The 72,089-nt window shown below is 43.8% G+C and overlaps 1 protein-coding gene across 1 annotated transcript; it reads left to right on the top strand.

Annotated features, from left to right (window-relative positions):
- The first annotated feature begins 6,937 nt into the window (after positions 1–6,937).
- Positions 6,938–35,238, top strand: STYK1 (serine/threonine/tyrosine kinase 1). The gene is made up of 10 exons (XM_074948265.1): positions 6,938–7,078; positions 19,706–19,815; positions 25,350–25,487; positions 26,573–26,839; positions 27,438–27,619; positions 28,213–28,296; positions 29,714–29,922; positions 30,219–30,259; positions 31,509–31,605; positions 33,976–35,238. The coding sequence occupies exons 1-10, from the start codon at positions 7,047–7,049 to the stop codon at positions 34,178–34,180; spliced, it is 1,365 nt and encodes a 454-aa protein (XP_074804366.1). The 5' UTR covers positions 6,938–7,046; the 3' UTR covers positions 34,181–35,238.
- Positions 35,239–72,089: the final 36,851 nt, after the last annotated feature.

Genomic DNA, 72,089 nt, shown 5'->3' on the forward strand with positions numbered 1-72,089 from the left:
TGGGATGGGAGGTTGAGGCAAATTGCCTGGCGGCTGATTTTGAGCAGCCAGACACCAGGGCGATTAGAAGAGCACAGCAAGGCGTGCTGTGCATAAGAGAGGCTTTGAAAAACAGTTTCATGACTGGCCAGGCTATGGTGTGGCAGTTGTGTGTGTTTCTCCTTGCTGCAAACCCGCCCCCTTTGTTGATTTTAATTCCCTGTAAGCCAGCCACCCTCCCACCTTTGATCACAGCTGGCAAAGGAAATAAAGTAACTATTGTTTTGAAACCATGCATTCTTTCTTTATTAATTAAAGAAAAAGTGAGATAACCTACAAGGTAGCCCAGGTGGGGTGGGGTGCTGGAGGAGGGAAGGACAAGGCCACACTGCTTATTGTAGCCACACTACAAATCAAAACTGTTTGAATGACAGCCTTCTGTTGCTTGGGCCATCCTCTGGAGTGGAGTGGCTGGGTGCCCTGAGCCTCCCCCCCGCCACATTCTTGATCATCTGGTGAGGAGGATATGGAACTTGGGGAGGAGGGCAGGTGGTTATACAATGGATGCAGCGGGGGGTCTGTGCTCTTGTTGGCTTTCCTGCAGCTCCAACAGACACTTCATCATGTCTGTTTGCTCCCGCATTAGCCTCGGCATAGCCTCCTGCCTCTGCTCTTCGCGTTCACTTAACGCTTTCCTGGCCTCTGCCACTGAATGCCTCCATGCATTAAGCTGTTCCCTATCAGTGTGGGAGGACTACATGAGCTCAGAAAACATGTCATCATGAGTGCGGTTTTTTTCACCTTCTAATCTGCAATAACCTCAGGATGGAGATGATGGGGGGAGCATAGAAACATTTGTACCTGGGGGAGATAAAAAAGGAGAGTAAAATTTAAGATGATACATTTCTGAGAACAAAAGGGAGACTCTTTCACAGTGAATCAAGCAATTCACAGCAGACAGCATATGTGCTTTAGGTGCAAGGTCGCATTTTGCTTTTTATATTGACCGCCTGCTGGTATGGTGACACATCACAAACGGCTGGACAACAGAATTTGGTTTCCAGGCAGCCATGGTAAGCCTTTTGGTACACGGGCTTCCTGTGCCTTCATGACATGTGGGAATGATTTCAAACTGCAACGCCATCCTTTCCCATAGCAAGCAATGCCGGTTGGGTTTCACATTTAAAAGGAGGGGCTGCGGTTTTCGGGTGGATGTGCAGCACACACCTCCCCCAACCCCACCGCATGGCTATTCTCCGGGATGATCCCTTTTAGCCAAGCGCAAACAACCCAGCATGAATGGGGTCCTTTTACTGTTCCCTTACAAAAATTCCCCTATTTCAACCAGGTGACCATGAATGATATCACTCTCCTGAGGCTGACACAGAAAGATAAAGACCAAATGTTGCTTGAATGCGACCAAAACCCAGGACCATTCGCTGCCATGCTTTGTGCTGCAATGTTTCCAGACTACTTGCTACCGGCTTGGCATGGTAAAGCGTCCTACCATGGAGGACGAAATAAGGCAGCCCTCCCCAGAAATCTTCTGCAAAGGCTTTCAGAGTACCTCCAGGAGAGCATCATGGAGATGTCCCTGGAGGATTCTCGCTCCATCCCCAGACACATTAACAGACTTTTCCAGTAGCTGTACTGGCTGCGAATGCATCCCAATTCTTCAGGGCAAATCTAACATTAAACACTATTGCTTTTAAACCCTGTACTGTAGTTGCAAATGTGCACTCACCAGAGCTGCCTTCTCCAGCTTCAGATTCGGGGATCCCGCCTTGGGAGGGTATTGGCTCCAGGGTGATGAACAGGTCCTAGCTGCCGGGGAGAACGGATTCACCACTTGCCTGCTGTGCATTTTCATTTTCATTCTCCTCCTCTTCCTCTTCCACAAAATCCTCCTCCATGTTGCGTGAGACTCCCCCCTTGCAGGTGTCTACGGACACTGGTGGGGTAGTGGTAGGGTCCCCCCCTAGAATGCCATGCAGCTGATCATAGAAGTGGCATGTCTGGGGCTCTGACCCAGAGCAACCATTTGCCTCCCTTGTCTTTAGGTAGGCTTGCCTGAGCTCCTTGACTTTCACGCAACACTGCTGTGTGTCCCTGTTGTAGCCTCTCTCCACCATGCCCTGTGCGATTTTGGCATATATATTCGCATTTCTTCTTTTTGATCGGAGTTCGGCCTGCACAGATACTTCTCCCCATACAGCAATCAGATCCAGGGTCTCCCTTTCGGTCCATGCTGGAGCTCGTTTGTGATTCTGGGGGGACTGCATGGTCACCTGTGCTGCTGAGCTCGCCACGCTGACCAAACAGGAAATGAAATTCAAAATTTCCTGGGGCTTTTCCTGTGTACCTGGCTAGTGCTTCGGAGTTGAAAGTGCTGTCCAAAGCGGTCACATTGGAGCACTCTGGGATAGCTCCCAGAGGCCAATACCGTCGAATTGCATCTGCACTACCCCAAATTTGACCCTGCAAAGTCGATTTTAGCACTACTCCCCTCGCTGGGGAGGAGTACAGAAGTCGATTTTAAGAGCCCTTTAGGTTGGCGGAACGGGGTGGGTTGTGTAGACGCAGTCATTTTAAAATCGACCTACCACGCCTAAATTCGACCTAACCCCGTAGTGTAGACCAGGGCTCAGTCAGTGTCTCCTCCTCACAGGCAGCCTTTTTATCCATATTACGCATCTCACCAAGGGAGTCAGAGAGACTCCCAGTAGCGGATTCACTGTGTTTTCTGTTAAACACCTGCAACTGAGTTAGAGTCATTGTCTGCCTTCCTAGTGAAGTGTATACCCTCCAGGACTGAGTAAACTCTTTGTTGCAATGTAGCAGACGGTAAAATAGAAACCTTATGCTGTGAATAAGGATAAGATTATGTCACAGAGGTCACGGAAGTCACAGATTCTGTGACATTTTCCACTCCAGCCCTGGTGTGGCGGGCCAGAGCTGTCAGGCTGCGGGAGCTCTGGAGTTCCAGCCTGTGGCGAGTGGCCCGCAGCTCTCAGCTGCTGCGGGTGGTGGTGGGGATCTGGAGAGCCAAGCCACTGGCCTTGGAACTCTCAGCCACTGTGGATGGCGGGGGCCCCACAGCTCTCAGCCATTGCAGGCAGCAAGTGGACTGGAGGTCCGAGCCACCATGGGTGGCAGAGGAACCTGGAGCTCCCCGCCTAAACCATATCTCCAGCAGAGACTGGAGTGTGGAGAGCTGAGGAGACTCACCTTCAGGGAGGAAAGTGAGACAGGAAGCAGGTGTACTTGTCACACTTGTCCAGTAGGGGGGCACACTTGTCCAGTAGGGGGGCACTATGTGGCAGCAATGCCCCATGACTGGGTCCTTACAACTTTCTCTGCTGTGTTCACAAGAGCTTCCCCACTTAGGCCCTGTCCATGCTACAAGTACTAACCATGTTTTTTTGTAACCAGGTCATGATCCTCTCCTCTAACTCAGAACAAACACAGTGTAGTTGTGTTCACAACATGTGTGCATAATTGCCCATATCAGGATGCCTGACCTTGCTTGTATCATTGCATTCTCAGAAATTCTAGGCAGCTCACTCACACTTCTTCAACAGGGTGCAGCGTGCCTGAAGGCTGTGTCCACAGGCCAGCATCAGCAGCACCTGGGGCAATGGACTGTTTGAGTCACAGAAAGGAGCACTGGCTAAATATCAGCCATGATTAGAGATTTCTTCCTTCCTTTCAAAACAACAGTGCACACTTCAGGAGGTGAGGGCAGCCTTGCCTGCCACCTCTCGGGCTTACCTCAAGCGGGTCCTATGGTCCCCGCCCACCCCACACCCCTGAGCTCCCCTGGCCACCCCACCCGTATACCTTGAGCAGGCTGCAAGACTGCAGCCGGTTCACTTTCAAACCGCACCAAGGGCACATCTGTAGATGCTCATGGTCCATACTCTCCATTTCCTCACCTTTGTGTCCCACCCCAACACTGAGTGGCGGGACCTAATGCCACCTGTTGAGGGTCAGGAACCCCAGTGGGCCAGTCTCTATTCCACCTTGGCCTCATGGCCTGTTGGGGATATCTGTTGGTGGCTCCTTCATGGAGCCCTGAGTATGGGCGTATACCTTGGACACTTCATCCCGTTTCCATTGCCTGTCCCTTTCATGGAGTGAGGGAGATCCTGGTGCATGCCTATCTTGAGTGTGCCAGGTTGCAGCCCCTCTTCCAGCTCCTCCTGGACCTCCTACATTTTTGGCTGCACTCTCCCCCTCACCTTCTTATACATGCACACCGTCTCTGTGGCCCCACAAAGTCACAGGACCTCCTTGTCAACTTCCTCTTAGCGATCGCCAAAGTAGCTATCTATAACACCAAGGAGAGGATGTTGGCTGAGGGGGTTCTCTGCAACTGTGGGGCCTATTTCTGTTCTCTCTCGGCTCACATAACAGGGCAGAGTTCCTCTGGGTGGCATCCGTTGGCTCCCTTGACACCTTTGAGGAGCAGCAAGTGCCGTCCAGGGTTTTCTGATCAGTATCCCCTTCAGGTTCCCTAATTTTGACCCTTTGACCTTCATACCCATCCTTGTTATTTTTTCTGTTGTCCCCTATAATTATTTGAGTCCCAGGTTCAGTGGATCCTCCCCATAGGCTAGGGGAGGGTCCCTTAGCCGTGGGTGGGCTTGTGCCTGCCCACCTCCTGGAACCCAATATGAAAACAACAGTACACCAGACTACTTACCCAATGACAACCATGTCTCAGTTTATCTGCAAGGGAAAAACACTGTTAGCTGCCGTGGTTACTAACTTTTGTCAACATTGTATTTCAAAAATGAGAGATTGCTTTTTTAGCACCCTCGCCCCACCCTTTCTCCTAATAATAATAATAATAAGCAGTACTCCCCTGTTTTTGACAGAGGCATTTCTTGCTACTTTTTGCAGCACTCAGCAACTCCCAATCTCATACAGAGATGAAAAATGGATGTCCCTTATACTAAGGGACTGTTAGCAACCCTATGTATTAATGGTGTGTCTGGGTACAAACTAAGTTTGGCACCAACTATATTCCTGACTGGCTAAAACTTGTTTAAAAGTTGTAGTATATGAGCATCCTTAAGACTTCTTTTCAGCTTAGGCTTTAGAATGCCTATCTATATATTACATTAAGAATATGATTCTGTCGTGGAAGTCATGGATTCTGTGACTGCCCGGGACTCCGGGACTTCTCCCGGGGCAGTGTGGAGCAGCTGTTAGTCCCAAGGCTTCTGGAGCAGTGGCTCCAGGGCTGAAGCAGCGACTGGGATTGGATCAGCCCCACTGTGGCTGGAGCAGTGGCTGTCAGCCCCTGCTGCAGGAGCAGTGGTGGGTCTGGAGCAGCAGCCACCAGTCAGCCCCAGGGACGCAGGAGCAATGACCCTCAAGCCACCAGAGCAGCTGGGGCCACCGGAGCAGTGGTTGTCAGGTAACTGGAAGAGTGGCCAGTGGTCAGCCCTGGGGTCACCCGAACAGCTGCCCGTGGTCAGCCCTGAGGCTGCTGAAACAGCAGCTGGTTGCCAGCCGTGGGGCCACAAAAGCAGTGGTCCCTGAGGCCGCTGGAACAACTGGCCGGTGGGCTGGCCCCCAGAGCAGTTGGCCCAGGGCCCCAAAGCAGCAATGGGGCTGGAGCAGCTGCTGACAGCACTCTGACTTAATCTCCACCCCATCTCCCCCAGGGTATTTTTAGTAAAAGTCAGGGACGGGTCATGGGCTTCCATGAATTTTTGTTTGTTGCCTGTGACCTGTCCCTGACTTTTACTAAAAATACCTGTGACAGAATCTTAACCTTACCTAGGAGGTGCAAACATTATTTATAAAAAATAATACAGAAAACTTCCATGCTTCTACAAATATATTGAGGGCCTGATTTGGACACACTTTCCTTGCAGATTACCTTCCTTTCTGAGTAGTCCCACTGAATACTGGGCAGTATCAGGTCCTAAAATATAAAACCCCAAACAACTTATTTTTATGAAGGCAATGTCTTGTTGGCACTTTGGAAAGGATTGAATAAGCCCAGGCAGGTTTTGATATTAGCAAAACTATATCTGCAATAGTGGCTTAATGATAAAATAATTAAGGGTGAGACCACTCCAATCTTAGATTGCATGATTTATTGTCTATTGTATTAGGAATTGTATTGTATAAGCCATTAGGAACTGGGCTATCAAAACTGGCACTCTTGTTGGCAGTCTGATCAGGGAGGCCCAGAACTGAAATGACCACAGAGACTGAATTATCATCCTATCTCTATACGCATATTGGTAGGGATGGTGTATGCCTGTGTAGTTTGCACTGTCACTGCTTATGCTGTTGCTGTTCTGAGATCAAAATACAACTTGAGTTAGCAGGGCTGTCAATCCACTACCTTTCACCAGAGCTAAAAATATCTACTTAAACAAAAGTATTTAAACAATGTTGTGTTTTCTTTATGACGTGGAAAGAGAGAGACAGAGAGAGAGAGGTTTTCTCCTAGTAGAAATGTTTGTTTTTCACAAGAGAAAATCTGAAAGTGACTGATTCCTGTCCCTTGAACCAAACAGGAAGAGGGGCAGGAGAGTGGAACAGGGAGGGGGCCATGTCCTGAGACCTGAACTCTGAACTCTGCAAATATCTCCTTCAACCAGTCTGACTGGAATAGCACAGGAAATAGATTTAAAAGGGGAAATCAATAACAACAGAAGCAGCTGCTCAAACGCAGGCTTAGAATATGAACCCCTTATCTCTCCCACCATTCTGCCTAGAGTCAGGAGGTGGGAGAAATGAGACTGGAAGAAGGGAAGCACGTTGTCCATTAATAGAAACAGGAAACTTGAACATGTTCCCTAGGGTCTCCATGAGGAATGTAACCATAGGTGTCACCTCACAGACCTTGCACCCTGATTAAATAGAGAACAGACCCTTATGATTCATCTGCTCTTTCTACCATCTTTCAATAGGGAACAGGGTGTACAATGGAGTTCCTGCTGTTTTCACAGAAGAGACACTCGTCAGATTCAACTCATCTTCCCTTGCACCAATGTTAATAAGAAATAGTGCCTGGAATTTGCACTGATGATGTTATATCAATGTTGGTAACTGGGGCAAATCTTCAATACAGGTAAGGCCTCACTGGTTCCCAGTGGGCAAGAGTCATCACAAAAAAACACTTTCACTGACACTAATTTGCTCTTACTGCCAGTCTCATTAGAAAGACCAAGCAATGATGGACCAGAGAACCAACAACTCTCTTTCCTACTTCCGACAGGCAGGCTGTACAGTGAAGAGCTAAGGCACAATGGCCGAGGGAGGTGCAGGGAGCACCACCACCATCTGTGCTGTTTCTCTTCTGTGGCCAAATGAACTACCTCATTCTCCAGCATTGTCAAACCATCATCTTTTACCACCACTAAAATCTACCCAAAAGAAAATCATAAGCACAACACCAAAGTGTTAATAGGGAAAAGGTTTATTCTGCTCCAGGTGGTTGATTGTGATCATATCAGGATGCATCTCTCTCCAAAGCCACCTGCAGCATGTCATTGCCTGGGAAACGGACTCTGTGTCTCAACAGCAGGTGATATGTAATTTCCTGTTGTAATATAACCACCACCCACTTTTATTAAATAGCTGAGCAAATAATCCTGAACCCATTCGCATAACTTGATAGCAGTAACATGAAACTCGAATGGAAGGTTTTACAGTGGCAGCTGAGGTGACTTCTGGAACTGGAATAGCAGTGTGTGCTGCAGATCAGGATTGAGGTGCACTGACTGAGCTGGGTGTGTGACACAGGACTTGAATAGCAGGCAGAGCTGCTAGTCAGGAATCAGATATGAGATGCATTGGCAGAGCTTTGGGAAGAACCGAAATAGCTGTATTGAGATGAAGAGTTGTGGTAGGTCAGGGCTGAGGGGCATTGACAGAGCTGTGTGTGAGCCCAGGACTGCAATAGCAGAGGGGCTACAGGGTAGGACTGAGGTGAAGTGACAGGTTTATATGTGAAGAAAGCTTGCACTGCCTCTGTCTATGTGGCCAGCCTACCCAATGCTATCAGTCTTTGTCTCCCTCTCTGAGTCACTAATTCACCCACAAAGGGAGAAAAAAAAGTAGAATAAATATTTGGAAAAATCTATGCATATTGTCCCTCAGGATCTGTTCTGCATGAGAAAGGTTCCCTGGTGTCTGGAGCCTTTAGCTTTTGGGATTTTTTTTTTTTTTACAGGTTCTTTATTCTGTGCACCAATTCTTTCTGAAAAATATGACAGAAGTGTGTTACTTTGGGTGTTTTCTTGTTCCCCAGTTTATCTTTTTCATTCTTTCTCTGTGCCTCTGTTGATCTGTGTTTGTGTCTGCCTTTCTTTCTCTTTCTTGATCGCTATGTTCTGAGGTCCCCGCCCCAGGACTCTCTCTGGCCTTTGCTGTCAAAGCTGCAGGGGGTATTTGCATGTGGAAGAGCCAGGCAGACCCGTTTTACCAGTGTGGGTGTACCAGTCAGCCAGAGTGTTAGAAATACAATCACATGATCTCCCTGGGGAGACAGCTGAGAAGACTTTGAGGAGCAAAGAAGGGAAGTTGGCCAGGTCCAGGGTACAAAAATCACCAGGAAGGAACTAGTCCTGGTGGGAAACACGCAACATAGCCGTCAGCACTGTTGTGAGATACCTAGGAAAGAAGCAACAGATTGGAGCTTCAGGAAAAGGCTACAGTGTCAGTAGAAGGGGGTTAACTCAGGTAGGCAAGAGAAAACACTGCTGGAAGATAATAGATGATGTATATTTAAATCTTTGAAAGAAATTTTACTTGTGTGTCACCTACTCTATGATGTGGCTCTTTAGCTATTCAGCTGTTTGTGCTGAGAACACCTGTCTTTGTAAATGCCAATGGTAACGGTGATGTTGGGGCAGTGGGGCTGGGGGAGAGGGAGAGAAGAAAGGAGCTGTGCAGGGGACATTCATCTCAGTTCTGTCTAAGTGAAATGACTTCTAGGGGACTTTTTGGGTGAAGAGGAAGATTTTTGCACAAAATTAAGGTCTGTCCATCAGAAACAAGGAAGTTGAGAACTCTAATGTAGAGAAATGCTGTACACATTGTATATAAGTTCTGTGTTATGTATGTGTGATACATACCTAAGGACAGGTTTCAGAGTAACAGCCGTGTTAGTCTGTATTTGCAAAAAGAAAAGGAGTACTTGTGGCACCTTAGAGACTAACCAATTTATTTGAGCATAAGCTTTCGTGAGCTACAGCTCACTTCATGAAGTGAGCTGTAGCTCACGAAAGCTTATGCTCAAATAAATTGGTTAGTCTCTAAGGTGCCACAAGTACTCCTTTTCTTTATACCTAAGGACCTGATTCTGATCTAATTTACATGAGCTTTACATCATATATGTCTGGTTCAGGGTGGAAAGCATGTCCATTCTATGACGAGCTGGACTGAATCCTCAGAACTTGCCCTTCAGTGCAGCTTGAGGAGCTGCATAATAGAACGGAAGCAACTTGCAATGATAGGTGAGGGATGAAGAAGACAATACTTCTTGTTCCATGGACTATGGGCTTGTCTACATTTAAAATGCTGCAGCGGTGCGGCTGCACTGATGTAGTTGCGCCGTTGTAGTGCTTCAGTGAAGACTCTACTTATGCCTACAGGAGGGCTTCTCCTATCAGAGTAGGTAATCCACCTCCCTGAGAGGCAGTAGCTACATTGATGGGAAAAGCCCTCCCATCAGCTTAGTGCTGTCTACACCTGGAGTTAGGTTGGTATAGCCGCATCTCTCAGTGGTGTGGATTTTATACCGTCATAAGTTGCTAGTGTAGATCAAGCCTGAGTGTACCAGAGGGACATTACCAGGTTTTCAGGATCTCTCTGGGAAGTCCCAGGATCCAGACAGGGCAGTGGAAATGATAGCTGGGGTGTTCTGAAGGAACAAGAGGAATCAGCAGACAAGGGGCCCTGTACACCAGGTATGTAGCTTTTGATTAAATATGTTCTGATGGAGGCCAGTTTGACAGGCTTAAGGGCTGGGGGAAGAGTTATTATGAATGTTTCCTTTAGTGGAAAATAAGTTTTCCTAGTCATTAATTTCAGTCTGTTGCCCCTTTTTATCTGAATAGTTAGGCAGTATGTGGGGCCTTGCTGGGTTGTTTCTGTCAGCAACCATTTTGGATGCTACACGTCAGATGTATTTTTTGGTGCAATCCTGTTTATTTACAAAGTGTGTACACAAAGTCATGTTTTTCTGAACACTACAGAAACAAACAGCCGGCAGTTTCCTTCCTCAGAGTTTCCAAGCCTGCGTGTCCAGCGTGTTCTGTGCCCAAGGAGCTCTGTCTCTCTGCTATGCTATGCTCATGACTGCTCCTCTGGCTTTGTGGGCTTCCTAACTCTCAGACACTCAGATTCTTGCCAGAAAAATCCTTTAGTACCTGTGTTTGCAGCCAGCCCCAACAGAAACCCTCTTAGGCTCTGTCCACACTAGAGAGCTTACAGCAGCCCAGCTGTACTGATGCAACTGCGCTGCTGTAAGATCTCTTGTGTAGCTGCTGTATGCTGAGGGGAGAGAGCTCTCTTGTCGACATAATTACACCACCCCCAACAAGTGGTGGTAGCTATGTTTGCGGGAGAAGCTCTCCCACCAACATAGCTCTGTATATACTGATGCTTATGTCTGTGTAACTTTTGTCCTCAGGAGGGTATTTTTCTCACACTGCTGAGCAACATAAGTTATACCAACATAAGTGGTGGTGTAGATATGGCCTAACTCTCCTTGAGTTGACTGTTGCTCCGGCCTTTCCATGTGGCGCAGTTCCTTGGATGGTGGCTTCTATTGTTGTCACTGCATAAAAGGTGCTGAATGGTTCCTTCCATTTAGCCTGAGGAAAAAGTTCTTAGCACACCCATCAGCTTTAACCAGGTCTGTGTGACTGTCTAATAATTAAAGACCATCTGGATGGCATAACAAGTCCTTAGTATTTGAAAATTGTTCATAAAGTAAATGATCAAACCTGGCTGTGAAATTTAGGGGTCATGCATAATTCCTTGTACCATCACAGAACCTCCAACAGCTTCTTCATTCACAGACTTTTTTCTCCAGCATCATCTGTACAAATGTCTCTGGTGCAAGCCTAGCAGCATTTCCCCTCTTTCTCTCGAAAACATCTATTTTTTCTTTTTCTTGGACCCTCAACACAGAGTTTTTCTGAGGTCTCTGTTCACCTACAAAATATAACCTTTAAAACATCTATTTACACTGACCTCCACAACTCCTCTTCCCTTCCAAACAATTGTTTTGCTCCTATTTTCACAATAAGCTACCACCACCAATTCATTTATTATGAGGAGTATTAAGTATGAATTCTAATTTTATATTCTTACCATTGCTAGTTCAATGAGAAAGTGCTTTGTAAGAATCATAGAATCATAGAAGATTAGGGTTGGAAGAGACCTCATGAGCTCAAAGCAGAACCAACCCCAACTAAATCATCCCAGCCAGGCCTTTGTCAAGTCGGGTGTTAAAAACCTCTAAGGATGGAGATTCCACCACTTCCCTAGGTAACCCATTCCAGTGCTTCACCACCCTCCTAGTGAAATAGTTTTCCTAATATCCAATCTAAACGTCCCCCCACTGCAACTTGAGACCATTGCTCCTTTCCTCATTGCTCCCCAGAAGGCACTGAAATTTGAAACTGAACTGAAGTGTCACTTTTCTTACTTGCATTCTGAGGGAAGAATGGGCTGTTGCTCTGGTAATTAACTATCATTTCTTACTTTTTAATACACTGTCTACTACCTGGCTATGGTTGTCCCAGAGGGCAAGTGGATGGGATTCATGGTAGTGGAATGGATAAGAAACCTCAGGTCTAGGAATATGAAAAACGGGGAAGACCTATTTGTGGATATGCACAGACACATGAATAGAGACTCAGACCAAATGTTTCGGGTTGAAGAGAAGAAAACAAGAGCCACCTCTGACAAACAGGACAGGCCCAGGCAGGAGGGCAAGGAACTGAAGCAAGACTACTTCTGAAAGGAGGTGGAAATGAGAATGGAGGACAGACAGCTCCAAAGTGAAGTTTTCATTGTGTACAAAAAGGTTCAAGAAGAGATGTCAGAACAGCTGACCCAACAATTTACCAGCAACTGCACTAGTTGCCAGTGCAACACTTAATCACAGAGCAATATTATAAATGGGGACTGCCCCTTATTCTCCAGCTCCCTCACATCTGTACCTAGGGTATTACATTTCTTCATATAACAGAGACAAGGTAGTCTGGAATCCCAGACTTGGTCTACATCACCAACTTATGTCAGCATAGCTATGTCATTCAGGAGTATGGTAAATACCCACCCTTAAGCAATGCAGTTATCCCAATTAAAATCCTGGCTTCTCCCATCAAAATTGCTACCTCCCCTCTGGGAGGTGGAGTATCTACGCTGATGGGAAAAGCTCAGTGAGACACATTGTATGAACTGTAAAATATTATCTCTGTTACCTATGCTTGTGTAAATTTGCTATACGGGTTTGATGTTGAATGCTTGTTTGCATTTAATAAAATAGATTATTGAAAAAACCCCTTCACTTGTTGGTTTTTGTCTATCACTGTTCTCAGGTATTGCCGAAATATCCTTTGCTGCCTTGCTGCATCCGACTCAAGGGTCTCAGAGCTACTTTTCATAAGTGTCAGCAGTCATCTTAAATATTCATGATAAATAGGCCCAATGGCCTGTGATGGGATGTTAGATGGGGTGGGATCTGAGTTACTACAGAGAATTCTTTCCTGGGTATCTGGCTGGTGAATCTTGCCCATATGCTCAGGGTTCAGCTGATAGCCATATTTGGGGTTGGGAAGGAATTTTCCTCCAGGACAGATTGGAAGAGGCCCTGGAGGTTTTTCACCTTCCTCTGTAGCATGGGGCACGGGTCACTTGCTGGAGGATTCTCTGCTCCTTGAAGTCTTTAAACCATGATTTGAGGACTCCAATAAGCTCAGACATAGGTGAGAGGTTTATCAAAGGAGTCAGTGGGTGAGATTCTGTGGCCTGCATTGTGCAGGAGGTCAGACTAGATGATCATAATGGTCCCTTCTGACCTTAATATTTATGTATCTATGTATCTATCTATCTTTCTTACTGAGCAAGGAACAGGAGATATGAATTCATTCTAGTCTCTGCTTTTGAGGAAAGGGCTAGTAAGTAGCACTGGTACCCAGAGAATCAAGGAGTTTCCATGGAATTAAGAGTGTTTTTAAGGGCAATCACTCTCTGTTACATATTTGTAAATCTCTATATAGATTCACATTTGTATGTCTACACATACTGTCTAGAATAATATTGTAGTTCAAGAAATACCCCTGTATTGTTATTAGAGAGAAGGTGTCTTTTATTTAATTTGTCTTTTGAAACATTTGTGAGAACATGGTGCTGGTGCAAGGTGGCAACCCTGGAGACTGAAGTGCTGTATTTATTCACAGAAGAGGTATGGAATAGGCAGTGGCAATGCAAGGTTCCTCATTGTGCCTCCACTAATGTGCCTTAACCCTGACCTTGGAGGGACCATTTTTAAGACAGAAGGTAGGTTAGTCTTAAGAGCGTGTTTCATGTTTGGTCTCTGCTGAGACAGTCAGCAGGAGGCCAATTAGTTTGTGTTGTAACCATGTATTTGAGATGTGAACACCTGAAATAAGAGGAACTGGACTGAGATCTACCAATGCATTTCATACAAACCACCCAAAAACTATCCGATGGTAACAACTTTCAGTCAATACTGAACTGACCTGAGCTGGGTTCACTTTGCCTACCAAAAAGTGCGAGTGTCTATAGCCTGGTAGCAACTGTGCTAAGCCAGCCAGTCCCCTCATGGATTCATTTGCTTAAACTCTTTTTAAACACCATGTAAGTTGAACACTTCATGCCTCTGGATACAGTTTCATGATTGTTACACAATTAATTAGCAAAGAGTATATTTAGAAAGGAACTGGGAATTGGGAAATGTTAAATTCCATATAACCCTTCTCTGTTCCCAAGGCTCTAAAAGGGGGATAATAATACTTATCTACCACACAGGGGGCTTTGTGATCAATCAGTTAATATTCGTGCTACGCTTCAAAGCTGGGATCCTAGCACACAAGAATTGCTATATTGCAGATCAGAAGAGTGGTCCATGTAAAGTGCCAAGTCATTAGAATCAATTTGTGCTTTATATTGAAAATAACGCTGAAAAATATTTCAGAAGATTATTATAATTTTGTTTTAAATGGAATGGCGTTCTGGATTTTGTCCCCATTTGGTTCAGTTTTGCTGGAGGGGCTGTTATGTGAATGGGCTTGTCTAAACTAGCCTTTGACTGAAAAAAATTCTTTCCATCGCTAACAGCAGTGCAGTTCCACCAAAAGGAGTAACAGTGAGAGTGCCAGTGCAAATAAGGTGCTGGTCGCTGCCGTCTATTTTATCACCAGCTTGCGTAGACCTGCCCTGATCATGGATAGACATCTTCCTGTATTAATGCTCCCGCCACAGCTGTTGCTGATAGAGTGCACCAGTATAAACAACATTGGGATTTTTTTCAGAGAAAGGGATGATGTAGATACAGCCTTTGTGTCTAGATGCTTGTGTGAATTTGTTTGGTTCTGAGCACCTTTGTGACCATACAAGCACATCTGAGTGTAGATACAAGTCTGTGTGCGCACACGTCTCTGGGTGTGCATATGTGTATAAGTGTGAATGTGCATTTTTTTGTGTGGATCTGCATGTGTGTCTGAATTGGGGACCAAATGCATGTATTTATTTGTGTGAGTGCTTGTGTGTAACTGGGAATCCCAGTGCCTAAGATTGTACCTATTAGTGACTGTGTCCATGTATTTGTCCATGACAGTGTGCGTGTATTATACCTGAGGTGGGGTTACTTAGAATCATAGAATCATAGAATATCAGGGTTGGAAGGGACCCCAGAAGGTCATCTAGTCCAACCCCCTGCTCGAAGCAGGACCAATTCCCAGTTAAATCATCCCAGCCAGGGCTTTGTCAAGCCTGACCTTAAAAACCTCTAAGGAAGGAGATTCTACCACCTCCCTAGGTAACGCATTCCAGTGTTTCACCACCCTCTTAGTGAAAAAGTTTTTCCTAATATCCAATCTAAACCTCCCCCATTGCAACTTGAGACCATTACTCCTCGTTCTGTCATCTGCTACCATTGAGAACAGTCTAGAGCCATCCTCTTTGGAACCCCCTTTCAGGTAGTTGAAAGCAGCTATCAAATCCCCCCTCATTCTTCTCTTCTGCAGACTAAACAATCCCAGCTCCCTCAGCCTCTCTTCATAAGTCATGTGCTCTAGACCCCTAATCATTTTTGTTGCCCTTCGCTGGACTCTCTCCAATTTATCCACATCCTTCTTGTAGTGTGGGGCCCAAAACTGGACACAGTACTCCAGATGAGGCCTCACCAGTGTCGAATAGAGGGGAACGATCACGTCCCTCGATCTGCTCGCTATGCCCCTACTTATACATCCCAAAATGCCATTGGCCTTCTTGGCAACAAGGGCACACTGTTGACTCATATCCAGCTTCTCGTCCACTGTCACCCCTAGGTCCTTTTCTGCAGAACTGCTGCCTAGCCATTCGGTCCCTAGTCTGTAGCGGTGCATTGGATTCTTCCATCCTAAGTGCAGGACCCTGCACTTATCCTTATTGAACCTCATCAGATTTCTTTTGGCCCAATCCTCCAATTTGTCTAGGTCCTTCTGTATCCTATCCCTCCCCTCCAGCGTATCTACCACTCCTCCCAGTTTAGTATCATCCGCAAATTTGCTGAGAGTGCAATCCACACCATCCTCCAGATCATTTATGAAGATATTGAACAAAACCGGCCCCAGGACCGACCCCTGCGGCACACCACTTGACACCGGCTGCCAACTAGACATGGAGCCATTGATCACTACCCGTTGAGCCCGACAATCTAGCCAGCTTTCTACCCACCTTATAGTGCATTCATCCAGCCCATACTTCCTTAACTTGCTGACAAGAATACTTAGTTTGCTTGCTTACAAGGTAGGGCTGAAAAGTTTGGGTTGATCTTATTGACTTTTCAGTAGCAATCGTCCTTCTGGTTGACTCTGGTTTCAATGATTTGCTCACTTCGGAGCCACTCCCTGAAAACAGGTGAATCTGCTGTTGCACTGAGCAGGAAGACAATTAAAAAATGAAATACAGCTCCAGCTGGGAATTCCCAAACTGCTGCTTGTAGACTCATAGACTTGAGGCCAGAAGGGACCATCATGATCATCCAGCACATTGCAGGCCCTAGCTTTATCCCACTTTGTTTCTTCCCATTTTTTTTCCTATGCACATGTCAAACACCCACCTGTAATGGTATCCCAAAGTCAGCTCTGTTGAGTGTTTTCTGAACCACCAAAGGCTATAAACCTTATTTGTGTCTGTAAGGACACAGTGCAACACTAACAATTGTGTTGAAATGCAGCAGCCTTGCACAGTCAGCTCTAAATCATGCAAGAACTTGCAGGATCAAGGCCCTAGCAGCTGTGTAATAATCTGCATGAAATGTCTTAGTGGGTTCCCAGGGCCAGGTTTCTGGGCACGAGTTTTGTGAACAATGTCCCACTGGTCCAATACAAGTACAGTGAATGAATTTACTCACCTTTCTGTCAGCTGCTACCGTTCACCACAGTAACTCTCTCAAACAATTTAGATATAATGGGCCAGATCCTTAGCTGGTGTAATTCAGTGCAATTCCATTGGAACTATGCCTGTTTGCACCAGTTGAGACTCTGGCCTCATGTGTGAGTGACTAGATCTAGCTGCAAAGGGAGGGGGTGGGCACACATTTTTGTCTCTCTTATTTGACTAAAATTGCATCAGTGGCAGGGCTGTGATCAAGGTTTTCATGAATACTATCCCACAGCTGTGTTGTGGCCTACTCCAAGAGCACTGATCAAATTACTGGTCTCCATTTTCTAATTCACTACAGTCATTTTCTCTCTCTCCCTCCCTCCTTGTATCTTTAATCTGAAAGAAAGAAAGAAAGAAAGAAAGAAAGAAAGAAAGAAAGAAAGAAAGAAAGAAAGAAAGAAAGAAAGAAAGAAAGAAATGTAGGATGGCAACGGGAACCCTTCCAATGCACATATGCATTCTCCCAGGAGTATGCAGGAAAACACATATATTCCTATAAAAACATTTGCATGGTCATGAGTTTTCCCTGAATATTGGTGCAAACAAATGCTTGCTCAAATATTTGCAGTAAGCAAATAAGAATGGATGTGACATGAATATGATCAAATTGAACTTAAATTAGAATTGAACAGAATAGGGTTGTCATGTTGGCCTAAAACCTAAGCATTTCTCATGACTATGCTAAAGAAGTGTCAAGAAAAATTCCCCAGGAAGCTTTGCACAGTCAGGTTAAGAGAGTCAATAAAGAGTTATTAGCAAGCAGATTTTATATTGCTTATAGAACAGAAAATATATCTTAAGGTATAGCCTATTTTTTTTCCTGCTGTTTACATTTTTTATACTTTATGATTAGCTGTGCTTTGCAAAAAAACACCTTTGTGTTTAACTCTGATTATAACTGAAACACAAGAAAGGCATATATGGAAAACATAGCATGTCTCACAGGTGCATAGGGAATATTAGGTATAAAGGTGACATTAATGTTTAGTTGGTTAAAACCTTTGTTTTAAACCCACACTAAACTCTGCAGTTAAAAGGTTACACTGTTGTGATACTTTGTTATGCTGGAAATTTAGAGCAAATGTAATATATAAGCCATTGGCAACAAAATTGACCTTTGTCAATGATTGAATGGTACCAATCATGTCACTTGCCACAAATTGTAATGTGGGATAAATATCCTGTCTATAAAAGTCCATTGAAACTGCTGTAATGCATACCAGTGTGGGTGGGCAGGCCTGATATTTCAGAATTGGTAAATTAACCTTGTGCTGTTTGATCTTAGCTGTCTAGTCTTTGATTAGTATCAGAGGGGGAGCCGTGTTAGTCTCTATTCACAAAAACAACGAGGAGTCCAGTGGAACCTTAAAGACTGAATTGGCCTTGTCATCACTCTTTCTCCATTTGTAAGGTAACTCCCTTCTCTTCATGTGCCAGTATATTTATGCCTGTATCTGTAATTTTCACTCCATGCATCTGAAGAAGTGGTTTTTACCCACAAAAGCTTATGCCCAAATAAATCTGTTAGTCTTTAAGGTGCCACCAGACTCCTCATTGTTTTTGTAGTCTTTGATTAGTAAACCAAATTTGATCTTGATCAGTTGATGTCTCAATCAATAAATAATGAAAAGGACCCATTATTTACAATAGAAACATTTTTCATTTTTCACCCCACTCTATATGTAGGAATTACAGCTATGTTATCTTGCAAGGCTCATAACATCCTATGTCAAATGACACATATACCTGTATGTTTTATAGTTTTACCAATAAGCTGACACATACCTGGAAATGTTTACTAATATTGGCATTGGAGCTGATGCAAGTTTGTCACTGAGTAAGCATTACTGACATGGTAAATAGTCACCTGCCTGTATTTCACAAATGTATATACTATCACCCTGTTACTGGAGTTCAGGTGAGACAATTTAAAGACAGATAGAATGTGAAATAAGTATAGTAGAAAAAAACAGAGTTGCACAGTAGAAAATGCAGCTGTTGGACAGGTGATATTGTGAAGTTATAGGTATGCTGTCATATGTTATCTGATGGTTCAAATATTTGTAAATGGATCTTTGAAAAGTGATGAACAGAATTATTGGTATGAAACTGTATCCCTGCATATTGTACAGAATTGCAACTGTTATGGCCACACCTAGATACTACACAGAATTATGGACCAGACTCACCAGTACCTTCTGGCTGCTTTACGCATCTCAAGTAATGCAAAACTGATGTAAATCCATATTAAATGGATGGTTAAAGAAGGTTTACAGCTGCTTTGCAATGCCAGAGGAGCACAAAGCAACTGGTGTGTATTGGTGAATCTAGTCCTATGTATGCAAGGATGCACAAATGGTAGTTATAGAGATTTCCACAGATAAAGGGTCACTACACATAATTACAGGTGTAAAGGTGCATATTTGCATGTTGCGCGGAATGTCAGGTGTAATGAACGTTAGAGAGAATTACAGGTGTAATGAATCATATGTATGAAGTTTCCTTACATATCTGATTATGTCTGTAATATGGAATCAGTACTGGAGACCTTAATGAGAAAGCTGCTGTTTCTTAGTATAAGTTCATGATGCAATAACATAGTGAAAGCACTCGGTCAGGAATGCCAGGTAGAATGGTGTGATGTGGTGTCTTATGCATATGTGCCTGATGTTTTATAGGCCTGGAGATAAAAGACTGAGTTATTCTTGTATCTGAAATGTGATTTACACAGATAATTTAAAATATAAGTAAACTAATGTCTTTTAACTTATGCCTTCCTGAGGAATGAGAGGTACCTGACTCTCCCGCATGGTACTGCAGAACAAACCTAGCCTCTGCTCCCGTACTGAGATGCCATCACCAGAAATTGATTCTGACTATGCCATATTAGACCATTAACACCTAAGTGCCTATAGCTCCCCAAGTCTCTGATTCACTTCCTCCCACTAATCTGAGGCTGGATTAGAACCAGTGACAAAGAGGGTGAATAGCATAGCTTCTCACCCACTTTCCCAGCAACCATCTTGTCCTGCCACTGTATTTATGGTAATGCTTCATATCTGTGCAGTGGAAATTCCAGAGATGAAGGACATGCTCACACCGAACTGATCATGGCAGGGAACGTAAGGAGACTCAGACGCATGCTACTGGAATGCAACAACAGTGACAAGTTATGTGGTAAGATTCCAGGCAACTGTCTCCTTGCCTTTTACTTTTGTGTGTCCAGGTCTCATAAGCTGAGCAGCAGGACCTGCTCAGTCAACTGTGAGCCACCCTCACCTCCAGAGAGTGATTTGATTGGGCCTCCCCTGCAGTAAATCCCAATGCATGACCTCTTCTTCACACCTGCCCCCATCTGTTTTGCCTTTCCAGCTGAGTGTATTGGCTTTTTCACTCAGGGTGGAGAACAAAGAATATGTTTCCAGCACTGGTGTATATGGCTGGGTGGAAAGGATAGGGGAATGATGGATGAAGATTTCCTGTAAAACAGGAGCAGCGATGTAACACACTGATCAAAGTTCAGACGGAGGTATACTAATTCCAACTGGGGGGGTCAAATTATTGTCATCACAGAACTCTGAGTCAGCCCAAATCAGTGTTGCGCTCACACCAGTAGCACTAGAGCAGGGATGGCCAACCTGGGGCTCCGGAGCCACATGTGGCTCTTCAGAAGTTAATATGTGGCTCCTTGTATAGGCACCACCTCTGGGGCTGGAGCTACAGGCGCCAACTTTCCAGTGGGCCGGGGGTGCTCACTGCTCAACCCCTGGCTCTGCCACAGGCCCTGCCCCCACTCCATCCCTTCCCGCCCCCTTCCCCGAGCCTGCCTTGACCTTGCTCCTCCCCCCATCCCCAAGAGCCTCCTGCACACCACGAAACAGCTGATCGGGAGGTGCGGGGAAAGAGGGGGAGGCACTGGTTGGCGGGGCTGCCGATGGCTGGGAGGTGCTGGGAGTGGGGGAGGGAGGAGCTGATGGGGGGCTGCTGACATATTACTGTGGCTCTTTGGCAATGTATATTGTTAAATTCTGGCTCCTTTTCAGACTCAGGTTGGCCACCCCTGCACTAGAGTATAAGAAATAAACAACACAAAAGCATTCTCACTGGGATGCCCTGAAGCTGCAGGCTTGGCAGCCTTAACTGTTCTGGCAGATCACCAAGGGAAACCCAGATGCTGCAAGAAATGCTGTTTGTGACTCATTAGGAGAATCTCTTCTTTCTGAATCACTACTGAAATCAATGCCCCTGCAGGAGGTTAGGGGAAATCATATTTTGGTTGAGGCATATAGATGAGGTCTTGACCACATATGGTCTTTAAAGTTCCATGGTATTTTTCAAGGGACCGATAGTGGTATGTGCCAAGCCCCACCAGCCCCTATTAATTTCATGGGCAGTTGAAGGTACTTATCACTTTATATGAGAATCATAGAATCATAGAATATCAGGGTTGGAAGGGACCCCAGGAGGTCATCTAGCCCAACCCCCTGCTCAAAGCAGGACCAACCCCGACTAAATCATCCCAGCCAGGGCTTTGTCAAGCCTGACCTTAAAAACTTCTAAGGAAGGAGATTCCACCACCTCCCTAGGTAACGCATTCCAGTGTTTCACCACCCTCCTAGTGAAAAAGTTTTTCCTAATATCCAACCTAAACCTCCCCCACTGCAACTTGAGACCATTACTCCTCGTTCTGTCATCTGCTACCACTGAGAACAGTCTAGATCCATCCTCTTTGGAACCCCCTTTCAGGTAGTTGAAAGCAGCTATCAAATCCCCCCTCATTCTTCTCTTCTGCAGACTAAACAATCCCAGTTCCCTCAGCCTCTCCTCATAAGTCATGTGTTCTAGTCCCCTAATCATTTTTGTTGCCCTCCGCTGGACTCTTTCCAATTTTTCCACATCCTTCTTGTAGTGTGTGGACCAAAACTGGACACAGTGCTCCAGATGAGGCCTCACCAATGTCGAATAGAGGGGAACGATCACGTCCCTCAATCTGCTGGCAATGCCCCTACTTATACATCCCAAAATGCCATTGGCCTTCTTGGCAACAAGGGCACACTGTTGACTCATATCCAGCTTCTCGTCCACTGTAACCCCTAGGTCCTTTTCTGCAGAACTGCTGCCTAGCCATTCGGTCCCTAGTCTGTAGCAGTGCATGGGATTCTTCCATCCTAAGTGCAGGACTCTGCACTTGTCCTTGTTGAACCTCATCAGATTTCTTTTGGCCCAATCCCCTAATTTGTCTAGGGCCCTCTGTATCCTATCCCTACCCTCCAGCGTATCTACCTCTCCTCCCAGTTTAGTGTCATCTGCAAACTTGCTGAGGGTGCAATCCACACCATCCTCCAGATCATTTATGAAGATATTGAACAAAACCAGTCCGAGGACCGACCCTTGGGGCACTCCACTTGATATCGGCTGCCAACTAGACATGGAGCCATTGATCACTACCCGTTGAGCCTCACAATCTAGCCAACTTTCTATCCACCTTATAATCCATTCATCCAGCCCATAGTTCTTTAACTTGCTGGCAAGAATACTGTGGGAGACCATGTCAAAAGCTTTGCTAAAGTCAAGGAACAACACGTCCACCGCTTTCCCCTCATCCACAGAGCCAGTTATCTCGTCATAGAAGGCAATTAGATTAGTCAGGCATGACTTGCCCTTGGTGAATCCATGCTGACTGTTCCTGATCACTTTCCTCTCCTCTAAGTGCTTCAGAATTGATTCCTTGAGGACCTGCTCCATGATTTTTCCAGGGACTGAGGTGAGGCTGACTGGCCTGTAGTTCCCAGGATCCTCCTTCTTCCCTTTTTTAAAGATGGGCACTACATTGGCCTTTCTCCAGTCGTCCGGGACTTCCCCCGATCGCCATGAGTTTTCAAAGATAATGGCCAATGGCTCTGCAATCAAATCCGCCAACTCCTTTAGCACTCTCAGATGCAGTGCATTCGGTCCCATGGACTTGTGCTCGTCCAGCTTTTCTAAATAGTCCTGAACCACTTCTTTCTCCACAGAGGGCTGGCCACTTCCTCCCCATGCTGTGCTGCCCAGTGCAGTAGTCTGGGAGCTGACCTTGTTCATGAAGACAGAGGCAAAAAAAGCATTGAGTACATTAGCTTTCTCCACATCCTCTGTCACTAGGTTGCCTCCCTCATTCAGTAAGGGGCCCACACTTTCCTTGACTTTCTTCTTGTTGCTAACATACCTGAAGAAACCCTTCTTATTCCTCTTAACATCTCTTGCTAGCTACACCTCCAGGTGTGATTTGGCCTTACTGATTTCACTCCTGCATGCCCAAGCAATATTTTTATACTCATCCCTGGTCATTTGTCCAATCTTCCACTTCTTGTAAGCTGCTTTTTTGTGTTTAAGATCAGCAAGGATTTCACTGTTAAGCCAAGCTGGTCGCCTGCCATATTTACTATTCTTTCTACACAGCAGGATGGTTTGTCCCTGTAACCTCAATAAAGATTCTTTAAAATACAGCCAACTCTCCTGGACTCCTTTCCCCCTCATGTTATTGTCCCAGGGGATCCTGCCCATCAGTTCCCTGAGGGAGTCAAAGTCTGCTTTTCTGAAGTCCAGGGTCCGTATTCTGCTGCTCTCCTTTCTTTCCTGTGTCAGGATCCTGAACTCGACCATCTCATGGTCACTGCCTCCCAGGTTCCCATCCACTTTTGCTTCCCCTACTAATTCTTCCCGGTTTGTGAGCAGCAGGTCAAGAAGAGCTCTGCCCCTAGTTGGTTCCTCCAGCACTTGCACCAGGAAATTGTCCCCTACACTTTCCAAAAACTTCCTGGATTGTCTGTGCACCGCTGTATTGCTCTCCCAGCAGATATCAGGGTGATTGAAGTCTCCCATGAGAACCAGGACCTGCGATCTAGTAACTTCCATGAGTTGCCAGAAGAAAGCCTCGTCCACCTCATCCCCCTGGTCCGGTGGGCTACAGCAGACTCCCACCACAACATCACCCTTGTTGCTCACACTTCTAAACTTAATCCAGAAACTCTCAGATTTTTCTGCAGTTTCATACTTGAGCTCTGAGCAGTCATACTGCTCCCTTACATATAATGCAACTCCCCCACCTTTTCTGCCCTGCCTGTCCTTCCTGAACTGTTTATATCCATCCATGACAGTACTCCAGTCATGTGAGTTATCCCACCAAGTCTCTGTTATTCCAATCACATCATAATTCCTTGACTGTGCCAGGACTTCCAGTTCTCCCTGCTTGTTTCCCAGGCTTCTTGCATTTGTGTATAGGCACTTGAGATAACTTGCTGATCATCCCTCTTTCTCAGTATGAGGCAGGAGCCCTGCCCTCTCGCGTGCTCCTGCTCATGCTTCCTCCCGGTATCCCACTTCCCCACTTACCTCAGGGCTTTGGTCTCCTTCCCCCGATAAACCTAGTTTAAAGCACTCCTCACTAGGTTAGCCAGCCTGCTTGTGAAGATGCTCTTCCCTCTCTTCGTTAGGTGGAGCCCCTCTCTGCCTAGCACTCCTCCTTCTTGGAACACCATCCTATGGTCAAAGAATCCAAAGCCTTCTCTCTGACACCACATGCGTAGCCATTCGTTGACTTCCACAATTCGACGGTCTCTGAGCATCCCAGAGTATTGTAACCCAAGAGAGTAAGGATGTTAACCCCAGCATTCTGCCCAAATTCCAAACCAGTTAATTTACTCTTCCACCCTAATATTTCCCCCCCCCCATGTTTTAATGGGAGAAGTTATTCACCTCAATTACACTGTTCTACAGCATTGTTGACATAAAATGGCTGCCCAGGCTCCACCCCAGAGCTAGCTGCATTTCATTGGTGAGTGATCCCTAAATGCACTGGCTAACACTTTCATATACAAGTATGTGGCGGAGCAGTGGGTGTCATGCATTCACCCTATTGAGGAAGAAGATAATAAACTCTTCTGGGTTCGTCCACACATCTGCTAGACTTCCTGTGCCTGGAGGAGGAAGCTTAAGAAGGGAACACCAGTCCAAGGGTTGGTAACTGGGGAAGATTATTGTGCCTCAGAGACAGCTAATTACAGGAATAGATTAGTGAAGGGGGAGGCAGTCATTGATCCTGGGATTGCCTGGACCAGGTACAGAGTGGATGTTTCCCAAAAAGCTGGAGGGGGCCGGGGTCTAGGGAAGGACTCTACCCCTGATCATGACAATAAAATGCCTATAGATAAGCTGGGACCAAGATTTGCCCATGAGACTGAACGCCTCGTATTTCCCTTTTCTTTATTTTGGTCTTCCCTGCCCCCGGAGAGGGGGAAAGGGGTGTGTGTGTGTGTGTTGTTATTTTTTGAGAGAGACTCTTGTCTACCCCAAGCAGGGGTAGGAATCTGTGAGTGTCAGAGGAAGGAAGCAACCCGAACCGTGGTCTGTGGGGGACTCCAGGAGATCCCATCCACCACAAGGCATCTAAAGAAGTGGCCTGATATTCAGAGGTGAAGAACTCCCATTGACTTCAGTGGGAGTCTTAATAGTCAGCCCCTCTGGAAATCAGGCTAGCAGTTGATGAGGTGCTTAGTTACTACTGCAATGAGCACAGCATGGATAGATAGCTCCTTCATGTTGAAAATTACTAGAATGGACTATTATTATGGTGTTGTACAGACTCTGTTCAGTGTGGGAGTGTTGTACACACGGTGATTTCACTGAGCAATAACGGTTACTCTTTGTTTCCCGTTTTCTCTTCCCATTGACAGTTGTGCGTGAGTACCAGACTGAAGTGATCATCATCCCTGTCTTCCTAGTGGGTGTCTTTGTCATCCTGTTAGGTGTGATCCTTTGGCTCCGCTATCGAAGCTGGAAGTCGAAGCAACAGCAACTGCCCAGACGCCAAGGTAACAAAGAGGGGAGAGCTGGGTTCAATGGAAAGTCTCTCATTCCCACCCCCAGGGCTGTCAGAGACAAGGAGAACTGAAGAGCCTGAGCTTGGAACTCAATGGCCTTGTCTACATTAGGAAAATTGGGACCTCTAGTTCACCACTAGTACAGCTCCACCAATGGTAGCCATGGTGGAGGTTATAGCATAGAGGAGACTCAGGTACATAGAGCATTGTGTCATCTCACCCTGCTGGGGGTACAGTTAGATGACGTAGTGGTAAAATCACTTGAAACCTGTCATGCAGGGGACACGGTTTCAAGCTTTAGCCTCAATTCCTTCAGGGCCAGTGTAGGCTGACCACAGTGCCATTTGGACGTTAATACTCTGCACTGCAGTGGATCCAGATTCAGTTTCCAGTCATGGTGTCCTATGGCTAGGAACACTATGAGGCTAAATTGGTTGGCATATTCTGTGTGGGTATCACAAATTTGATTCCCGGTTACAGTGGCCAATTCCCAGGAGTCCACTCAGTTGTGGCTGGCAACGCTACAGAATTGAGGTTTGCAAAGTAGCTAAAGCAAGAAACCCAGATCTGAGCTTGTTTTATATCCATGCACAAAGAGCAGAACAAGTACTTCCAGTCTAAAGTGAATTGGTATTTTTTAATTGGTATATATTAAGGGAATTAAGAAAGAATGAAAGTAAAGTCTCTAAGGACACTGTATGTCTCTTCTCTGTAACAATCTACAGCAATTCTGAGAACAAAATGGCTGCTGTATCTACACACTGTCAGAGTTCTTAGACGTGTAAAGATGCAGTATCCAGAAAACAAGGGTTAGAAGTTACATACACCATAGATTTCAGGTCTCAGTTTCTCCTGCCTCTCAGCCAAGTTGGATGGGAGTCCTGGGGAAGCAGAGTCCTCTGTCTCCTTGTGGGCTGGCCTAGCTGAGACCAAATAACACTTCCCCAGCCATGATTCTGAAAATCAAAATAGAGCATGAGCCTAAGGGAACAGTTCATGGCCAGTGGCAAAATGTAAAAGAGGAAAATTCATCCCCCAAACACTTATATATCATTTGGCTTTTATTTTTGCAACAGCTGTTGCCCCATTGCCAGCAGAGGACAAGAACCAGAAGGAACACAGTGAGTCAGAGAACACCTACATCCAGCTGAGTGAGACAACTGTGGAGAGTCTACTGAGATCTGCAGCCTTGATTCTGAAGGAGCTGGAAATACCACGAGACAGACTCATACCAGGGTCCTCGAAGCTGATACACAATGGCAGTTTTGGGGGAATCTACAGAGCAGAATTGGAGACTGGGAACCCTGGGAAAACTAAGACAGTCATCCTGAAAGCCTTACAGGGTAACAGAGGTGGCAGGAGTGCTCCATTTTTATACACTTCTCTGTTTCCCACTTGTGTTGAATCCACTAGAAATTCCCCATTCTCTAGCTCTGAGTCCGTTTTCTTTCTTAGCAGTTGCACAAGGGGCTGCCCCTTTCTCTGCTGTGAGCTACCCTGCTTTCCTGTGTGCATCCCCCCAGTGATTCCTCTCTGTCTGTGTACCCTCTTAATCTCTCTCTGTGGCCTTGACTTCACTACAGAATTTGATCATATTTGAATATGCCTGTAAAGGTGTGAGATGACAAGATGCTGACCATGAATTTGCATTCACTGTAGGCAAGCACAAGTAGTGTTAATCATTATGTCAGCTAGTCATGGTTAAACTTTGGTCTTAGCAGGGTTTAGTCACAAGCAGTATATATGCATGTTAAAGGAGGTTGTATTGCATGGTCTAATAATGCTTAGTCCTGCCATGAGTGCAGGGGACTGGACTAGATGACCTCTTGAGGTCCCATCCAGTCCTATCATTCTTTGATTCTGTGTTGAGAATATTGAGTATGATCTTTTCTCTTCTTTGCCTCCCTGTGGTGATGCTGTCTTTTTCTCTGGTACTTTCAGACACTGCTGGACCCAGTGAGGTGAAGGATTTCCTGGGAAGGATTAAGTTCCATCAGTTCCTTGGTCATCATGATAACATGGTTGAACTGATAGGATGTTGTGTAGTCCAGCTGCCCCTTTATATGATCCTGGAGGATGTGTCCCATGGGGATCTCCTGAATTTCTTGTGGACCTGCCGCAGGGTGAGTCTGAGGAAGTGAATGCCAGACCAGTTATCATGTCTATCCTCCATCTCTGTCCATGTCTCTTACATACATCTATTTAAGAAGATATCTTTATCATGTGTGGTTCTTTTAATCCATCCATCCTTAGGCTTCTCTAACCATCCATCCATTCACAATACAACTCTTGCTTTTTTATGTATGTATATTTCTACCTAGTCATTCCCCTCCTGTCACACTTCCCCTTCCTTGCTGCTTACCCACAAGCTATCCCCACTATATCACTCACCTGCCCCACCAACCATCCATTCCTCCAACGTAGCACCTACCCTTCAATTGTCTAACCGTTCACCTTTTTACCTCTTCCATGTTTGTGTTTGATGCAGTACCTGAGCATTATAAATGTTTATAAAGAATAACTATCTCAAGCAGGGCCAATAATGCCAATTTGCTATGGGGCGCGTAAAGAGAGTGATGCTTGTAGGAGATGCAAGGGCTAGATGGATATGGTGCCATTTGCCGAAACCAGAATCTCATCAGAAAGAAGCAGAATTCCCCCTCTTTTTCTCTACTGTGGCATTTGCTTGATGTGCTTTCTGCTTCTCTTTCTCTAGGATGTAATGACCATGAATGGTATCCCGTATGACTTCACGGAGAGGCAGGTATATAAAGTCGGGCAGCAGGTTGCAGCTGCCTTGGTAAGTCTACATCTTGATTCATTTATCATGATAGGAGAGACAAAAAAGGAGACAGAAACCCACTCTAACGTCAGAGTCCAACCTGGGGGAACTCTATTCTTTCAAATTTAGAATCCACTAAAAATTATGTGTGCTAGATTTAAATATGAAGCAAAAATGGTTTTAGTTCCTCCTAGATTTGATAAGACACTGTTACTGCCTGTTTCTATTAATCCTTGAAACAGGTCAGGAATTACTTTCATTCAAGAATCTGTATTGTTTACCTGCTGTAGTAGCACAAACTGACATTTAAGTAGAAAAACTGTAGTTTAAAAATGGAAATTCGAAGAAATAGAAGAGATAAAAATGGAGGAAGGATGGTAGTATGATTAAGGCACTGGACAAAAACTCAAAACATCAATGTTCAATGGCCAGCTTTGTCACAAATTTAGGCAAGTCACTTAAGCTCTGTGTGTCTCAGTCACCTGTCTGTAAAATGGGGATAATAATACATTTCCATTTAGACTGTAAGCTCTTTGGGGCAGGGGTTTCTCTTACTATGTGTTTGTACAGTGCCTTGCACAATGGGGCCTGATCTTAGTTGCGGCCTTTAGGCACTACTGGAATACAAATATTTAACCCAGCTAGAAAAAGATTTGCGAATCTCACAAATATAATAATAATGCTGAACAGAATATTATTAGAGAAACCCCAAATGCCCTTCTGTTTCATGAATGAAAATGTTATAGCAAAGAAAGGGGGAAGCACACACAAGAGTAACAGGGAAAAGATAGGAGGCAATGGGTTTCCCCACTGTTGGATTTTCCATTTCAGCAGGACTGGATTCCCCCACTGGATGGATTCACCCTCCCACTTCTCACTAGTTAGAGCAGATGTTCCCTCTCAGTGGAAGAGGAAGGTCTCTCAATTAGTGATTTTCACTCTTTTAGGAATAGAATGTCCTCCTTGGCAGATTTTCCCATCCAGTAGGAGTGGGTATCACCTGACTGGTGGATTTTCCCTTCAGTAGGAGCAAGGACCTCTATTGGTGGATTTTCCCACCCCCACCCCCCCTTGGTGGATTAGGTGTGGACCCTGCTTATGGATATTCACTATAGGTGGCTGCTTTCAGTGGTGGTAGCTGAAGTGAGTTTCCTTAGGAATTTTGCATGAAAGGCCAAAGGGCTGAGGAAGCATGATAGGTCTTTGTGTGGTATTGGAACTTCTTGGCCTAACCAATGAGAATATGCCTCCGATAAAAGCTCCTCGTGACATTATGTAGGTGTGCCAGGTACACTCACCACATGGCTGGCTGCCAGGGACCCAGGTCACTGTAGTGCATGCATCATTGGTGGGGGCAAAGGGCATAAATTAATTGATTTTTTCAGTCAGTTAAAAAGAAAAACAACTAACTCTTCCCCTTTTTCCAACTTGCCAGGAATTTCTCCAGCAGAAGAAGCTTTTCCATGGGGATGTGGCAGCCAGAAATGTCCTGATTCAGTCTGACTTCACTGCCAAACTCTGTGGGCTGGGTCTGGCGTGTGAAACCCACACCTATGGCACCAGCTGTGTCAGACAGATTGTGCCACTCAAGTGGCAGGCACCAGAGCGGCTGTTAATGAAACCTCCCAGCATCAAGGCAGACATGTATGGTTTGTTCTGGGATGAAACTATATCTAGCTTTCAAACCTTATCTATCACTTTCAATTCCTCACACAACACTGTGTTCTGATCCACAGATCAAAACTCCACTGTAGGGCTCACCCTTGCTTCCAGCATGGAGCTCCACCTGGTGGCTTGCCCCTTCCTCCCTCTGCTCACCTCCCCAGCTCACCCTCATTGTTATCATATGTTTAAATTACTACCTTGCTTTTTTCAGTTGCTTTCAGGCTAGAGATTGGAATAAGACCTGCCAGTGAAACTGACACTGTGTTTTCTTACAGATGGTCCTTTGGAATCTTACTGTATGAGATGATCACATTAGGTAAGAAGAAAAAATAAAATCCTATGGAAAGGCGGGAGTGTCAAGGGACAGCTCAAGCTAACAGTCTCAAACCTGAATGTGTACAGTTAGGTGTTTAAATAAACAGTTTGATTTTTTTCAAAGGTGTAGATCATCCACTACTCCTTTTGGATTTCCTGTCAATGGGATTTACCTCAGTAAACCAGGATGCCCTTTTAGGAGCATAAATATGGATTTTGGTGCCTAACCTTAGGCACCCAAGGTTGAAAATTTTGACTTATGGGCCTGAATTACATTGGCAGTATGGCTACAGAAAAAAGATGGGCTACATTCTACTGCTGCTGCATGCAACATCAGAATCAAGAGTGTGTGGGAAATGGCCATGGTGTCTTTTATGTCATGTGGTCACCTCTGTTTGCTAGGAACTGGACTGAGACCTCTACAATTCATTTCACAGAGACAACACAACAGCCTTCAGATGAGAATATCTTTCTACGTTTACTCATCTAGTGTCAGATAACTTAAAAAAGAAAAGCTCTGCCCCCTATTCCACAATCTTCCTGAGCCATCTAGTCCCCCTAGTTATTCTGGAAACATTGCCCTAGAAATGAAAGGTTCCATATCCCATTCTTTAAACTCTGTGCTATCTCATCACTCCAGATTCCATTTCTGATATTAAGCACATTTTTAGAGGGGCTTCTCCAGCAGTTATCTTCGTATTCCCCAAATAAGGATGCAATTTATGCTGTATCTAAAAATGTGCCTCTCTTCTTCTGGCCTTACAAACATGGGAAGAAGAGAGAGATAGGAAAGACCAAAAAAGAATAAAGAATTTAAGTGATTAAAAGACTGCAGTTCCTGTATGTTGCCACAGTGTGTCACCCTTATTCCTCACCTTCCTTTATGCTGCACATTTCCACACTGTGGTTTAGGGCTGTCACTTCCGAGCTGCAAAAAATTGGGACATCCGAACCATTTAATCTGGGACAGCTACGTTAAAGGAATCATCCTGGAAAAACCTGGACAATTGGCCATCCTAATCTAGTTACAGATGCTACTTTTGCTCTGTGCAATTACCCTGTCCAGCCACCAGGTGTTAACCTTTCATGATTCATCACTCAGCATTTCTTTGAGGGGAAAGGAAAGTTGGCATCACACCCTCACTGGTTTATTTGTGGTAGGAAAGAGGATAGGCCTCATGTAGGAACTGGAACTTGGAAATCATTTTCTCTGATAATTTTAACTTTTGTTGTTCATTTTTCTCTTCCAGGGGCTCCACCGTTTCCTGAGGTGCCACCTTCTCATATCCTACAACACCTTCAGAGAAGGAAGGTCATGAAGAGGCCCTCCACCTGCCAGCCAGCTATGTAAGGGGCTTCCTCTTCTTCTAACCTGATCTGAGTGGTGGGGCTTATACTCTGCTCCCAGCTCAGAGCTGCATGGAGAAGCTCTTACAGCCACGGTTTGCAAATTTTTCCAGTCGCATCCCTCTTACCATTCATTGAATTTGTCTCCCCTCCCCACCATTACTTGTAATCTGAAGTAATCCCTTACTTTTGTGCTGTTGCTGGTGATGGTGCTGTCTTTAGAACTGGGCGCTGGAGAGCGGCATCTGCTGGCCAGGGCATTCATTTTGTTTGTGGTATGGGAGGACTATTTTATTAATTCCACACCCATCTTGCAATAATCACTCTGTTCCCTGATCCTGCTATTATGGCGGCAGGTCCAGCGGGACCCATGAGATCCCAGTTTCTTTATGCTCCTCTCAGGGAACCTCCTGCACCTCCCTCCCCAGAGGGGTAACCCCCCAGTTTGCACACCACTGTCTTACAGTATTTACACCTACCCTCAAAGATCACACACTGTCCTTGCTACTACTTGCTGAGGGTTTTCTTCTTTTTTTCAGTCTCAGTCTATATCTGAGCACTTTACTACCAGAAAGATGTTGACAGACTCGTGAGGAATTCTGAGAATGATTAAGGGAGTGGAGGAAAGATTTGAATAGAGAGGTTAGGAACTATTAGGAAAGGGATATATAAGACAGAAAATATCATAATTCCACTATATAAATCCTTGGTATGACCACACCTTGAATTCTGTGTGCAGTTCTGGTCGCCCCTTCTCAGAAAAGATATATTAGAACTGGAAAAAGTACAAAGAAAGGCAACAGAAATGCTTCGGGGTATAGAACAACTTCCATATTAGAAGAGATTAAAAAGACTGGTACTGTTCATCTTGGAAAAGAGTCGACTAAGGGGGGGATATGATGGAGTCTATAAAATCATGACTGGTGGGGAGAAAGTGAATAAGGAAGTGTTATTTACCCCTTCACATAACACAAAAACCAGGGGTCACCCAATGAAAATAGGCAGCATGTTTAAAACAAACATAGTGAACTACTTCTTTACACAATGCACAGTCAAACTATGGAACTCATTGCCAGGGGATGTTGTGAAGGCCAAAATTATGACTGGGTTAAAAAAAATAATTAGGTAAGTTCATGGAGGATAGGTCCATCAATGGCTATTAGCAAAGATGGTCAGAGATGCAACTCCTAAAACTCTGACTGCTAGAAGCTGGGACTGAGCGACAGGAGGTGGATCACTTGACAATTGCCTTGTTCTGTTCACTCCTTTTGAAGCACCTGGCACTGGCCACTGTCAGAAGACAGGATACTGAGCTAGATGGACCATTGGTCTGATCCAGTTTTGCCATTCTTATGTTCTTATATCTGAGGGGGATAGAATGGACTAGAATATTTGTAGGATGTAAATAATAAGGGAGCTAAGTTATTTACTCTGGTACTGGTAAAAGAGAGTATTGCAAGGGCTAAACTGAATGAAAGTGAGTAAAGGGAAAGTTGAGGCTGGATATTGAGGAACATTAAATAACAGCGAGGGACTATGGAACAGATTTTTAAAAAAAGATTTGTAGGTGCCTAACTCCCATAGATTTCAGTGGGAGTTAGGTGCCTAAATACCTTTAAAAATCACACACTATGAGACTATAGGAAGGAAGGAAACAGAGGAGGCCAGTCAATTGGGACACTTAAAATTAGGACTCAAAAAAAGCCTGGAGAATAGACTAGGCAGCAATCATTTATTAGCTAAGGAGATATGGGAGGATGGACAAGATGTGCTCTAACAGATCTCTTTAATCTCTTTGGGATGCTACTGTATGAAACTTTGACTGCCCAAAGGTCTCTTTCCTTCTCTTGAAGTTTCTTCTTGCCACTTTGATCCCCCATCTGTCCTGCTGTGCTGTTGTTCCATCTGGGTCTACCCCAATTTGAACCTGGTTTTCTTGATTCTCAGAAATTAGAGGAAATGTCAAAGCAGTGGTCAGGTCTTCCAAATGATACAGGAGTCTCCTTGATAATAACTTGAATTCTCCCTTAAATGAATGAATAATCTTAGTGGGACAGTACCTCCTGTGCTGACATCAGTCCTGGACAAAAGAGCCCCTGGATATTCAACAAGGAGTCCTGGTAGCTCTCTCAATAATCAAGGAAGTGGTATGACTTAATGAACGTTACCCCTCCTCCCCCATTCCATTCTCATAGGTGAATTCTAATACTAGCAAGCGTGCGATTTCAAAGGTCCCTTGTGCTAGCTGTGTATGTAGGTGAGATCAAGGTGTGGTCTCCAGAGTTTTCACTGAGGGGTGGGGATTCCTTTGTAGCATAAATTTGTCCTTGTGCCTCATTCCTGGCTTCTCACCACTCCTCTGTCTTACAGGTATGGTATCATGAAGTCCTGCTGGCGGTGGAGTGCTACAGACCGGCCGCCACCCAGAGAGCTGATCAAGCGCCTGCAAACAGCAGCCAAGAGCAGCAATGACCAAGTGGTGCTCCAGGTGCCTGAGCTGGTGGTGCCTGAACTATATGCTGATGTGGCTGGCGTTGATTTGAGGAGTCTCGCCAGGGACTACACTGTGCTCTGAAGCATGCCTCTGTGTACTGGGAAGGAGTGGATCTCTGACTTTGCCCCTCTTTGGGGAAACAAGGGGATGACCCCTCTGGAAATCAGAATGGAGTGTGTGTTGGGAAGGGTTCCTCTAATTTTTTTTAATGCAGAATGTAGTTAGGAGGGTGGGAAATTCTGAAATAAACACTAGGATCCAGAAAGGACTCCCAACTCGGAATTGAGAAATATATCCTGCACCACTCAAACACCTCTCTACATCATGACTGGCTGCACTGAAGGGGACCAACCAAACAGAAACAATCATTCTGAGTGGCCTCAAGGTGGTGCTCAGTTATGAAGTTGTACAGCTTTGAGTGACTGAAATCTGTGACAAGGAAGCATTCCAGTACCACCATAGGGAGAAGGGTGGGGGTGGTTAAAAGTCTTGTCACCCATGACACCCCCACTTTTGCTGCTTTTTCCAGTCATACATGTGAAGAGAAGGCTCCGACCTGCAGCAATAGCAACTATGTGGATGGGACTGAAAGTTGTTTTGTCCTGCGTTGAGCAGGGGGTTGGACTAGATGACCTCCTGAGGTCCCTTCCAACCCTGATATTCTATGATTCTATGAAAGCTGTCTACAAGGATTTGCAAGAGGTGGACACCATGGGTGGCAAGGGATTGCTTTGGTTCCAAAGCATGTAAGTGGGAGGAAACTGGATGAAAATGAATGAAGGGAAATTACAGGTGGATATCAAGAACCATTTCCTAACTGTGAGGATTTTTGGAAGTCATCCTACCCGCCCCCCATTCCCCTCCAAGGAAGTGCTGGAAGTGCCATTGCTTGAACCTTTTAAAAGAAGAATATGCTATAGGACACAATCTTGGACTGGCCCTAGAGATAAGAAAGTGGATGGATTAGGTGTTACCAAATAAGTCTTTTCCATCTCTAACTCCTCTATTGACTGAGGGCCCAATCAGATGAAGGGTAACATTGCTTTTAAACATACCACCCCATGGATGGACCTTTCAGGTGCTTTATGCCATAACCAACTGCAGAATAGTGGACACTGTGTATTCTGATAGAATGAAATACCCTGAATGTTAAGGGATGCAGCAGAAATAGCTATATTAACGTACAAACTTGATGCAGGAATGTGTCTTATTTTGTGGTGAGTGGCAGGGGTGGCTAGTTGTATGGGCCTGTGGTCCCCAGGCTCCAGGAAATTCAGGGCCTGGGGTCCCAGCTCCACCAATGTTCTGGGCCAGGTCTCTCCCTCAGCCCTGCCTGCCACCCCAGCCCCGCCTGTCGCCCCTGCGTGCCTCCCCCGGAGCGTCCCTGCCTGCCCTGGGCAGTGGGCGGCTTTCCCCTGCAGCTCCACGCTGCACTTCCTCACCGGCCGCTGCCAGCTACAAGGGAGCGGCACCGGGGGCAGGCTAAGGCGGCTGCTGCGCCTGCGGAGGGAGGAGGTGCATGGCAGCCCCCCCTCGGCAGGTGACTCTGAGTGGGGAGGGGCTTATCTTGGCTGGACCTCCTGAGCAACAGCCTGGGGGGGCTTGGGTGAGTGTCAGGCTGGGGGGAGGGGCCCCTCTCTCCCCCAGAGCTTGCTGCTGCCGGCAGCGAGAGGGCTGGGGGAGTCCTCCTCTCTGGCCCCCTACCCCGGCCCCAGGGCAGCCTTCCTGCTGCACCCCAAACTCCTCATCCCTGGCTCAGCCCCACACCCTGGTCCCACACCCAACCCCCCCCCCCCCGCACCCTTCCTTCACCCCAACCCCCTGTCCCAGCCCAGAGCCCACACCCAGCACCCAAACTCCCTACCGGAGCCTGCACCCCTCCTCTACCCAAACTCTCTCCCAGAGCCTGCACCCCAAACCCTCTTCTGCACCCAAACTCCCTCCCAGAGCCCGCCCCCCCACCTCCTCCTGCACCCAACCCCCTGCCCCAGCCCACAGCCTGCACCCAGCACCCAAACTCCCTCCCAGAGCCTTGGGGGGGAGGAGGGGACTTGGACCCGTTCTGGGCACTACCAAAAATTAGACATACCTGCCGTCCCTGGTGAGTGATGGCTGAGGTGTCAACGGGTTGCTCAAGAGTAAAAGCTCCCATCCCACCATCTCAGAGAGAAATCCTCACTGAGATCACACTGTCAGGGAAGGCATCTGATGAGCCTTTGTTCTGCCCAAGTGATGCAGAGCAATTTATTTTCTTGTACATTTATCCTTTCAGTCTCTAGCTCCTGGGGTAATTGCTTTAGTTTTTTGAGATGTTACTTTAGCATTGTAAAATACATCTGGTTACTGTCATTGTCAAGGTTCCTCCCCCACTCTGAACTCTAGGGTACAGATGTGGGGACCTGCATGAAAAACCTCCTAAGCTTATCTTTACCAGCTTAGGTCAAAACTTCCCCAAGGTACAAAATATTCCACCCTTTTGTCCTTGGATTGGCCGCTACCACCACCAAACAAATACTGGTTACTGGGGAAGAGCTGTTTGGACACGTCTTTCCCCCCAAAATACTTCCCAAAACCTTGCACCCCACTTTCTGGACAAGGTTTGGTAAAAAGCCTCACCAATTTGCCTAGGTAACTACAGACCCAGACCCTTGGATCTTAAGAACAATGAACAATCCTCCCAACACTTGCACCCCCCCCTTTCCAGGGAAATGTTGGATAAAAAGCCTCACCAATTTGCATAGGTGACCACAGACCCAAACCCTTGGATCTGAGAACAATGAAAAAGCATTCAGTTTTCTTACAAAAAGACTTTTAATAGAAATAGAAGTAAATAGAAATAAAAAAGAATCCCCCTTGTAAAATCAGGATGGTAAATACCTTACAGGGTAATTAGATTCAAAACATAGAGAACCCCTCTAGGCAAAAACCTTAAGTTACAAAAAAGATACACAGACAGAAATAGTTATTCTATTCAGCACAATTCTTTTCTCAGCCATTTAAAGAAATCATAATCTAACACATACCTAGCTAGATTACTTACTAAAAGTTCTAAGGCTTCATTCCTGGTCTATCCCCGGCAAAGACAAAATGTAGACAGACACACAAACCCTTTGTTTCTCTCCCTCCTCCCAGCTTTTGAAAGTATCTTGTCTCCTCATTGGTCATTTTGGTCAGGTGCCAGCGAGGTTACCTTTAGCTTCTTAACCCTTTACAGGTGAGAGGAGATTTCCTCTGGCCAGGAGGGATTTTAAAGGGGTTTACCCTTCCCTTTCTATTTATGACAGTCATGAAACAGCTAATATGAAAACAATATGGTGATTACATGGATAAGGTAAGAATAAAAGGTGATGGTAGAGTATTGTGAAAATTACATGGTGGTGATATCTAATCTGCTGTGTGAATAGCAGACATGGCTACTCTGTGACAAATGTGGCAATGTCTTATGTGCTGCGTGAATAAATTGATGACCACATCGCTATTTTGTCTTAATGTTGTGACAGCATAAGTACTCTGCGAATAACAATGAGCTGCTGGATTTGAAGTCAAGATTTAGTGGTGACAGAGGCTTTGGATATTAGACTTTATATGGCACCCTTTGCTCAGGGCATGTACAAGTGCATGTCATTTTACTGTGAATTTCAGGCCTTGTCTATACTAGGGTTTTAGTCAGCAGTATAGTTGCATTGGTGATCTATACTGGTTCAGTATGATTTACATAGGGGAAGCTTACTCCAGTTGAGGGGAAGCTGTCCCAGAGCAAACCTCACTGCACTGATGTCAGTTGTGTCTACACTAGTAATTTGTCACAGGGCAACTACACTAGTGACTAACATCCCAGTGGAGAGAAGGGCTAAGTCTATTTTTCACCATGCCACCCTCATCTCAGAAGTGTCTGCATGGAACAGGGATAAATGTATTAGAATAATCATATGGATTATTTTGCATGCTTTATAGTCTATTTTATAATTAGTGACATATAAGTCTTATCTGAAAATATCTGGGGGCTTGTAAGATTTTTTTTTTAAATAGGCATCCAAACTTTTACAAAGCTTGAGGCTGCTAGTCTTGAAGTCAGTGGCATTTTTTTACCATTAACTTCAAAAGAAGCAGACTCAGACCCTGAGCAAACAGACTTTTCACATGAGGTTTCCACAGTTTTCTGTTTTCAGTGGAGCTGGGTGTACCATGAAAACATCCTTTGCTGGGATTAGGTTTTCTGTGGCATAGTAATCTGATGTGAGGCTTCTTCTGCCTTTCCTGATGAAGTTGTTCCAGTTTGGATAAATAATTAAAGAGTGAATGGAGCAGGTGAACTGGGCCCTGCAGCCATTGTCTTCCTGTCCCATTGATTATTTAAGTATTTAGACACAGTAAAATAACTTTAAATACCAAGACAGTGACTCTAGTCCATGGGTTAGGACACTCAGCTGGGAGGGGGAGATCTAGGGTCCAGTCCCCCTGCTCCAGTCACTTTTTAGTTATTTATCCAGACTGGAACAACTTCAACAGGAGAGAGTGAGGAAGGTGACTATAAGAATAGCCTTTAACCCCATGATTAGAGCATGCTGTCCTGAGTAGTGGGAGAGCCTGGTGTGAATTCTTTCTCCCTACCAAGTGAGGGAGAGAAATTGAACCTGGTTCTCCCACATCCCAGACAAGTACTCTAACCCCCTGGTTAGAGGTAGGCACCACCATCTTCTACTCCGTTTGTTTTGTGTAGAGTTAGGCACCTGACTAACTCATTCTCACAAGAAGTGGCTTAGGTGCCTATGCTGACTGCCTCCAGAACAGGGGTTCCTATGCGTGAATCACTATCAGGGCTAAGCACCTCTGTGCAGTCTGGATCAGGCTCCTATCTCCCTGAGTGGGGTGGGGCTTAAGACACATCCCTGCCTAGTGTCCTGGCTTCTCTGAATCCCATTCTGCTTGTCTCTCTCCATTCCTTGTATAAGGAGCCTAGACACCTAACTCAGTGTGCATGTATATCACAGTGTGTTCCTGTGTCTTTCTAGGTGCCCAAAAGTGAGGTGTTGCAATGCTCAGCATCACAACATCTAAGGACCTTTTGTGAATCCAGGTCACAGTCCTTTGGTAGCTGGCTAGGGTCCCTCAATACACTTTGGGTCAATACTTTTATTTCTTAAGATGCAATGAAGTATTTTGCTTTCCCAAAGTGAGATCCTAAGGTGCTGAGTACCCTCATTTTACATTGAAGTGAATAAAGGAGGCCCAAAATGACTGTTAGCATTCTATCTTGCAGGGCTTTTTTCCTCAAACAAGAGAATATTTAAAGGGGAGAAAAAGAACAGCATATCACGCCATAGCAGTGTCCAACCCTGGGTCTGTCGCAGATATCATGTACATGAACTGGACTCTTATGTGCCTTCTTTGGCTGACACTACACAGGAAGTGGTAACTGGCTTGTACATGTGCTGTACCAAAGCTCAAAGCTCTCACCAAAGCTCTGCGGGGGTGGACATATGTATCTTTACAAGAGAGAGTTTCAATTTGAATTGCCTGACCACCTTGGAATTCACTTTGCTAAAGCAAAAAGAAAAGGAGTACTCCTTTTCTTTTTGCGAATACGGACTAACACTGCTGCTACTCTGAAACCTTTGCTAAAGTACTGGTTTGTCTTTTGTATTAATTGAGGCGCTCACGGTGCCTGAAAACTCCAGATGCATGAGAGGCTTTGATCAGCTAAAAGTTTACATAATCTTGGAAAATTTACAAAAATATAGATGAAGCTTCTTAGCACAGAATGGCAAATTTGATAAGTGTGTGTGTGTGTACCCACACACATGCATAAAGAGATGTTAGGATTCTGTAGTCAATTTAAATACAAGGCATTTATTTAATGGAGTGGCAGCAGTGCTATGACATTTTTGTAGAGCAGCTCATTTCAGATGCAAAATATTACAGACAGAGTCACTGTTTTCTCTCTTTCTCTCTCTTATACACGGTATAGTTCTTTGTCTGTTTGTTGTTTCCCTTAACTGGAAATAAAAGTAATGTAGGCTGGAAAATACATATTTGAACATTTTTATATGAAAGACATTACGAAGTATTACGTATTTATATGAAAGACATTACGAACTATTTATTCACGTGGTTTTCTAACTTTTCTCATTGCCAGAAAAAGGGCCAGATCCACTGCCAGTGTAAATGCCCACTAAAGAATTTCTGCCATCTTACCCTGTTATAAATGGTGACAGATGTTCATGGATGTGGAAAGTGTCTCCAATCCCATTTGCTGAGGGGTGGAGGATTAGGAGGCAGAACACCGCATGGTACGGTATTGCCGCCCTTACTTCTCTGCTGCTGCGGGCATTGGCGCTGCCGTTAGCGTTGGTGCTGCTGCTCTCTGGCGACCTAGCTGGGGAGGCAGCACAGAAGTTAGGGTGGCAATACTGCGACTCCCCCGACAATAGCCTAGCAACCTCCCTCCCCCCCCCCCACAACCTCCCAGTTTGAGAAACTCTGACTTAAAGACTTTACATGTTTATATTTTGCCATTTAAAAATACATATTCATGCTTTGTTCCAACACCATGACATTTAAGATTTCAATACCTGAAACCATGACATTCAAGTTTTTAAAACTTCTGTGACCATGAAATTTGCAAAAATGGACTGTGAATTTGGTAGGGCCCTAATTATAAATACAGTGCCAAGAAGTGTTTAAGTCAATCTCTTTCTGCATTCACAAAAGGCCCTAGAGATGGCACTGGTGTGCGAATGGAATGTGACCCGTTAGGTCTAGTGGGCTTGCTGCTTCCCAGCCCATCTAATCTCATCTTGCAGTGAGGTCATAAAGCTGAGCTTTTGATGTCCTTTCATTTCCTACTATCTAGTAATATTCCGACATCACTCCAAGCTCTGGCAGCAGGAAGAACCATGCTGGAAGGGAGAGAGACAGACTATATCAAACAGTCATTTAAAATAATGAGAGATAGGGCCAAACCGTAGAAGTAATACCCAGGTCAGAACTTCCCAAACTTTGCAGGGGTTCAGATCTGGTTCAGGTCACTGGTTTGAGCTCATGGCTCTAAAAATGATAAGAGGAAAGCAGGTAGGAATGACAAGCCAAAGAAACTTTAGGGTGCATCAATACTCTTCTTTTGCTTTAAAATCAGTTCTAGTGATGAAACTCCTCTTTAGTGTGCTCGTGTGTAGCTCCCTGTGATTCTGAACTGAGAGATTCTGCTCTCATTTGCAGAGGTGTAAATCAGGAGTAACTCCATTGGCTTCAAAGGAGTTACTACCATTTTACCCCTGTGTAACTAAGAGCAGAATCTCTCCTGTATTCAGGCTTGTGGGAGAAGTTTGACCAGATAAGGAGCATTCCCAAGGATGTAGTGTATCAAATGAGGTTGCTGCTCCACATTCCTAATCCCTCAATATTTGCCCTGATCATTAAAACCAGTTTTGTTTAATAAAATTGTACATAGCAATATATGTTGTTTTGTAACATCCCAAGGGACCAGTCTCTTATCAATTCAAAAGTCCTGGGCTACACTTATTTTTTTCCTTTCTGCTTCATCTTCTTTTCTTGGTGTCTTAATCCAGTCAGGCACTAAATCTGCCTTTCTTCTCACAGATAGTATATCCCAATTGCCAACAATCTCCAGCAAGGACTTTTTCACCTTGAAAATAGGGACAAACCCCATTCCGATAAAATTTATAATTATTTTCTGGGATTTGAAACCTGGAATGCAAAGTCAGATTTCACATTTCATTTAAGGCAGATACCTTTAATCCTATTGCAAACATGGGTTAAAATGCCAAGAGATACTTACAGATGAGAGGATAAAGTGGTGCCATCCTCCCACACCCACTTCTTAATGGCTGTGTTATATGACAGTCCAAACCAGTAATTTTCATGGTAACGAAGACCTTGGCAAACATCAGAAAGTTTAAATAACTCCTGCATTATGAAATCCTGCACAAGAACAAGAGAACTAATGTAAGTACTAAGTTTCTCCTATTTGAATATTTCATTGGAAATGACAAGATAGTCTCAGTAGAATAATTAATGTTAGTGCTCTTGCACAGTGATATGTATCATCACTGGAGTTTCATGCAGTTAATGATTTCACAGGCCAAAGATGATCTCACTCAGTTTGGAAAAATTCTTGCCCTCAGGATATGCTAACCAGAAGGAAAATAAAAAGAATTAAGTGTCTCAGCTGAGTCCCTCTCTTTAGTGTCCTGGAATAAAATAGCTGGCTGTCTATCAGCCCCCCATTCCTTTTTTCTCTCCCATACGAGAAGCTTAGGTTTATAGTTGGTTCTCTCAAATAAAATTAAAGTGCTTTCAGAGGATATTAGGAGACAATAGGCTAGATTCTCAACTGGTGTAAATCAGCATAGCTATATTACCCTCAATAGACTTAGCACCAGTTTATACCAACTGAGGATCAGACCCAGAACTTTTAATTAAACGTTTGAGAGGCTTAGATTATAAATTGCCCAGAGCAGGAACTGTCTCTTTGTTATATGTTTATACAATCACTAGCACAACAGCACTGGGACCATGCTTTATTATTGAAATGCATATTTATTATTCAGTACGTCTGCCAAAATGACATCACAAACTTTATTGTTCATTGTCCATTGTCTCCCAGTAACTCAAGATGAAATTTTGACAAATTACAGGTAAAAATATACCTTTATCTAACTGCCATCCCTGTAAACTCAACCTGGAGCCTGAGGGTCAGATCTTCAGATGGTGTAATTTGGTGTAGCTCTATTGAAGCTAATGGGGCAACATTGATTTACTTTAGCTGAAGATCTGGGGTAAAATTTTTAAAAGCACCTAAATGACTTGGGAGCCAAAGTGCCATTTTGAAACATGTCCCAGGCACTTATGAGGCTAAGACCCAATGAGTTTCAATGAGGCTCAGGCTCCTAAGTACTTAACTTGTTTTTGAAAATGGGACTTTGACTTCCAAATCATATAGGTGCTTTTGAAAATTTCATCTCAAAGTATCACTTTTATCACTAAGCTAAGCAGCTCTGACTCTGACTGCACACACAAGGAGCTAATCTGTGAAATAATAAATTGCCATTTTTATGAAGTCATTTTGGAGAGTAGATCTGCACTTTTAAGTTTTCAGATCAGTAACAAAATATAATTGTAGCCATTAGCAAATCGCTTTTTGTCAACAGTCACCATACATTGTTTTCTTTATTTTCAGCAGGAAATAACTGTAGTAACAATGTGGTAATTTTGTATTAATGGATGACAAAGTTTATTTTTTTAATGGCTATCATTCCATATGAAAATTATATAATTTTAAAATGAAATAGTGAAACTTATCTCTTCCTTCCCTTATCTCCCAAGACCTAAGTTCATGCTGTTGTATTTGTCCTGAGTCTCAATCATGTTTTCACCATTATTAATTACTATCAAATTAGGGCTGTCAAACGATTAAAAAAATAATCGTGATTAATCATGTGATTAAAAAAATAAATCGTGATTAATTGCGCAATTAATCACACTGTTAAACAATAATAGAATACCATTTATTTAAATATTTTTGGGTGTTTTCTACATTTTCAAATATATTGATTTCTTTTACAACACAGAATACAAAGTGCACAGTGCTCACTTTATATTTATTTTTGATTACAAGTATTTGCACTGTAAAAAAACAAAAGAAATAGTATTTTTCAGTACACCTCATACAAGTACTGTAGTGCGATCTCTTTATCATGAAAGTGCAACTTACAAATGTAGAATTATGTACAAAAAACTGCATTCAAAAATAAAACAATGTAAAACTTTATATCTTACAAGTCCACTCAGTCCTACTTCTGGTTCAGCCAATCACTCAGACAAACAAATTTGTTTACATTTTCAGGAGATAATGCTGCCTGCTTCTTGTTTACAATGTCACCCAAAAGTGAGAACAGGCATTCGCATAGCACTTTTGTAGGTGGTGTCGCAAGATATTTACGTGCCAGATGCACTAAAGATTCATATGTCCATTCATATTTCAACCACCATTCCAGAGGATGTGCGTCCATGCTGATGATGGGGTCTACTTAATAACAATCCAAAGCAGTGTGGACTATCATTTTTACAGTGCAAATATCTGTAATAAAAAAAATATAAACTGAGCACTGTACACTTCGGATTCTGTATTGTAATTAAAATCAATATATTTGAAAATGTAGAAAAACATCCAAAATATTTAATAAATTTTAATGTTTAACAATGTGATTAAAATTGTGATTAATTTTTTGGGTTAATGGTGTGAGTTAACTGCGATTAATCGACAGCCCTACTATCAATTATTTTTATTGCTCCCAAAAGTGTGCTAAGCAGAAAGCCAGCACGCAGCCTTAATGCTTTTAAGTCCCACATAAGCCCTCACAATAGGTCTTAAGTGGGACTCAGGTGGTGCATAGGACATGTCAATTTGACCCCCTACAGGACTCTAATGTTCTGTAACAGTGCTGAAAATAATTCTGTCCCATCTACTCTAGCAGTTACTTGTTTTTTAATGTCAGTTGAGGGGAAACCAGTGTGGTTATTCTCAGTATTGGGCCAATGAAGCAAGCACCACCAGCATTACAGCCTGTTAGGAAGATAATTGAACAGTGAAAAGCATTTCTAATAAATACTGCAGTTACATTGTGTTCTAAATAATGAATAGCTGCAGCTTTCCTTTAGCCATATAACAGTGGATTGTATAGTTTATTCTGCCCTAGGCCATTAAGACATTTTTATCTTGTTGATTTATGTCTACCAGTATTAAAAAAGAAAGAAATATTGACCAGTTCTTCTTTGCTGTCTGTCTGAAGCAGCTTGGAAGCGAGTGAAGAACAATAATCTTTACTCTTTTGCCAAATGTTAAATTCATTAGAAAAGTGGTAGCAATCCTCTCCGTGCTGTAGCCATTTATCTGGACAAAGGTGGCATTTGGAGCCTTCAAAACAAAACCAAGTTGAGGGTTACACCATATTTATCAGTCATTTGAGGGTGATGCAGTTTAATTTCAGAGTAATTTACCTAGCAAAATATCATTCTATGGCTGGAAACATTTGCATTTTAAAACTCTCCAGTACCACTCACCCATCATTATTTCTTCGGTCTATTTGTAATAGGACTTATTGCCAAAAATGGCATTAGCTGTTGCATGATTAAGGGCCTTACCCTACTCCTATTGAAGTGTCAATGGCAAAATTATAATTGATTTCACCATGAGCAGAAGCAGGCTCCAAGTGTATAAACATAGTTTTGCATACAATTATGAAACTGCCTTGGGGTGACAGCAGATTCCCCAATATGGTTTAGTACTTCGGTAGCTTGCCAGCTGCTGGACAGCCTCTGAAAGGTTTAAGTTCCGTGCTTGGAGAAGCTCCAGCTGCTGGGTGAGGTTCTCCAGGTTTTCCCTCCGCTGGGTGAAGTTGTCATGCTCTCTGGTTTCCAGGCAGGACATCTGAGAGGCTTCAGATCAGAATAAGGGAACAATACATTGTTTTTACTGGGCCATGGAGGAAATGAAATAATCGACAGAACAATGATCACTGTAACAGCTGTAATATTTTATGTTATACATCATAGTCCTGCCCTCAGCCACTGCAGGCTGATACCAGTCAGCTCTGTGTTTTTGGGGAATCAGGGTGCAGTATCTAGCCTGTCTGACTAATGAAAGACACCCCCACCCCGCACCAGTCTCTGCTTGAACCAAAACCGATCAGAGAAAAGGCTTGCAGAGAGCAGTGAAGGTCATTGGGAGACACACCTAGACCCCTCCTGACAAGGGTGACAAGATTAAGACATTTCCATTAGCATACAGAATGAAGAACAGAGCCAACTCCCCTAGCCTCATCTGCATGAAAGATGGGACAGGGATTAGCATAAAGAATGAAGAACAGAGAACCGCACTGAACTCTGGGACCAGAAAAGCGGGGAAGCACTGTATCATGGGAATCTCTGCTCCAGATGTTAATAAATCTATGCCTGCACACACCCAGGTCAGCAATTATCAGACCAATTCTAGTAATAAATCCTTGATTGATATCCAAAATACTGAAGCAGCCTAGTTGCATTGTGAGCTCCCTGGAAGAAAACACCACCAGCTTGAAAGTGCCAAGAGTGATCAGCTCCTTTTGTCTAGCCTAAAGAAAACCCTTGAGTCATCAGTTTACCTATAAACAAATCTAGTGTTCTCCCTTGAACCATTGTATTTTCTCTACAAAAATCCCTGCTCACCCTCCAGTCAGTGTTCTGATGCTTAGATCCAAACTATGCATCAGTTCCACTGGGACTCCATCTCCTGACTGATTGTGCTGGGGGCTCTGCCTGTCTTCAGCACTCAGGACCCTGAGCTACCACCATCACCTGGGAACCCCGACCAGTTCAAGCTCCATGGAATGGGTAAGATCCCCCTCTTTCTCGCTCTCTGTTTTCTTTTCTACCTCAGGTATTAACCTTTAATAATGTAACTGTTATGTTTCTTTAGCCCTCCTTGTGTAGTTATCACTATTATTCAATAAATAACTTTTATGGTTAAGCTGGTTGCTTCTCTCTCTCTCTCTCTGCACTTTACTCTTTTGGGTTTTTAGCTTCCCCCATTTACTCTGCAGCAGCGCTTCTTTTACCTAAGCTAAAGATCCCTGTAGCGCCCAAAAATATTGTGGGGTTTGCTCATCCAGTGGGTTACTACTGGTACAATTGTGACATGAAGGTGGGGATAGGGACATGTTAAACCTGTGGCACATAAGGGGGGCGGGGGGCAGCTGAAAGTGCTGCTCAGCCCAGCCTGTTGAGACCAGGGGCACATGAGGGTGACAGCTTGAAAGTGCTGCTTAACCCAGCCCATTGAGTATAGGGACATATAAGGGGATCAGCTTGAGAGTGCTGATTGACCTGGTCCACTCAGACTTGCTCTGTTAGTGTGTGTGTGGGTATGTGTGTTCATCTAGTCCTAGGGCTGGAGGAACCCAATCCTGGGGAACCTAGTTCCTGCAGGATAGTTTCATTGGGAGGGGACTTGCAGAAGGAAGGAGTAGAGTGACACAAGTGACACAAGCAGTACATTAATAGAATTACAGAAACCCCTCCCCCCACAAGAGTAACCCTAATAAATGAGCATACCCCAGAGTAACGGGCACATCTGGTAACAAGGCTGCTGCAATGTTTTTGGTCTAATTTTGCATCATAGTTGTCTTTAGGCAGGAACAATGGACCATATTCTGATCTCACTTAGACTAATGGGTGATGGGGTGTGTACCCCATGCTGCCACTGAAAGGGTTAAGGGTAACTGGAGAGCTCAATTAAGGCATCTGGTGGCAACTACAGTATGTGTCAGGCCCAGTTAAGGATGAGTTCCCAGCTGGATTGGAGCTAAGTGGAAATATAAAGGAAGGGCTTCAGGATAGTAGGGAGGCAGGAAGCCCAGGGAGACCAGGCCTTGGGATCCTCTTCTAGGAAGGGAACTCTGGTAAAAGGCCAGGAGAGACACAGGGAAGCCACGGTGGTGGAGTGAAGTCCTGTAGTGAGCTATGATAAAAGGGCAGGAACCAACCTCCAAGAGAAGGCCCTGGGAGACATTGCTCCTTACAGGAGCTGGAAAGAACTCGTTGAGCCTGGAAAGTGGCTGTGGAAAAGGACCTAGTGACAGGCTAAGGTAGGAACAGTCCTAGGAGGCAGTAAACCCTGATACAAGGGGTAAGGACTATTGAAAGCCTGGAGACAAGGGGTATAAGGAACACTGGGCCCACAATCAGGAGCCAAAGAACTGGCATAGCATCATTGGTCTATTAATTGTGGGACTTTCCTACCCTGGAAGGGGTGGGACTGAATGCAACCTGGCTGGAAAGCCAAGTCATGAGAAGAATCAGACCATTGCAGGGTTGGAGTGGTTGTTGGCAAGAGGCACTAGACAGGGGAGCGGGAACAATTTGTAGAGTGGGGGAGCTGAGAGCCATTGAATCATACTGTAAACCCTATATATAATGGAAACCACTTCAAGCCTGGGGGTGCAGCAGCACCCCCAGCATCCCTAGTTCGAGCATCTATGGCACTAGAAATGGAGAGCCTGCTATGAGGGGGGATGCTGGCTGGTGAAATTAGCAGAAACTGCACTGAGGTAAAACCATTGTAAGTCAGATCAGAATCAGGCCTCACCTGTTTACATTTGCTGGAAAGGAGCCATGTACACCTACGGTGCTGTGGTATTGTAAAAGAAAGTTTGATAATGAACATTACTCCAATGTGAGAGTCAGCCACTTATGAGAAGAAAATACTCCATTTCAAGATGTCCATCTCCTGCCTGGAGAACATCTTAGGACAAATTATGTGAGAAGAAAGGGGAACTGAAATTACCTGAGACTTGCTGACAACATTCACCTCTTTGCTGCAACCCACTGGACACACCGAAGGTCTATGACTCAGCATAATCAGTTAGCAACATGGAATTACGGTGAATAGGCTGAAGAACACTGTGTTTAATGTATGTCTGGAAAGGGAAGATATCCACCTGGCTTTGGTAAAGAATCAGACATCATGAAGGAATGTTTCTGCCTGAGTCAGTCATTCCCCGATATTCTGCATCAGCAGATAGAGATGAAGAGACGAATCAAGCCTACAGAGAGCAAGTGAAAAATTGGAAGTTCCCTGAAGAGCCAGTTTCCTGTCTAATGGCTGTGCCAAATGAAGCAGAAACCTGCACAGCTTGCCAAGATAATGAAGAAGAAGTTAATGGCTGGGCAGTGTGTCACTGGGAAGCTAGTCTGGCTACTGTATAAACAGGTGAGCTAGCAAACGTACAAAGGAGCAAACAGATTTCAAAGAGTGATAAGCAGATAGAAGTCAAATGAGCTGACTATCTTAAAATTAGAGTAAAATGAAAGTACCATTAAATAGAAAAAGAGATTGATAAATGGCACTAGCCAAGGGCTGGTTAGATGAAACCCTTAACTTGTGACACAGTCATGTTTTCATGCATATTTAACCATATTTCATGCATCTTTAACCATATTTTTGTGGAGGATAGGTCCATCAACGGCTATTAGCCAAGGTGATCAGAGACAAAACCCTGTGCTCTGGGTGTCCCTAAACTACTGACTGCCAGAATCATGGACTGGACAACAGGGGATGGATCACTTGATAATTGCCCTGTTCTGTTCATTTTCTCTGAAGCTGCTGGCATTGGCCACTGTCAGAAGATATGATATTGGGCTAGATGCACCATTTGTCTGACCTTATATGGCTGTTCTTCTGTTCACATATGAATATCAATAAAGGGGAAAGATACTAGGTGCAAAAGGGAAGAACAAGGAACCACTTCTGATGAGTTTAACCAGAGGCCAAGGCAACAAAGAGCTGTCAAGGATTAGAGACCTGAGAGCAGATAAGAGAGGAGAAATAGGATTGTAGGGTCAAGATCAGAGCTGAAGGAAGAGAGGACAAACTGATAGCAAAGGAAGTCAGCAAAATCCTGGAATTTCCTCCAAAAGTACTCAGCTGAGCAGAGCAGATGTAATGGTGGTGAATAAGAAGCCAAGGCTGGGACCTGTGCAGTTGACAAGAATGGTTTAGGGGACCAGCATGGTCAAGGGTGAAAATGGCAGGGGCAGTAATAACCATGCAGCCATCAGAGCTGGAGGCTGAGAGGGAATTGGAGATGCTGAGCAGCTGCTGGATTGAAAGTTGTGGCATATGTTAGGATATAGATATTCAGGCCTGTCGGTAAAGGCCTGTACTCAAAGAATTTAGGTGTATTCTTATCACTTAGCTAGTTATAGAGTTATAAAAGAAAGAATCAAAATCACTGTCTGCCGGTGTAAGGGCCTTCTCTTACTGTGACAGTCTGAGGCCCTGTTCTTAGGCTAAGGCCTTTGGCTAAGCAACAGAGGCAGCCATAAACTGGGAAGCGACCGGTCACATCCTCACATTCCAAACTGGTCACATTGAAAGAAGGTGCTATTGGGCTGTTAGGAATCCTGTCCTGATAATGCCTATCACCTCCAGAGAAAGGGAAGTGCCTAGAAAATGTAAAAGGAAACTTAGTTTGATAGCATCCTGTCTGGCAAGAACTCACTTATCGATAGCTGGGATGTGAAATCCTCACTTCTGTATTGTTTTGTCATTATAGTTCCCACTTTGCTATTGTTTGTCTGTATAATCTCTGTCTGGTTCTGTGATTGTTCCTGTCTGCTGTATAATTAATTTTGCTGGGTGTAAACTAATTAAGGTGGTGGGATATAATTGGTTACATAATCATGTTACAATATGTTAGGATTGGTTAGTTAAATTTCAGGAAAATGATTGGTTAAGGTATAGCTAAGCAGAACTCAAGTTTTACTATATAATCTGTAGTCAATGAGGAAGTGAGTGGGTGTGGGTGGGAGGGGGTGGGTGTGTGGGTGGGGGAGATGGGAACAGGGAATGGGGGTAAGGAAATTGCAATCATGTTTTGCTAAAGGGGGAAATGGGAACAGGGAATGGGGGTAAGGAAATTGGAATCCTTGGCTAAGGGCAGGAATGGGAACAGGGACACAGGTGTAAGGCTCTGTGGTGTCAGAGCTGGGAAGGAGGATACTAAGGAAGGAAACTGGAATCATGCTTCCTGGAAGTTCACCCCAATAAACGTCGAATTGTTTGCACCTTTGGACTTCGGGTATTGTTGCTCTCTGTTCATGCGAGAAGGACCAGGGAAGTAACAGCATGCAAGATGGGTGAGAGATTTGGAAGAAGGGAGAAAGAGTTTATTTGCCTCTGCCTATTGCTCTACCTGTTGCTTATCTCTTCTGTTTTCTTGTAAGTGGCCCTTCTATTCAAAATCCATTGGTACCGTTGTTAACAATTTACAATAATTATAAGAATTCAGGAGAGGTAAGAATCAGAGACCTGGAGTAAGTGAGGGACAATGGAAGAGGAGGGAATGGAAGGGGAACAAGGATGCAGATAGAAAAAAGGAGGAGAAAGAGAAGGCAGTAGGGGAAGTGACAGAAGGGGAAGGGGACAGGGCAGAAGGGAGAATGGAATAGTCCAGAGTGGGGTATAGAAGGGGACAAAGAAGCAGAATGGAGAGGGAGGGAAATAGAGAGAACCATCAGTCTTCACCTATGTTGAGCCAGCAGGACCCAGCCCCAGGTTTTGGAGAGCTGGCTGTGGGTGACAGATAAGCACAGGAGACTAATGCCCTGATATGTATAGGGGAGAGGATAACTTACTTTGGATTTAGGGTTTTGTACATTGTTAATGCTTGCATTTGGCATGGTTTATAGGCCAAATTCTCTGCTGGTATAACTCCACTGAAGACAATGGGCAGAATTTGGCCCTATATGTCTAAATGCATGTCCATTAGGAAATATGTGAGTTGATTTCCCCATGCTGTGGCTGTATGTTTATTAGTAGAACGATCACCTTTAGTATCTATCTGCTGATACTTACAGTTGGCATCAAAGACTCTCGTGGTTATCAGCAAAGCTAAACAGAGGATCTCAAGAATCACTGCAATGAGCCACCACTGTGGAGATGGTGATGGAGACTGTAAGAGGGAGAAAAATAACAGAAAGACAGGTGGAAGAACTCATGGGCAGGCTGAAAAGTAATTGCACTGTTTGAGTCCAGGTAGGCAGCCCCTGGCTGGAAATTGGAAAGCTCAAGCCAACCAACATACCCCTATGCCATTAGAACATGCTGTGCAATGCACTCTTACCCCAGCTGGAGAGCACTGGCCAATGGGCCCCTTCAGTACATGAGCGTACTGGCCAACATGCCTCTCCTTTCCTCCCATAACAGAATAATTTGCTGATGTGTGATTGTGACTCTCTGTACCTCGGGGGAACACCCATCACCCCCATGTTCATCCTTGTAAAATGATTGTGTGGTATCCAATGCAAAGTTTGTCATATCAGGTGTCTTGTAATGTTATAAGTTATAATTTCATGTATGTAGTTATGAGGCTGAAGATGTATCCTCATGGCTTAAAATAAGCCCAGGCAAAAACTCTCGAAGAGCAGAGAGGCAGTTCACACCTCATCAGGGCAGGTATGAGACAAACCCAGCCCAGCCTCACAGGAACAAAGGACAGTGGCGTAGGCTGCAACAAAAGGATCTGTTGGACTCTCGAGTGAGTCACCCCCCCTTCCTTTGGCCAGTTTGGGACTATGATGAGGTAATGCTCATCTGACTCTGAAGTGGGGTGGGCAAAGCCAAGAGGGAAGAAATAACATTATAAAAGGGAGAGACATTTGCCATGTTCTCTCTCTCTCTCTTCCACCTACACCTACAGACACCACACCAAGCAACTGAAGCCCTGATCAAAGGGGAGAGCCTGGCAAAGAGCAACCAGTCAGCTTGTGGTGAGAAGCATCTAAGTTTGTAAGGGCATTGAAAGTGTTAAGATCATCTTAGAATGCATTTTGCTTTTATTTCATTTGACCAAATCTGTCTTGTTATGCTTTGACTTATAATCACTTAAAATTTATCTTTGTAGTTAATAAATCTGTTTGTTTATTCTACCTGAAGCATTTAGTTTAGTTTGAAGCATGTCAGAGACTCCCCTTGGGATAACAAGCCTGGTACATATCAATTTCTTTGTTAAATTGATGAACTCATATAAGCTTGCAGCGTCCAATGGGCATAACTGGACACTGCAAGACGGAGGTTCCTAGGGTTGTGTCTGGGACCAGAGATATTGGCTAGTTTCATTCGGTTGCACAATCCAAGGAGAAGCTTTCATGCCAGAGGCTGTGTTTGAGTAGCCCAGGAGTGGGGGTTCTCACACTAGAGCAGGGTAAGGCTGGCTCTCAGAGTCAAGGTTTGGAGTGACCTAGCAGATCACTGGTCCGGATAACACAAGGGGAACGTCACAGTGATATATTGCAGTGATTTCCAAACTAGTTCAGTGGACCTTTTTTTATAATTTGTGACAGTGAAATTTTGCAACTGCATAGAGAGTGAGCTGAATTACACATTAGTGCGGACAGAAGAAAGGTTTCAACCTGTTTATCCTCATTTTACTAAAATTCCTATTGAAAGGGGTAGAATACCCCATCACTTTCATTCTGTGACATACCCAGAAGGAAAAACAGCACGAGGATTAAGTGTAAATGTTGAAACTCATTTCCTGAAACACAGAGGCAAGTGAGTGATGTTGGGTTATCTGTTTTAAAAATGAAAGGAGCATTTGACAACACTACAGTGATAAGCACATTATAAATGCTTAGACGATAGAAAAGATTCATAGTCCAAGGCCATTGTATTCATCTAGTCTGACCTCCTGTAAACACAGGCCATAGAACTTCCCCCAAAATAATTCCTAGAGCAGATCTTTTAGTAAAACTTCCAATCTTGAAATAAAAATTGCCCATGGTGGAGACCCCACCATGACCCTTGGTAAATTCTAATAGTTAATTATTCTCATTGTTAAAAATGTACTCCTTATTGCCAGTCTGAATTTGTCTAGTTTCAAATTCCTGCCACTGGATCGTGTAATACCTTTCTCTGATAGGTTGAAGAGCACATTATTAAATATTTGTTTCCTCATAGTTTATAAGTATAGACTTATAGTAATCAAGTCACCCCTTAACCTTCTCTTTGTAAAATTAAATAGATTGAGCTCCGTGAGTCTATCACTAGAAGGCATGCTTTCTAATCCTTTAATCATTCTCCTGGCTCTTTTCTGAACCCTCTTCAATTTTTCAACATCCTTCTTGAATTGTGGACACCAGAACTGGACACAGTATTCCAGCAGCGATCTCACCAGTGCCAAATGCAGAGTTAAAATAAGTTTTCTACTCCTACTCGAGTTTTCCCTGTTCATGCATTCAAGGATTGAATTAGCCCTTTTGGCCACAGTATCACAGTGATATTCAACTGATTAATCACCACAACACCCAAATATTTTTCAGAGCCACTGCTTCCCAAATAGATGGCTAGACTTCTTATAAGATGATAATTAGATATGTAAGTGGTACCTGGAGATCTGAAGGCAGAAGCTGGAGTTTGTGAATAGAATTTTAAAGTGGTGTATCCATCCTCATTCTCCATAGCTAACCCTCTCTGCTGCTCCTCCCTGGCAGGTAGATACCCTTGACAGCTAGGCACATTGGCTGTTCGGTTATAAGAGGGAAGAAGTAATTTATAGAAGAAATATTAATGACCTTTGAAGGTTCTGGCTGAAACCACACAGGAAGTCTTAGACATATTCTGCTAACTTGATGTGCTGGCGCTACCCAAAATGTTCAGAGCGAAGGGGTTTTCATATCTTTAAGAAGTAGAGTGATTCTGACAGGGTTAAGGGATCTAAGATTTGACTTGTTTTTTCTCAATTCTGTTTCCAAAGTGCATTTAATGTATTTATATCAAAAATTAGTGATGGTCGCAATTCTGATGACAATAGGTGGGATGATGGAAGGCTGCCAGGGCATGATATATTTAGGTCATTCTGTGAAGAATCTAAGAATCCTCTGTCACGAAGAACTTTCATAACTTAATGGAGGGTCTGAACTGATCTGTCCAGCCTTTTAGAAAACTAGCAGCAGCTGCAAAACAGCTTCTCTCTTTCCCCCTCACAACCTACCCCACCCTTGAGCACTGGGGCACCTTGGTGCTTCCTATTCATTGCCTGTGACACACAATAGCTTGGTCTCCAGAGGGTTATAATACTTGGTCTGATTTTGGTTGCTGGCTTTAGTATGCAGGTGGCTGGGTGGTGTTGGAGGTTTGGAGATGCAGGTGGAAACTATGGTTGAGTTTCGAAGGGGATTCAAGCAGATGGCAGAGGGAAGGCGAGTGGAAGCTGAAGGGAAAACTCAAGATTTGCTGATACAAGCTGGACTGAAGAATTCTGAGGGGAGACTGCTGGGTGAGGAAAGTGGCCAGTGGAAGTATGTGACTACGAGAACCAGGCAGAGGAAAAGACCGGCCAGTGAGGGAGAAATAGAGCTCAGGAACAGGTTTGCTGAGTTGGAAAATGAAGACGTGTCACAGCAGGCAGCAATGGAACGTGAGAGGGGAAGAAAGGGAAAAAAAAGCTTCTAGTCCTACAAAAGGAGGGGAAGAGTCCATGGAGATAGGCAGAGTTTGGAGCCCCAGGGGAAAGAGGATGACATGCAGAAGATTGCAAGTGAGACTGGAACACAAGAAGACTTGCAGCCAGAAAGAACAGGAGGGCAAAGGCCATAGAATTGCACCAACACCAGGAAAAGGCAGGTTTATGTGATTGGTGACTCCCTACTAAGAAGAACAGAAAGGCCTGTCACCACACCTGATCTGGAGAACAGAAGGGTGTGCTGTCTGCCAGGACCTAAGATATGGGATGTGGACCTGAGGCTGAACAGGATCCTAATGGGAGCTGGAAAGAATCCACTGATTCTCCTTCATGTGGGAACAAATGATACAGCTAGATTCACACTGAAACGTATCAAGGGAGACTGTGCCAGGCTGGGGAAGAAGTTTAAATAAATGGAGACTCAGGTGATCTTCAGTGGGATTCTACCTGTCCCTAGAGGAGGAGAGTGAAGGCAAGACAAGATTATGATGATCAACAGATGGCTCAGGGCGTGGTGCTATAAAGATTTTTTTGGGATGTTTGACCACTGGGAGGCATTCATGGACAGAGGACTGTTCTCATGGGATGGACTCCACCTGAGTAGGGAGGAAAATGGACTTCTGGGATGGAGGTTGGTCCAACTGATTAAAAGAGCGTTAAATTAGGAACTCAGGGGAGATGGTTGGAAGATGCTCATGTAGTCTACGCCTGATTCTAATACTGACTAGGAGGAAAATCAAGAAGGAGATAATACAGCAATGGAGAAAGGAACAGCAGTGGGCAGAAGAATGGACATTAAGAGGAAATATAGTGCCAATACCAATGAAGCTAACAGTCAGGTAGGCGATACTCACAGTAGAATGACTGTACCTAATCGGGTGAGGAATCTGGGTGAAGCCAAGCAGAAACAACTAATATGTTTGTATACCAATGCAGGGAGCCTGGGTAACTAAATGGAGGAACTAGAACTACTGGTGCAGGAAGTGAAACCAGATATGATAGGCATAACAGACCCATAGTGGAATAGTAGTCATGACTGGAGTACAGGTATTGAAGGGTATGTGCTGTTCAGGAAAGACAGAAATAAAGGTAAAGGTGGTGGAGTAGCACTGTATGTTAATGATGAGGTAGACTGTAAAGAAACTAGAAGTGATGGAATGGATAAAACAGAGGCTATTTGGGTCAAAATAACTTTGGGGAAGAAAGCTACAAGAGTGTCTCCTGGAATAATGCTTGGGGTATGCTACAGACCCCAAGGGCCTAATTGGGATATGAATAGAGACCTCTTTATTGTTTTTAATGAAATAAATACTACTGGGAATTGTGTGATTATGGGAGACTTTAACTTCCTAGATATATGTTGGATGACAAATGCTACTAATAATAGTAGGGCCCAGATTTTCCTAGATGTGATAGCTGAACCTACAAGAGGAGATGCCCTTTTAGATTTGGTTTTGGTGAGTAGTGAGGACCTCATAGAAGAACTAGTTGTAGAGGACAACTTTGGTTTGAATGATCATGACCTAATTCAATTTAAACTAAATGGAAGAATAAACAAAAATAGAGCTGCAAACTTTTAAAAATTAAGGGAGTTAGTTAGGGAATTAGTTAGGGAAGTGGACTGGACTGAAGAACTGAAGATCTGAATGTGGAGGAGGCTTGAAATTGCTTTAAATCAAACTTGCAGAAACTATCTGAAGCCTGCATCCCAAGCAAGGGGAAAAAATTAATAGGGAAGGGTTGCACACCAACTGGAATGAGCAAGCATCTCAAACAGGTGACTAAGTGAAGCAGAAAGCCTACAAGGAATGGAAGATGGGATGGATCAGCAAGGAAAGCTACCTCTTGGAGATCAGAAAGTGTAGGGATAAAGTGAGAACTGCCAAAAGCCAAGCAGAGTTGGACCTTGAAAAGGAAATTAAAACCAATAGTAAAAGGTTCTGTAGCCATACAAATAAAAAGAAAACAAGGAAAGAAGAAGTGACCCGCTAAGCACTGAGGATGGGGTGGAGATCAAAGGTAATTTAGGCATAGCCCAACACTTAAATATTTTGCCTCAGTTTTTAATAAGTGTATTGAGCAACATAGGGTTGGTGGCAGAGTGGCTAATGGGAACAAGGATATGGAAGTAGAAATTAGCACATTTGAGGTGGAAGTCAAACTCAAACATCTTAATGGGATTAAATCGGAAGGTCTGGATAATCTCCATCCAAGAATATTAAAGGAACTGGCACATGAAATTGCAAGACCAATAACAAGGATTTTTAATGAATCTGTAAACTCGGGGTCTTACCCTATGCCTGGAGGATTGCTAATATAGTACCAAGTTTTCAGAAAGGGGAAAAAAGTGATCCAGGAAATTACAGGCCTGTTAGTTTGACCTCACTTGTATGCAAAGTCTTAGAACAAATTTTGAAAAAGAAAGTAGTTAGGGACACAAAAGTAAAGAGGAATTGGGATAAAATACAACATATTTTACAAAAGGTAGATCATGCCAAACCAACCTGATCTTTTTCTTTTAGAAGATAACTGATTTTTTTAGACAAAGGAAATGCAGTAGAACTAATCTACCTGGATTTCAGGAAGGCATTTGATACAGTTCCACATGGGAAATTATTAGTTAAATTGGAGAAGATGGGGATTAATATGAGGATTGAAAGGTGGATAAGAAACTGGTTAAAGGGTAAAATACAATGGGTCATATTGAAAGGTGAACTGTCAGGGTGGAGGGAGGTTACTAGTAGAGTTCCTCAGGGATTGATCTTGAGACCAATCTTATTTAACATTTTTATTAATGACTTTGACACAAAAAGTGGGAGTGTGCTAATAAAATTTGTGGCTAACACAAAGTAGGGAGGTATTGTCAGTACCGAGGAAGATGGGAATATCGTACAAGAAGATCTGAATTAGCTTGAAAAATGGAGCTATAGAAGAGGGATGAAATTCAACATTGTAAAGTGCAAAGTCATGCACTTAGAGATTGTGACGGGGTGTATCAGCAGAAGAGACTCCGGAGATGGATAAAAGTGGAACACAAGAGGGATCCTAAGTGCAACACATGATGACATCGATGGGACTGGAATAAGGATAGGAAGTGACCCAGGGAGGGTGCTTAGGGGTATTGGATCCTAGGCCCTGTACAAAGGCTACTGTTTCAAAGGGGCCTGGGATGGAACCTGGTGGAGTAGAGTGGGCCTGGGTTTCCCTACACCCTTCTCACCCCAACACTTCCTTGAGCTACAGCTGCTAGGCAAAGTGGCTCAACAGTGGGCAACACTTCCCTGAATTATAGCAAGGCAGCCTTTGGACTCTCACCATTAGGCGTTACACCCTGAAATACCATCATTAGGTGACAATGCCAGTCTGGAGCATATAGCCAACCCCCAACAGGGACTAGCAACAAGTATTTTTGCTATAAACTGGAGACTTATCAGTTGGAAGTTACAGAGGATGAGAAAGACCTGGGTGTATTGGTGGTCACAGAATGATTATGAGCCATCTGTGCAATGCAGCCGTGAAAAAGGCTAATGCAGTCATAGACTGCATCAGGTGAGGTATTTCCAGTAGAGACAGGGAAGTGTTAGTACCATTATACAAAGAGACCTCATCTGGAATCTGTGTGCAGTTCTGATCTCCCATGTTTAAGAAGGATGAATTCAAACTGTATCAGGTGCAGAGAAGGGCTACTGGGATGTTCAGAGGAATGGAAAACCTACTTTATAAGAAGAGACTCAAGGAGGTTGGCTTGTTTAGCCTAACCAGACAAAGGCTGAGGGGAGATATGATTGGTCTGGATCATACATCAAAGGGATAAATACATCCAGGGAGGGAGAGGAGTTATTTAAGTTAAGTGCCAATGTGGGCACAAGAACAAATGGATATAAACTGGCCAACAACAAGTTTAGGATTGAAATTAGGCAAAGGTTTCTAACTATCAGAGAAGTGAAGTTCCGCAACAGCCTTCCAAGAGGACTAGTGGGGGCAAAAAAACCTAGCTAGTTTTAAGACTGAGCTTGATAAGTTTATGGAGGGGATGGTATGATGAGACTGCCTGCAATGGCATGTAGCCGACCTGCGACTGCAAATATCCCCAACAGCCAGTGATGGGACACTAGATGGGGAGGGCTCTGAGTTACAACAGAGAATTCTTTCCCAGGAGTCTGGCTGCTGGGTCTTGCCCACGTGCTGCAGGTCTAAGTGACCACCATATCTGGAGTCGGGAAGGAATTTTCCACTGGGTCAGATTGGCAGAGACCCTCTGCAGCATGGGGCACAGGTCAGTTGCAGGTTTAAAGTAGTATAAATGGTGGATTCTCTGTAACTTGAAGTTTTTAAATCATGATCTAAGGACTTCAGTAACTCAGCCAGAGGTTAGGGGTGGGTGAGGTTCTGTGGCCTGCAAAGTGTAGGAGGTCAGACTAGATGATCAAGCTGGGCTTAAAGTCTATGAGTCTATTCACTTTGAGCCCAAGCCTATTGTCACAGAGTCACCGGGCGATGCTCTGGAACTACTCCATATGAAGCCAGTCAGGACTCTGGGGGAGCATGCCTCCTCTCTCTGAGCATACTGTCTCCAGGGCAAGACGCTTACACAGCTTCGACCTTCCTGGGTCTGACCTCGGAGCATTCAGCATCCCCTTCCACACCGTGTGCTTCCCGCAGTAAGTCCGCCCGGGGCGGGGCTCCTGGGGAAGCCAGTGGGCCCTGTACCCCAACTCTGCAGTCAGATGTGACTCTCAGCCAGCCAGTAAAACAAAAGATTTATTTGTCGACAGGAACACAGCATAGGACAGAACTTGTTAGCACAGAAATCACTGACTTTCAGCCAAGTCCATCTTGGGGGAAGGGGAGCCCAGAGCCAGGGCTCTGGCCCTCCCTCTGCGCCCCAAGCCAGCCGAGACTGACTCGCTTTCAGCTACCTGGCCCCTGCCCTGCTCGTTGCTCCTCCTCCGGCCTTTGTCTCACTTCCCGGGCCAAGAGTCACCTGGTTGCATCCGCCTCCTGAGTCTCAGGTTACGAAGGGGCAGCCATAGCATCCATGCAGGCAGCTGGAGCCCCTGCAAAAGTCACACACCCTTATTCCTACCACCTAGACATTGGTGCAATACACAGGGAAACTGAGGCACACACAGCATTCATGCAAAACAGTAAGACTCACACAGACTCACATACAGCATAACAAGGGAAAATCCCCACTATGTCACACTTACACACATTTAAGTCATTGTTGTTTTTTTGACATTGACTTCCGTGGCTCAGAACCAGGCTCTTAGTTTTCTTAACTACTCCTAATTGTAGCACAGCAATGTGGTTAAGGTTCAGAGTGTTTGCTGCTCCCATACACATCTCTTCCTCCTCTTTGTGTAGTCCATCTGCAGTCAGAGGGCCTGATTTTCCTCTCACATTGCTGTAAATCAGTTAGAACCACCAGGCCCATTAAGCTGAGCTTGTGACAACACCACAATACCTTCCATGACAACAAAGTGATGTGACAGACACAGGACTGTATCATTCCCATAGGCACTCAGCAGTAATGTTAAGTAGGGCTGTGGGGAGAGATATCTTACCGAACATATAAACACTGGCAATAATAACAGAAGTCACAGAAGAAATTACCCAGGGCCCACTCCTGCAAACCCTTGGAAATTTGATCAGTCCTTAGTCATGTGAATAGGCCCATAAAAGTCAATGGGCCTCTTGGTGTGAGGAAGGATTTTTCATGTGACTAAAGTTCTGCAAGCACAGGTTCTTTCCTTTTATTTTTTGCATAATAATGCTTTGCATTTACGTCGTGCTTTTCATCCAATAGTCTTGCAGAGATTTCCAACGGTGGGTAATAATTTGGCAGAGTTCAGCTTCCTCCGTAATTATGACTGGAAACCACAATAACTGGGCTGGTGGTCGTACTCTGACTGGCTGGTGATTGTTCTGAAATACTGTGACTGGTTGAGTACCATCCATGTCCTTTTGCACAAACTCATTGACACTTTGTGTGATTGCAGCAGAGAAATTCAAAATACCCACACATATTTATCTTCTTTATATACAGGATGACCTAGAATGAAAATGTCATGGCTTCTACATACACCAGGTTTTGGCAAAAGAGCGTTCTTTTCATACCTCCAGCAGTTTGGGTCGCCACAATTGTAGGTGAGAGTTTTTCCAAATCTCTTCATTGCACAGCCCTGACTGAAGCAAACTCTATCTACTGTCACTCTGGGATAGAAAGATGCACACTCAAGCCAGTCACATGGCAAAATCAGTGTTGTTAATACTAGGATCATTGCAGTGGAGCAAGTAAAAGTTATTTTAAAAACTGAAAAAATTGCTTGTCCATGTAAGTAAGGGAAAAATTGTGCTGATGATAACCAAACACAAGGGAGACAGGCATAGGATAAACAAAGGCCATGCAAGCTTCTCCCTGACTGTGTACCTCTGCTAACCCCCCCTCACACCTAACCTTGTGTTATGGAATCCCTGGGGTGCAGCCTGGGACCGTGGGAACAAAGTGCCCCCTTAACTCTCCAGCCTGGGCAGTCTCTCACAGTGCTTTGCTAGTGACAAGCAGCAAACCCATCCAGGCGCTGTTATCACTCAGCATAACCACACGTGGAGCCCCATACCCAGGTAGATTGCATGAATGCTCCCTGAGCCACTCATGAATCACATAAAGCAAGGCACCAGCCAAATCCTCCCACCTCCCAACCTTGTACCTCAGGAATATACTGTCTTGCACTGCTGAAGAAAAGCAGTGCAAGTTTATTAATTGGTGCACCATTTCATCAATGGAAAGTGGATATACACCAACCTTAGTAAGCCTGAGCAGATTTACCAAACTCACTGGTAAAGATAAACAGTTAAACAAATGCATTGACTACAAAAAGATAGATTTTAAGTGATTATAAGTGATAGGCAAAAAGTCAGAGTTAGTTACCAAAATAAAAAAATAAAATATAAGCATGCAGTCTAAACTCTCAACCCTATTATACTGGGCAACATCTAGATTAAGCAGTTTTTCCTCACCCCACTGGATATTGCAGTTCATAGTACACAGGTTTCACCCTTGAAACCTGAGCCAGTCCCCTCTGTTGAGGTCTTCAGTTTTCTGAGTGTCCTTGTTGATTGCAATGTAGGTGCAGGGAGGAGAAAAGGCCAAGCATGTGGCTGCTGTGTTCTGTTTTATACCCTTAGTCCATGTGCTTGGAGAACACAAGTCCAGGCATGTCTGGTGGGCATTGCGTTTTCTGTCTTGTACATCCCTTGGCAGAAGGCTGCTGCACCCAACTGCTCTTTTGCTTGGCCATCCCCGACTGAGCTGAGCCTTTTGAATGCTCCCATCACTGGGAGCAGAAGCAAAGGGGTGTGGCTTCCTGCATCCACAGCAGCTACTTAACCGTCGCCTCACCAGTGTGGGGTTGGCACATCCCATCACACACCCTCCCTCTCAGGCTCGGATCTGGTAATGGTCCATCCTCTAGTCTCCCCCTCCTGCTTGTGAGAAGAAATTGGCATTGACATGCACCTACCCTGGCCAGTGAAGTACCTGAAAGTCATACGGTCGCAGGGAGAGGTACCATTGCATGATCCAAGCATTGGTGTCTTTCATTGAATTGAATCAGAGAAGGGGGAGCATGATCCATGATAAGCTGAAAGACGTTTCAGACAGTAATGCAAGCCCTCGACTGCCCACTTCACTGCCAATGCCTCATTCTCAATGGTAGAGTATTTGTTTTCCTGGCAGTACAGCTTCCTGCTCAAGTACAGCACTGGATGTTCCTCGCCATCCAGAGCCTGGGACGCTACAGCCCCAAGGCCCACCTTGGAGGTATCCATCAGGAGGATGAACTGCCTTGCAAAATTGGGATTGTAGCCAATGATTTTAGTTTAGTATCCACTTATCATGTGATGTTATGATTAATCAATATGTTATATTATATATATATTCATTGTATATTAATCAGAGTTGATTTGTAGGATTATCAAAGTATAAGGTTGATCAGTATTTAGAGGAACCATGTAGTAGACATGTGTAAAGACAAGCTGAAATGCAAGAACCTGTGGGCTGCAGCCTGCAAGACTTTAGCTTAGCTATTTTAGGCCTTGGAGGCAAGAAATGATGGCGCAACTCAGTGACTGAGAAATAACCTGAAAGATTATGGGAAAGAGGTACCAACCGGTAATATTGCAAAAGTATAGCTGGGAAGATTAATTTCAATTATAAAATGCTGTAACAACAAATATTGTCTCTAACACATGCCTTAACTGCAGGATAAAGGTAGTATGTCAATGTTAACAAGAATCTACCCAGCCTATAGAATTCGGAGTCCCTTGTGGTTCCAGGGGACACAGACCAACAAGAAAGAGAGGGTTGACACTTTCATGTACATGCACAGAATGTAGGTATAGACAAACTCACAGTATAAGAAAGGGTGCCCAGAGCAGGAAAATTGAGCTTCCTATGGGAAACTCCAGCAGGAACCACTACCATATTGATGATCAATCCATAAGAGGGCCAACAGACTCTAACACAATCTAGGAGGATGTGAGTATGTCTGTAGGTATAACTGGTACATTATACATATCTTTAGGAATTTTATATGCTGTGACATTTACAGCTTTGCTGGTAACTTTAATAAAACTACTAAAAGATTGATGCTCTTGTAATTGTATGTGTTATTTGCCTATGGTTTCATGTGTTCCTATGAACTCCAGACCCAGAATGAACAGAGATAACTCTGTTGAACTTGAGATTGTAGCCGCTAGAGCTGAACCCACTGAAGTATGATTAACATTAAATAGAATAAAACGGTACAGGATGGAAGAGAATGAGCCCCTGATTTAGTGAGTCCTTCAAGGCCTGGAAAGCTCTTTCACAGTCCTCTGACCATTGCACTTTCCTCAGCCTGGTACTTTTTTACAAGGTCTGAGAGGGGGGCAGTTATTGTGGCAAAAAATGGCACAAAAAGCCTAAAATAGACCACCAGTTCGGGAAACTGCCTTACTTGTTTCTTGCTGGGGGGACTGGGCAGTTGCCCAAGGCTTGGACCTTCTTAACAAGGGAATGTAACTGTCCCTGCCCCACAGTGTACCCAAAGTACATTACCTCTCTTTATCCCAGGTGACATTTGGCTGGGTTTGCAGCTTTCCTGCATCCAGAGCAGAGGTTAACACTCACCTCACCAGTGTGGGGTTGATACACCGCATCACAGTGGCATACCATAGATTTATATAGTGACATTATGATAGGTTTGTTTTATTATCTATTCCTTTCCCAATGTCTTGTTAGTTTTTTTGTTTTTGTTTTTGACTGCTGTTGAACATTGAGCAGACTTTTTTCAGAGAACTAGCCATGGTGACTCCAAGATCTTTTTTTGGAGTGGTAACAGCTAATTTAGACCCCGTTATTTTGCATGGATAGTTGGGATTATGCTTTCCAATGTGCATTACTTTGCATTTATCAACCTTGAATTTCCTCTGCCATTTTGTTGCCCAGTGACCCAGTATTATGCCGTCCCTTTGTAACTCTAAGCAGTCAGCTGGACTTAACTATCTTGAGTAATTTTGTATCATCTGCAAATTTTGCTACCTCACTGTTTACCCCCTTTACCAGATCATTTATGAATATGATGAACAGCACTGGTCACAGTACAGATCCTGCTGTTCATCTCTGTCCACGGTGAGAATTGACCATTTATTTCTACCCTTTGTTTCCTATCTTTTAACCAGTTACTGATCTATGAAAGGACCTTCCCTCTTATCCCATGACTCCTTACTTTGCTTAAGAGACTTTGGTGACGGACTTTATGAAAGGTTTTCTGAAAGCCCAAGTACACTGCATTCACTGGATCACCCTTGTCTACATGTTTGTTGACCCCCTCAAAGAATTCTAATAGACAGGTGAGGCATGATTTCCCCTTACTACAAAGGCCGTGTTGACTCTTCCCCAACAAATCTTGTTCATCTATGTGTCTGATAATTCTGTTCTTTACTATAGTTTGAACCAATTTGCCTGGTACTGAAGTTAGGCTTCTAGTTTAGTATTCTTTTTTGGCCTGCCTAATTATACATTTACACTTGGCTTGCCAGAGTTTATGTTCCTTTCCATTTTCCTCGGTAGGATTTGATTTCTAGTTTTTAAAGGATGCCTTTTTGTCTCTAACAGCTTATTTTACTCTATTTAGCCATGGTGACGTGTTTTTGGTCTTCTGTTTTTGTTTTTCTTAAAAATAAATTGGGGATATACATTTAGTTTACGTCTCTATTCTAACAGAATCTGGTTCTGTGAAAGTTTCTCCAAGCAGCTCTGAGTACAATGTATCTCCTTATTACCAGCTTGAGAGAGGACCGAATCCATTAAAATATATATGGATTATTTTGGCTGATGTTTATGTTACTGCTTATAGTTAGTGATATACAAATCTTGTGAGAAAATGATTGGAGGCTTAGTTTGGATAAGCAGGAAAAAGTTGAACTTCTCATGTCTGCAAATCTTGTGAGAAAGCAGACTTCCAACATTAGATTTCCAGTGCTTTCTGCTTCTGGTTGGGCTGGAAACACCACAGGAACTATCTATCTCTTGTATTATTTTGGCATTTCAGGCTAGGATCAAAAAACACAGAGGCTACTGGTTCAAATGATAAATGCACTTAATTCAAATGCTGTTTTGCTCTTAGAAATGATAGCACAAATGTCATTGTGGAGTCCCATATTTATTGTGTCTGTGTGATTTCAGAGCAAATTTGCTCTATCTACAAGTAAAAATATGCCTTTTTTCTAACTACCAGTCCTGAAATTTAGCCTTGGGATCTGACAGTCAAGCTACATTAATGGACTGAAGTGAATGACAAAATTAAGTTAGAGATAAAAAATAATCCAAATTTTTAATTAAAATATGAAATTTTTACAAAAACATCAACATTTTTCAATTTCAAAATGTTTCAGTCAGCTATGGAGCTGGTTGAAAAATAGGATACATTTTTCATGAGAATGTCAAAAAATCTAACTTATTTTTTCATTGAAATTTGCAAGGACAGGGGGAAAAAAAGAAAGTTGTGTATCTTGAAAATTTCATCCACCTCTATTTTTAATGATTGTGTTGTTTGAGGGTCTGATCCAAGACTCCCATTGACTTCAATGGGGTTTGGATCAGGCCCTGAAAGAGTCATTGCAGAAGATGGAACATATCAAGACCTTCCAATTAAGAGTTTTATGTGATAGCAGTAATTTGCTATAGGAAGAAAACTGCACCTTAGTCTAGGAAAATAAGAATGTTTCTGTGGGTAGGTAAGGATTCAGCAGACATTTTCAAATGCATCTTTGAATGCAAAGTGTGAGAGATATAACAATATCCTGGACAAACCTTATTGAACTAAGTTTGTCATTGTGGGTGAGAGATTGTATTTAATTCCATGGAGGAGTGGGACCACAGCTTCCGGGAACTTAGAACAGTGTGAGATGATTAAACAGATTTACTCAGCACCTCCAGAGAGATACCACCACCTGGATAGTCTAGCAAATATTGATACAAACTATTTCCGGGGACCAATCAACAAAGAAAGGACTTTTAAATAAATAGCCTCAGTTCAAACTGACTTAAAGCCTTCTTTCTCTCCAGCAAGCAAACAGGGAATTTGGTTCAAGGGATGCCCCAATCCTGAGAGAAAGGCTAGAAGGACTTTGGCCTACTGACCCGTAAGACTGGATGTGCTGGTTCTGAGCAAAAATTGTGATGACCTTGTGACCACAGGAGAAACCTCTGTGTAGTGTTTGAAGAACTGCTCACTGGCCAGAGCCCTTGTTGTAGTTGGGGGTAATAGCTGGTAAGCTTATTAGCAAGCATATAGGTTCTTTTATTGTTTTTAATGTTTTCTCTGTAATACTTTCACCTTAAGAATGTGTTTGCTTAGCAAGAGCTGTGTGGTAACTTAACTGTGGGCAATTACACTGTTTACTGTCTCTGAGGATAAAAGTAAAGCAGGCTGGCTCAGGCAGTCTGACTTTGCTGGGGAGGTCACAGTATATGCATAGAACTGTGCAATCCAGAAATATTCCAGTCAGGAGGGAGAAAGATCATAGAATCATAGAATATCAGGGTTGGAAGGGACCTCAGGAGGTCATCTAGTCCAACCCCCTGCTCAAAGCAGGACCAATCCCCAATTAAATCATCCCAGCCAGGGCTTTGTCAAGCCTGACCTTAAAAACTTCTAAGGAAGGAGATGCACATCTCCATCCAAAAGAGGTGATGGCTGAGGAGCCAGGAGCTTAGAGTGGGTGCCCTTGCTGAACCATCGAGGAGGTATAAAGGTCCAGTTGCTCTGAACAGTGACACAAAGATCTTGAAGAAATTGCTATATATTTATGTACATCGTGACTCTTTACTGTAGATTCTGCTATGTATACAGTAGTGAAGCATTCCACATCTACATAAGAATATGCAATTTCTTCAATGAGTATTTGTAGCTGTGCCCACTGTTGATTACTACAAACTTTTCATTAGTAGAAACATATTTATTAACTTACAAAGCTCAATTTTGTAGTACATTTTAGAATCTTTTTGCACTTCTCTAGCACAGAAGAGATTATGTGGCCCTAAGTTGTTATAACCAATCACTGAAGTTTTTCCTTAAATATAAAAATAAAAAGTAGTTCAAAGTTCATGTCAAGCTTATCTCTGTCTATCTCCAGAGGAAGTTATGGAATCTTGCAGCTAGCTGGATTTAGTTTACTGGAGGAAGATAACTAATTTCATCCTCTTTCCCCCACCCACCTCAGACTGTCTTGTATATGCTCCTCCCCACACCGTGTCCCAGATAGCCCACTTTATGACAGCATTATAATAGAAAACTAGGACACTTTTTTAAACAACAAAAATATGGTCAGTTTAATCAGGACTAATAAGACCGACCCACAAAATGGCGACTTCTATGCATATCTCTAGGTAACAAGAACCATCTATATACAACTAGTAATTTTCAGCTGGGAAGAAAATCTGTCAGAAAATGGAGATGATTTATTATGGACAAGATTTTTGATCAGTTTCTGCATGAGCGTGCAGGCAGGGAATGGCCATTGTAGTTCTTGCTCTTCCCCACATAACAAGATGTGCTCCTTCCTCAAGCAGCTAGCTGCACTAATCACCTCAAAAGGGGTGGGGAGGAAACAGGTCCATGGTCAGCCAAGGAGGGGAGCACATGCTGCACCTTGTTAAAGGGCAGCATAAAAGTTCCAGTTACCAAGAGCTCCATGAATAGTTGTGCCTCAGTGAGGCACTGAGGGCCACTGAAGAAGCCTCAGTGTCTTTCTCCAGTCTTTCTTATGCTGGTATAACAGGCTTCATCTAAGTGGCCCTCTGCTCACAAATATAGGGTTTTGATTGTGTACAACCATAGGAGTGGGCTTCTCCAATTCTGAAAGCTGCACAGTCACCGCTATTAAAATCTGGATGTTCTGCAAACCTGGAAATGAAACATACATGTACTGTTAACTATGTAAGTCACATGACAAAGTCAGAAGTTGTTATTAATGCCCCTAACTAGACATGCCAGAGACTTACAGGTTAAGGGTTAGAGCTGTGCCATCCTCCCAAACCCAGGATTCATTGATCCCATTACGGAATAATCCGATCCAGTGATAAGAAAATGCTAGAGGCTTTATGAAATCCTGTATGGGAACAATCAAAAATTGTCTTAGTCTCACATCAGTATTTGGACTTTTAACTCTATCCTTTTAGCGCCTGCTCTCGGGGCGGGGGGTGGGGAGGAGACAGGACTGACAGTGCCTGTTTATACTTAATGAGAGTCATTGCAGACAGAGATATGTGAGGACCTGCTTTTCTAAGCACCAGCTGAACTGTAATTGCAGTGTTCCCAGACCTGCGCAACCTGGAAATTGAGATGCCAAAACATGGAGTCAAACCAGGTTCTTCCATGCAACACTACAGACATGAAATCAAATATTGTTCTCCTAGTCTCTGACTAATCTGCTCTTTGTAGCCTGAAAAGTCCCTACAATTGAATTCTACCTGTTTTTTTTTGCTGTGTATCTTCAAAAGTCTGGAGCCCCGAGAAGAACAATAATCTTGACTCTCTTGCCAAGTTTTCCATTCAGTAGAAAAGTGGTAACAGTTCTCCTCATGCTGTATCCAGTTTTCTGGGCAAAGGCTGCAGTTGTCTCCTTCAACAGGAAATACATTTTATAGATTGATTTTATTAGTGCATTGCTCATGATCATGCCATTTGATAGTGGTTTTAGACCACATCCAAGCCACCCTGAGACCTGCAAGATATTTGCCTGGGGAAGACTTTCATAAAAGTGGTATTGGTAGAAAAAGAAATTGAACTGATCTGAGATCACTCAAGTCACCTGAAATTTGTCAGCAACACTTACCCCTTTGCTGAAACTTCTGGAGACTCTGGAATCTTTTCTTTGTCTTTCCTGAAAATACTTACGTTTGACACTCTGGAACCCCACAGCTCCCAACAATACTACACAGAGGATCCCCAGAATCACTGCAACATATCGCCATGGGGAAGATGGAGAAGGAAAATCTAACAGGAAGGAAAGGCAAACAATAAACAAAAAGACATTCAGGGAATCCAGTGTCACAGTGGAATTAACTGTATCTAGGCTCCACCAGGCTTAACTAACAGCCCTAAAATACCAGGCATTGACAGTATGCAATTATTTTTCTTTCACTGGAGATATCGAGCTGATCCTTTTTACCTTCTCCATTCACTACACTTCATTTGGGTGAATGAATTGTCAGTTATTCCCAGAGCCATGAGGGCCATAAAATCCCCCCCTCAGTTCCCCAGCAGGAGTGAGTTTGCTGACATTTCTTACATTTCAATGATCATCTGAATAGGTAAAACAGATATTTTACACCAATATTTCTGGGGAGGGTGGTTATTCAGAAAGGACAGTTCATGTTTCACAGCTGTTTGGAACACACCACTGGAATTTGGACATGTCTTGAGACAAGGTCTGAAATTCTTCCATTATTTTTTATTCTTCTGGTAAAATAGAAATCCCATTGAAATTATTGGAATATGGAGTAACCATGCAATTTCTCCTGTTATGCTGAGATTGTAGTGAAATGGATCAAAGGTGAACAAAAAAAATCCAGAGCAAGAGGGGCCCCAACTGCTACAGTCCCATGTGAGATTTCTGCATGGCTAGGAAGATAGAAATATGCATAATTTTATTTAATACAGAACAGGAAAAGCACATTTATTCCTCTATCACTGCCTTCCTATACATTTCAATTATACCTACTTATATTAAATTTGCTTTGGAAAAATATTAAAGCTTTTATGAAATGTAAAGGCTTATATTAATTTAATGTTAATGGTTAAAGTTAGAAATTTAAATACCATGGAGCTTTGACATTTTACACCACCTGAAGATCTGCCCCTCAAAATTTTGGAAACAAGGAAGTTAAGATTTACCTACTTATGTTGAGTCACTGACGTTGCAACTATTTTTAATAAGATAAAAATCTATCTGCATGACTCGTAATCCAAATATTCAACGACCAAGTTCCTGAAGTGTAGCTGAAGACCTCTCAGCAAAGATGCTGTAAAGGTGGTTTAAAAACTACGTTTACTTCTCTGGTCATGGGGCTGTCAGAGCACAGGGCTGGTCCCCAACATAAATAAGAGCAGGCTGCCTCTAATTTTTGCCATTTGCCAACTACCAAAAAAAGCTGATATAGCATTCAGGGATTGTTGTGTGTCAAGGTTCCTCCCCCACTCTGAACTCTAGGGTACAGATGTGGGGACCTGCATGAAAACCTCCTAAGCTTACTTTCACCAGTTTAGGTTAAAACTTCCCCAAGGTACAAATTAATTTTATCCTTTGACCCTGGATTTCCACTGCCACCACCAAACTTTAACTGGGTTTACTGGGAAACGTAGTTTGGACACATCTTTCCCCCCAAAATCCTCCCAACTCTTGCACCCCACTTCCTGGGGAAGGTTTGGTAAAAATCCTCACCAATTTGCATAGGTGACCACAGACCCAAACCCTTGGATCTGAGAACAATGAAAAAGCATTCAGTTTTCTTACAAGAAGACTTTTAATAGAAGTAAAAGAATCACCTCTGTAAAATCAGGATGGTAGATACCTTACAGGGTAATTAGATTCAAAACATAGAGAATCCCTCTAGGCAAAACCTTAAGTTACAAAAAAGACACACAGACAGGAATAGTCATTCTATTCAGCACAGTTCTTTTCTCAGCCATTTAAAGAAATCATAATCTAACACATACCTAGGTAGATTACTTACTAAAAGTTCTAAAACTCCATTCCTGTTCTATCCCCGGCAAAAGCAGCATACAGACAGACCCAGACCCTTTGTTTCTCTCCCTCCTCCCAGCTTTTGAAAGTATCTTGTCTCCTCATTGGTCATTTTGGTCAGGTGCCAGCGAGGTTACCTGTAGCTTCTTAACCCTTTACAGGTGAGAGGATTTTTCCTCTGGCCAAGAGGGATTTTAAAGGGGTTTACCCTTTCCTTTATATTTATGACACACCCCCCAAATCTCAGCTAGGGTGAAACGCTGGCTGGGATTTCTTCCTGGAGCTCAAGGAAAAACAGAGTTAATAAGACACATGCACCTCTAAATATACTACCAAGTATATAAAGACTAACAATATTTTCCACATCTCAAGGACAATTTTAACCAGTTGATTCTGGGAAACTTTCACGGGAGAGTGCATCAGCCACTTTGTTAGAAGGTCCTGAGATGTGTTGGATGTCGAAATCAAAATCTTGGAAAGCTAAACTCCACCGAATAAGTTTTTTGTTATTTCTGATGGTGGTATGAAGCCACTGTAGTGCAGCATGGTCGGTTTGCAGGTGGAAACGCCGTCCCCAAACATGACAAAGCCCTGGCTGGGATGATTTAATTGGGGATTGGTCCTGCTTTGAGCAGGGGGTTGGACTAGATGACCTCCTGAGGTCCCTTCCAACC

Source organism: Natator depressus, chromosome 1 (genome assembly GCF_965152275.1).
Source record: "Natator depressus isolate rNatDep1 chromosome 1, rNatDep2.hap1, whole genome shotgun sequence".
NCBI lineage: Eukaryota > Metazoa > Chordata > Testudines > Cheloniidae > Natator > Natator depressus.

Excerpts from the sequence above, each read along its gene's own strand:
- STYK1 (XM_074948265.1), top strand. The coding sequence starts at position 7,047 with ATGTTGGTAACTGGGGCAAATCTTCAATACAG. Across the intron at positions 28,297-29,713 it reads AGCAGGTTGCAGCTGCCTTG|GAATTTCTCCAGCAGAAGAA; the intron begins GTAAGTCTACAT and ends CCAACTTGCCAG. Across the intron at positions 29,923-30,218 it reads CCCAGCATCAAGGCAGACAT|ATGGTCCTTTGGAATCTTAC; the intron begins GTATGGTTTGTT and ends GTTTTCTTACAG.